We start from the raw sequence: 70,785 nt of genomic DNA, 5'->3' as shown, positions 1-70,785 counted from the left end.
TAATGTTTTGTCAGTACCCTTATTTCATTGTGTTACATTTTACCCCAGGATATGTTACAACTAACCCAGACTATGGGGTTAATTGTAACATTTCACTCTTTGTGTTTGAGGCCATACCATGCAATGGGTAATTGTGCTGCAGAGAAAATAGCTGCACTATTTAATAGCCGAGACATGTAAATACTTTGCATTACATTTTGAATCCACTACCTTAAAAGAGCTCCAATCTACAGACAGAAATGTCAAAAATGTTACAACTATCCCCGGTCTCCCCTACACGTGCACGTGATAGAACTATAACGGAGCTCACCGCAGTGTAATTTACAGTTAATTTATGGTCATTTACAGTCATAGCTGGACTGGCCATCAGGCATACCGGGCATTTGCCTGGTCGGCCGATGGTGATTTTTCGTTTTTATGGGCCGATGGTTTTTTTTTGTTGTTGTTGTCGTTGTTATTTTGTAGCTGTATAAAAAATGAAAGGTGGTGGACAGACGCTGGTATTTGTGTAAAATAACTCTGATGTTTCGTGGTGGCTGTGGCGGAGCTTCCACAGAGGCCAGCAGGTGGATGAGGGAAAGGGGAGGAAGGAGGAGGAGAGACCCGTGGTGGCCGCCGGACCGGCCGCGTTTCGTATTGGGTTGAAAAGGAACCCGATTTGTCCCGGACTTCAGCTTGAATGAAAAAATAAAATACACAAAGCTGGAGTTATTCTGTGTCTTTACGCGGCCAGCTGCCTCTTCTTCTCCCATTCTCTCTCCCTCTCTCTCCTGTTGCTACCTAAATCATGAAACTGATCAAAGATCAGCTGATCGGCTTTTCTCTCTTGTTTGTTTATCAGGCATTTCGAGCCAGAAAGAGGAAACCAGCGGTTGTCACGGTAAACAACAGCAGCAAGTTAGAGCTTGATCAGCTGTTATTAGAATTTATTTAACCCTTAGATGCACACATGGGGTCATTTTTTACCTATACTATATACTATATAGCTCATGCTTACGGGCCCCTCTGATGACATCCTCCAAAAAATAAATAAATTGTGGCGACAAAATACTACTTCCTGCCCTCGAAATAGTATAACGTGCCCACGAAATACTTATTTGTGACACGAAATACTATTTCGAGGGCACGAAATAGGTATAACGTGCGCAGAAAATGCTAATTTGTGGGCACGAATTGGGTATAACGTGGCAACAAATTACGCATTTGTGGCAACGAAATAGATGACGTGCGCACATCATATTGATACATTGGACAGCTGTGTAGAGACATAAGCATAAGAGTAGGCTAAACCTATACAACATGGCCAGAGACAGTATGATTGAGTTTTATCTTTGTCATGGTCTGCGTGGCAGACCGTGGGTGTGTGGGGAAGGAGGACCCAAAATGCGGAACTCTGTGCGATTAATGCAGTGCGTTTATTTACAGTGAAGTAAACAATATACAATAATAGGTCTAGGTCCCTCAGACCCAGATCCCTGACAATTTTAGGCTGGGAATGAGCTACAGATGCATTTTGAAAAGCCTGGCACTGAAAGGAACCATCATTATGGAGAGACATTTAAACAGGATATTGAGAGCCCAGTTGCTTCGCAGACGTAAGTACGACCCGGACGTTGGGATAGATTTTATTGTCAACCAACTGCAAGGTCCTGGGAAGGATCACGGTTATCGGTCAAGTGTTTCGTGCCCACAAATTAGCATTTTGTGCGCACGTTATACCCATTTTGTGGCCACAATTTATTTATTTTTTGGACCATGTCATCAGAGGGGCTCCGTACATGCTAATATCACATCTTCACATTTTCTTTTAGAGGTCAAAATAACTTTGCATTCTCACTACTCACCATGCTCTAAAACAGGTATTTGTTAGCAATGACAACATTTAACAAATGTTTTTAAAATTCTAGCGTGCTAATTAGCCTTAGGATTGGTTGAGGTCTGTGCAAGCCTTTGGAACAAAATCAGTCTTGTAAAGCTCACTATTTTCCAGGTGAGCCTATAGCACATTTGTTAAAGTCAATCCGGATTGTACAGCTTTTAATCAGAAACAATTAAAGTTTGTTTCTTTTTTTTCTGCTCATTAATCTTTTTCTGTAAACAGGATAGCTGAAAAGTCTTAAGTAACTCGTGTTAAAATGTTGTAGGGCTGTAGAGTGGGGTCATGTTAACAATCCATTAAAACTTGAGGTCTTCAAGGTCAACTTTATGATTTATTGGTTGAAAATTGACAAAAAGCTTTATAACTTAGAAACTATCATTCCTACAACTGTGCTGTGTATATGTCATAACATATAGCAGGAACCTATAAAGGTAACTGACCTTTGACCTCTCCTCTAAGAAGGTACATGTAATGTCCACAGTGATTAGACATACTTAATAAAACAGTGTGGGGCACAGAGTATTGTTGTGCATCAGTGTGGAACATGTCAGTAACACTGAGGGTTACACACACTTTGTCAGGTACACCTGTTCACCTGCTCGTTAAACACAAATATCTAGTGAACCAATCAGACGTCAGCAAATTAAAGTATTTAAGCATACAGACATGTTCATGATGACCTGCTGAAGGTCAAACCAAGTATCAGAATGGGGGAAAGAGATTGCGTGGTTGCTGGTGCCAGATGGGCTGGTCTGAGTATTTCAGAAACTGCTCATCCAATGAGCTCACAAAATTACCTCTACAGTTTACAGACTGTAGTGGCAATCCAACCAGCAAAAGGCCATCTGAGGGAATTTAAAGTATTTCCAACTCATCCTGGTGATGAGTTCAAACACAACCAGTACTTTTAACATTTTATCAATTATTTACCAAATTAAAAAACAACTTGTGGTAACTTATTTTTAATTTTGCTGCATACAAGTTGAATGTAACTAAATCACATGACCTTTTATCGTCCTTGAGCTTATTTCTAGTACAGCATTTAATATAAACACTGTATGTTTATTTAAAAAATAATAATGAAAAACACTCCTTGTAATACATTAAAATCAGCCCAACTTTTATTTTAAAATCCAATCCAACTTTATTTATAAAGCACTTTAAAAGCAACATGGTTGACGAAAGTGCTTTCCAGTAAAAAAAAAAAAGATAAAGTGGATCTGACAGCCGTGGACGGCTTGCCATGCACACCGGCGCCATCTTGGCTCACAAACCACAGCTGACATGAGTTGGATATAAACAAAGTATATCATGTAAATAAAGTATATCAGCCAACATACTGGACACTGTTCTGCTGAACAAACACATATTATCCAATATTGTAGCAGGTGTTATTTAATAATATTTAAATATTTTCAGAATTAAAGTTTATATTTATTTGTCACACTTTTTGAAACTTAATAACCTTACAATAAAACAAAGTCTCAGATTTAATTATTCTGAAACTAAGTTTAAGATTCTCATAACATGGGCCAGCACCAGACACACTGGTGTTCCTGTGCTGGCCTATGTGTGGATTACCTCTGGCAAACCAGAGCTGGGTCACCAAAGGGCCGTCATTCTTTGCGGTATGTGGGCGATGTATAAGCACATTGTGTGCAGCTGCAGGCCAGTTGCAGACACACTGCTGGCCCAGAACAGTTTCAGCTCTGGCCTCAGATGTCAGCCTAATGTGTACCTTAATCGATTCTTGTAATAACAACATGTGCCGGAACATAATAGTGCAAAAGTAACATGACAAAACAGACTGATTCTTATATAGTGCTTTTCTACTCTCCCGATTACTCAAAGTGCATTATACATGCGTCCTAACTACATTAATACACCTTGACCTCTTACCATGCAGACTGGAGGAGCCAGCAATCGAACTACTAACCTTTCGATCAATTGGTGACCTGCTCTACCTCTTGAGCTACAGCCAACCAGTGGTAAACATGAGTAAACCCTCACTAGGTTTTGGATAAAGTGTACACTCTCAAACTTGTCAAACCTGCATTTGAAAAGTTGGCTACCACAGCAGTATAGTATTGCAACAAAGCATTTGAGTCTTCTAACTGAAATAAGAAAATAGGAACACAAATAGTGCCATCATTGCCAGACCTGGCCACATCTGGTTGACATACACCCTGCCACGACACCAGTCAGTTAGAAGTGCCAGCTTGATGCCAGATCTGGGCCAGATCTGTTTTCTTTGAGCCTGGGCCACATACACCAAACCAGAATCGGGCCAGATGTGGCATGCCATCACATAGACAGTGCCATCTACACCAGGCCTGGTCCACATCTGGATTACATGTCATTTAGCATGCCAGAAGTCAGCCAGCAGTGCCAGCTTGACACCAGATCTGGGCCAGGCCTGTCTGCTATGTGGGAAGTATAAAAAGTATGGGAATGAACAACCATCATACCGCTCAGGGAGGAGACCTTGTAAAGATGCTCGCTGAAACTGGTAACACAGTGTCACTATCCACAGTAAAATGAGTCCTGTACTATCATGAGCTAAAAGTTTCCTCTTAATCTCTGGAGACATGTCCTGTGGTCTGATGAAACAAAAATGTAACTGTTCGGCTATAATGATAAACAATATATTTGGAGGAAAAAGGAGGACGCTTTGAAGCCTCAGAACACCATCCCAACTGTGAAGTATGGAGGTGGCAGCTTCATGTTGTGGGGCCGTTCTGTTGCAGAAGGGACTGGTGCACCTCACAGAATAGATGGCTTCATGAGAAAAGAAATGTATGTGGAGTATCTGAAGACATCAACCAGGAAGCTGAAGCTTGGGCGCAAATGGGTCTTCCAGATGGACAATGACCCCAAGCATACCTCCAAATTAGTTACAGAGTGGCTTAAGGATAATAAATCAAAGTTTTGGAGTGGCCATCACAAAGTCCTGATCTCAGTCCCGGAGAAAATTTGTGGGCGGGACAGAAAAAGCGAGTGTGAGACCTACAAACCTGAGGCAGTTACACCAGTTCTGTCAAGAGGAGTGGGCTGAGATTTCAGCAAACTATTGCAGAAAGCTTGTGGAAGGATTCCTGAAGCATGTGGCCCAAGTGTACGTATACTCAGACTACGAAGAAAGTTAAAAGAAACAAAAAACAAATGAACAAAGCTCTGTTTCTTTATTTTGAATGTGTAAACAGATTCTACAAAAAGATGTAAACACAAAGCGTCCAAAGCAAAATAGTCAGTTCCCTTTGGGCATGTGATGTTCAACTAGGAAGATTGCACTATGAAATAAGAAGTTATCTCTATGTTTTTAATTAAACTGCTGCGCAGATAAGCTACACAAAAGCACCACTATGTGAACAGGAAGTGATACTCTACCGCAGAGAGAGCGAACACCAACTGGATGGCGCTGTAGTCTGCACTATAGCTTTTTATTATTTATTCATTAATGAAAAAGCACACACATTGCAGCTCTTCCTGTTTGCTTCCTGGATCTAGAACACCATTTAGATCGTAACAGCTCCTGATCAGGATGAATTTCATTTTCAAAATCAAATTTCATGTCCCAGTTTCACAATTTTGTAACATAATATTTCAAAGCTTGCTTATGGGCTTGTTTTGGAGCAGACCAACAGTCAGGCTCGTCTTCACCCTTACTGCCAGACTCTGAATTGATGGTTCTGCTATATCTCACCTGGCTGAGTGGGGACACATGTACTAAAGGTTAGAGTTCTCACTGAAGGAGCTTGGGTTTGAGTCTGCCCTCAACCATTTCCTGTGTGCCATACCGCCTCAGTCTCTCCTCACCTTCCTGTTTACTGTCTGGCAAAAGGCCTCATGTTCTAAAATCTCTTCCTCTCCATCATCTTTGAGTTTCTTTGAGTGGAGCTTCTTTTGCAGCTGTGACAAAATATAGAACGGTTTCAGCAACCAGGGGAGTAAAATGTGCTGCAGTGTGAGGGTGCACAGGTGTAGGTGTGGAATTTTACATATAAATATTATAGTTTACTTCATGCACAAGAAATGTAAACATTTAATCTAACCCACTTTTCATCAACTACATAACCTTTATTGGAGAGTATATTCATACATTGTGTGTATCACACACACAAACACACATCCACTAAACTCTCTCTTTTTATATCTCTCCCTCTCTCTGGTGAATGATGGAAGTTTGTGGTGGACTGTGTGGTTTGTCTGGCTGAAAGTTGTGTTTTTTTATGTGTGGCGTGTTGTGAGGCTGATGATTTAGTGTAATTGTGTATGGTGTTGTTAGTGTAGTTTATGTGGTGTTAGTGGTTTTTCCTGGATGCAGAGCAGGTCAGTATGCCGTGGACTTTTACACCACCATGGGCGATCGTGGCTCAAGAGTTGGGAGTTCGCCTTGTAATCGGAAGGTTGCCGGTTCGAGCCCCGGCTCGGACAGTCTCGGTCGTTGTGTCCTTGGGCAAGACACTTCACCTACCGCCTACTGGTGTTGGCCAGAAGGGCCGATGGCGCGATATGGCAGCCTCGCTTCTGTCAGTCTGCCCCAGGGCAGCTGTGGCTACAACTGTAGCTTGCCTCCACCAGTGTGTGAATGTGTGGATGACTGGACGTGTAAAAAGCGCTTTGGGGTCCCTAGGCGGGACTAGTAAAAGCGCTATACAAATACAGGCCATTTACCATGTTAGGGATGGAGTAAAGTAATAAAGCTTGAGTGGAGAAGCTGCTGCAGGGGCAGCTGAGCTCTGAGGACAGAGCTGTCCTGGATGCTAACTTTTTTTTCAGTCATACTGTGTACCACACAGCTCTAATGTGAACAAGAGTTTTCTCATGAGAGACTTGGTAGTTATTTGTAAATTGTACAGTTTGATGTTGGAATAATTTCTTTAGATTAAGAGAAAGTATTTGATAGGTTTGACAGTCTTTTTTGTTTTTCCATTATGAGAATTTTTTCATTTTGGAGGTGGATTTTTGTCACTTTTGGGGCTGTTATATTAGGCGGCTTTCTGTTTTGTAAAAGTGGATGATGGGCTGAGCTGCCCAGTTCGAAGAGGATCTAACTGGAATGTCCTGTTTCTGGAATAAATATATTTGTTAGAAATTTAATCTTTGTTAAATGTTTTAAGAGATAAATAAACAAAGTTATCTAGATTTATGTTGCCAGGTTTACGTTGGAGGCCTCTGCTGGTGTTGTCATTGTTTTTCTGTTTTCATTACAGATCAGAGTGATGTGGACTTTCTCAAAAGATGTTTAAATTTGTATGAGAACCTTCAGCAAAGGTGAGCTGGTGAAAAAATTTTGCTGTAACAGGTTTGTTGGTGGTCATATAGAGACTTTTTTTTTTTAAGGAAAAGGAGAGTCTTGGAGGTTGCCATGGAGACGGTCTGCGTCAGACTGTCTAAACCAAAAATGGATGCTGTACATACACTGATAAATGTCTTTTCAGGAGTGGCCAGATTGAAATCCAGAGAAAACTATGCTAGAGGTGAAAGGTCAAACATTGGTCATCATGTTGAGATTTTTTTAATACCACAGACTGACAAAGAAAACTGAAATTTGTGAATTTTAAAGGTGTGCAAGATGTGCTGTGTTCAGTCGCAGGGCCTTGCCTTTTTATTTCATTTGTCTTTGGTTTTGAGTTTTTATTTGTGCTCTTGTAATTATATTGTGATAAAACTTTTTCTATTTTGAGATCAAGATTCAAGTGGAAATAAAAGTTTGTGTTGAATTTTCTCCATCTCCCTCTCTTTGTGTGTCTGTCTCTCTCCCTTGGTTTCTGTAGAGGTACAGTGTGGGGGCGCCTGGATAAATGTTAAACAGAAACTAGATGTAGTGTTCCTCCACTGTCCATTAAGGATATGAGGAAAAGAAATGGTCAAGAACAAAGTGTATGGTGTATATATAAAAGAAAATGGCTTTTAAATTGTATACCAAAACGACCACCAGAAAGTCAACTACAACTTGTTACATAATCATCATGATTGTTTTATCAGTTTAACAGTTTATGGGTTGACTTCTTTCAGTTCATTCACTGTTTACATCATGAAGGAAAAAGAAGGCGACAGGCTGAGAAATAAAGCTGTTGTGTGTCTTTGTGGCCACACGGGGGCAGTGCTGCATAAATAGTAGAATCTCTTCCTGGACACTTTTTCTAGAGCTCTTTTTAAATGACTAATAAAAACAACTTTGAGCTTTATATATTTCAGAATGCCTAGAGTTTGTTTGTTTCCCATGTTTTGTGATACAGAACATCTCCTCTCAGACGGCTGTTGTCTCATAATGGGTCATTACCTGGTCTGATGGGGTGTTTGTTCCATTAATAAATCAAGTGATTGATTTGTGAAATGAGAGATGGCCTCTGACCTGCTGACTGGTGTCTGATCTTCTCTGCTCCCCTCAAATTTGACAACTACTCAGCTAATGTGATGGTGGACAGGAAGTCACTAAACCTGGGACTCTGGAAACACATTTCTAGGGATTATACGATACTAGGGCGATTATACTAATTTAGTAAGAAAAGAATGTATGAAAAAAAGATTTTTTATCTATACACTTAAGCAACGACCAGAGTGTTAGACTTATGCTTTCACCAGGTTTTACTTGACTGAACAACAGAACTTCTCTGTCTCCTTTATAAGGGGTCGCATCCTGAGTTACACAATGAGTCTTTCAAATGTGTGCGATAACCCACTGCATGTGTAGTCGTGCTGAGACCGCATGGTCTTATTTTTATTACCTCTTGATTCAGCTGTGACCTGTTTATCAAGTCTTTTTACAAGTACATCATAATTATCTGCTCTGTGCAGACATAAGTTGAGCAATGGTTTAACAAAATTTCCCATCAGAAACATGAAGGTTTAGCTTTAAGCTTATTTGTCCAAACAACAAAGGATAAACTGCCAGCACCTGGATTGAAATAGAACATAGTAGTGTTGGATGTAAGTAAAGGAAATACAAGTATAACTGTGACTATGGAACAAATCTCCTTCAATGTTAAACCTTAATGTTAACCTGATTGTGTTTATTAGAAAAATCAGCCATTACAGTGTCTGTGATTGCTTCACATAGTTAGTTAACTCTGGTTGTCTGTGGGTTTGTGTTAAATTTTGAGTGAACAAAAGCATAAAAATTGTGGAAGATGCAGACTGTGAAAGTCTAGTTTATTTCATGAATACAATTTTTTTTTACAGTCGCTAGAACAAAGTAGCAAACATTCATGATAAAGTAAATACCACAACACAACATGGACAGTAAGAAGTAAACTGAATAGTCTTAGAACTTATTATATTCTTTAAGCTTAAAAGCAACACCCAGTATTAGACTGTTTGTGTTTTAAGCCTTTTATTCAAAACTAGTATGTGTCAACACTTCTTTCTCCCAGCAGCATTATTGAAGTGACACTTTAACAACACTTTACCTGCTGATGCTTCACATCACAACCTTTATGACAAAAAAGCTCAGATGTCTGTGCTGACACTTGTTATGAAAATGGACAGAACCTGGGCTCAGGCTTCCTCTTCTTCTTTTCTTCCTCTTTAATAATAACCATAGATCAGTAAAATAGCCATATTTTTAAACAAATGATTGTGATAAAGAGAATTTTTTTCCAGTGTGCATGAACTCAAAATCTTTTGAGTTCAAATCTTTTTTGTTTACTAACAACTGGGGAAATCCAAACTTGATGTACCAGGTCAACTCAGCGAGCTCCTGTCTTGACCTCCCCTCACACACGCACACACACACACGCACACACACACACACACACACACTGTATCATCATGAATGCCATGATATCTTTCTAGTTTATTCACTTAACAAAGAGGTAGCTTGGAAACTCAGTAAGAAGGAGGAAAAGTAGTTTAAGGACACTTTCTCAAATAAAGAGGATTTCATCATCTTTCTGTTCATAATGGGGCAATCGTGGCTCAAGAGTTGGGAGTTCGCCTTGTAACCAGAAGGTTGCCAGTTCGAGCCCCGGCTTGTACAGTCTCGGTGGTTGTGTCCTTGGGGAAGATACTTCACCCGTTGCCTACTGGTGGCGCCAGTGTCCGGCAGCCTCGCCTCTGTCAGTGCGCCCCAGGGTGGCTGTGGCTACAACGTAGCTGCCATCACCAGTGTGTGAATGGGTGGATGACTGGTTGTGTAAAGCGCTATACAAATACAGGCTAAATAAAAGCAGTGCTACATCAGAAACAAATCAGTAGACCCAGAAATTATAGAGGCAAACTCTTTTCAGCTGTAGAGGTACACTTCGTGTACTCATTAGCGTACAGTTCAAATGCCTGTGTTAGGGTGCATTGTTTCAGTTTCATTAAGTCTTCTTGCAGTTACATGATAATTATTATGCTGGAGTGATCAAAGCTCATAAACATCTGAGTTACACAATGAGTCTTTCAAATGTGTGGAATATCCCAGCTATAACCTTTGCTTTCAAGTTGGTTAAATTTGGCATTCAGATCACAGACTAAACAACAAGTACAGTAGGTCTTCCACTCCGCAATTAAAAATAGCAACACTCATGTAAGGCTTTATTCTCCATAGAGTCAACATAAAGCAACATTAAATAAATGATCTTTCATCTGAAAAAATTACAGTTTGTATAAATTCACGCTGAAGACCAAAACACACACACACATACATAAAACCCATAAATCACTAAAACCTAATTACCTCTTAAGCCCCAACGCCCCCTGATACAGGGGCAAAAAGCAGTAGATCAGGTAGGCTTGGGGCTTAAGAGGTTAAAACACATGGGAAATTACCTAATTTGTTGTGCTATTCAAAGATGTGTATGTGTGTGTATTCATAAAGAAAACGATAGAGGTTAATATACTTTATGTTCTACAGTCGCTGCAGATTAATGAAATATAGTGGAAACATGAAGATCCTAGGTATAGTAGTTTGTGGGAAATAAATACAGTGAAGTGACCATTTAGCGCTTGTGGCATAAAACTGCTTTTCTACAATATGATATTTGTTTAATAATTGATTGATTTAGTGCATAAAACAGTTGATAAATAAAATGTTAAATATCTAATCATCATATCAAAAATCATATATTTGAAGGGAGTGTCTTTGACACATGCTGACTGCATTCTTCTTATAACCAGAACAGGAAGTGAGATCAGAGGAGAACAAGAGTGAGCAGTTTAGTGAAAGGAACAGGAAGGATGAAGAAGAGGTGAACATCCACACAGTTTAAATGGAGACATCACGGCACAATAAGAGCACAAGCTCTAAGATGAAGACTGGTAATGATTAAAAACTGCACTAAATAGTATCATTCTGTGACTTCACACTTTAGGTAGTGCATAACATTTACCACTTTATATTAATTTTACGATACGTTTAAATAAATAAAAACAAATAACTTTAAAAGGTGCTGTTATTGAGTGAAAATTTAAAAGATTTCAGGGCTGTTGTAAGCCCTGTATGCTTCAAGATCCAAGCGACGCCCTCGCCAGCAGCAGCAAATTGATATGGACCAGTTTATGCCTTTTATTCGGTTGTAAACTCTGATATACTTTTATAATTAACCTTTGGGTGACTGCACAAAGACTGAGAGGGGACGACAGAGAGAGAGAAAGATGGAGGAACACAGCACATATAAGAAACAGGTAAGAGTGGACATGAAGTCAAAGTCGGGGACATGTCCGATAATAAAGACTTTCCACCTGGCTACATATATGTCACTTCTGTTTTGCCCACATTCATCTATGATGATCGCTCATAACTAAGCAGTGTGCTATGCTCTTACCAGACGATGCTCTTAAAATAATTATTACAAGAATATATACATTTTTTTTTTTTTTGTTGAATATAAAATGTTTGTGTGTGATTGTCAGTACAAAGAGGAAGCGCGGACAGAGAGACTGGAACTAACAGAGATCAGGTGGATTTTTCACAAAATCTACATGCATTAAATGGATGCGTTGTGTGCTTTTCAGTAGCACTCTGCTATTAATGTGAATAATAGCATTTAGCAACATTCACATCACTGTAAACTTGAACAGGATGAATGCCACTATACTGATGTGACAGACAACAAATCTGTTCTCCACTCTCTGAATTGGAGTACACGAGTCTCTGTGCTGAGTCTGCACAACAAAGTGTTTGGGTTTGTATGAATTCAAAAGCTGTCATTTAAAATCAGCTCTATTACCAATTTGCTTCTTGTGCAGATTTGTGGAGTCGCAGGGGGATTTTTAACTGTCTGTATTGTAAAATGGTACTTTAAATACTTGATGATTTGGTGGACTGGCCTCTATGTGGTTAAGAGACTGAAACAATGCCGTGCAGGTTTCTCCTCTGATCTGCTTTTTCATAACTGTTTTTGAAATGTACTGGTCAACATGACTGTGCCATTGCATCAGGTTTTAAACTAAAGTGACCACCGTAAAGCTGATGTATTATATTAAAATCTGTTATTCTTAGACACTGCTGTAGGTCATCCATGTGTATCCAACTGAACTGAGGTTTGCAAATGTGAAAAGGGTTGACTACATTTGCAAACAGCATATGACATTGTATTAATTACAAGGCACCATAAGCATGACTGAGCTGAGCCCTCCTAATGGTTTGATGCTGGAGTCGCCCCTGATTGAGTGCTTCTCACACATTTATGATTTATATCAACAGTAAGTACTTTTAAAGATTTAATATACAATAATAGTTGCTAAATTCATGCAAGTCAAATAATTGATTAATCAATTACAGAAACAGAATTATATTTCATGTGTTTCATGAGCACAAATCTTCATCTGTAAAATAACAAGTAACTAAAGATGTCAGATATTTGTAGTGAAGTTAAATGTACCAATTTCCACTTAGAAGCAGCGGAAAAGAAGCCACAAATGTGATGGAAAGACCAATGTAAAGTACAAATTCCTCACATTTGTACTTAAATGCTGTACTGTAGTAATTGTACTTAATATCATCTGGCAAAAATGACCCAACAACCTCAATGCAAACATCACAGTTTCTGAACAACTGAATGATCTACTTGATGCCTGAAACTACATTGAAAACACACGACATATTTATATTTTAACAATCAAAAGTTCACATGTAGAAACACTTCACACCGAAGCAGTTTCTTGCAGAGCGGACTGTTTATTTTGAATGTTATTTTCACTTTATTATTTTCCATTATTTGATGTAATGATCGGCTTTATCCAATGAATGTAAGAGCAGACCTTCAGAGAAATAGCTGGTCTGGTACAGGCACGTTCACAACCACCAACATGCACACCATGAATCTTTTTGTTTTTGGCTATCACTCCACCACCAGAATCACCCTGAGAGAGAAAACATAAATTATATGTTTGTTCCAAAACATCTGATAATCATACAGATAAAATGTTGGCAGCATGGCAACTCACCTTACATATGTCCACTCGAGGTTCTTTGTAACACATCGTGTTTCCATTTGGCCATAAGAATGTTGAATTACATGGATGGAGGTTAAGCTCACACTCAACAACATGCATCTTTGCACACTGGAGATGAGGCGGTGTACCAGGGACTACAGAAAAAAATGTAAAAAACAAAAGCTACTGCATGTTTCATGCACGGAAATCAGACATTGAAAAGAAACATGCTTTGCCTCATTTCTGGAACAAAATGTGTTCTTTAAAATAAGCTGAGCAGCATTTAAAAAGGAGGGAAATTGACAGTATATCCACAATAAAATGAAATAAATACTTTATGTCATCACAGTTTTCAAATAAAATGAAAATGTAACTATAACAGGCACACAAGAAAAATTAAAATATTATATAAACTAGAAAATTGTGAAATAATCAAAACAATACTGGTCTTACGTTTGTGGTAGGTTGCATTGACTGTATAACCACCAAAGCCTGCAATCTGAATGACATCCATCCTACAAATGAAAAAAAATAAGAATTTCATAACCATGTCTTGTGAGCTAAAAATAAATGAAGAGGTCATCTGAACGGAGTCTGCAGGCTGGGTATTTCCAGTTCACTCTAAGTCAGCTAATCTAACTTTGCAGATTCAAACATTTTATTAAAACATTACATTTCCTCATGCTCATGTTTTATTGTCAGTTATTATAGATCATGGATGTACCTCCTAAGCAGGTACCTAAAATCAAAACCAGAACCTTTTGGTCAATATTGAAGTCTTAGTTACATTATTGTTAATAAAGAAGCGTTGCAGTCACTAATGGGGGTTTGTAACTTCAAAAGCATGATGTCATTTTTTTCATAGACTACAGATGTTGCTACATTTTTTTGCTCTTCCTGGATGTTTAAAAAACCAACCAACTAAACAAGAAAAATGCATATTATGTCAACATATTAAGAACTTCCAGAATTCAAACTTTACACTTAAAAGGTTACTCAAAACTCACTTTTTGCGACGTTTACATTGAGGTAAGTCAACAGGCTTAATCATATTCTCTGGTGGGTCGATTTTCAGAAGCATGATGTCATGTTTTCCTGTTTGGTCCTCAAAGATTTTGTGATCAGTAATTGTCGCCATTCTTCCTGGACCTGGATGAATTCCTACATATGCAGACACATTCCTAAACAATGGAAATGGTAAAAGAACAAAATACCAGTAATGATTTTTGTCTTTGGACTGTTTTTTGTTAGGGTATTTTTTTTGTTTGTTTTTAAAGTGAAACAATCATTTCTCACCATCCAGTTAAATTTATCCAACAGTGAGCTGCAGTTAGAACCCACTCGCTGTGGATCAGAGAGCCGCCACATAGATGATGGTAATGTGTTCCATTGGTCCGAATTATTTGCACGTAATACAGACGATCATTTTTCTCACACCTATGGTCGTGAAAGATTCTCTTGTGCAAATCCACCTCTGTGCACACTGTGAAACCTGAGAGAAGAGTAATATACTTACAAATGGTTGGCTTACCATCCGAATAACGTATTCTATCAGCCAGGAGCCAGTTATTATGGTTGTAACCAGCAACATGGCTAGAAAAATGTACTGACAAAATTCACACTTAATGAGACATTCTGAAAAATTTACAAAAATTAATGTAATGGAGAGACAAAGAATTAGAAATAAAAAAGCACGACTTAATCAAGCCAAGTTAAACAAGTCTTTATAAACACAGATATGTCATAACCTAAGGTATGGTTCAAATACACAAAGTTTAAAAATAAAAGCAGAAGAAACGAGTGCAGTAGTTCACTCACCAACCCACAGGAGGAGCAGGAGGAACTTCAGGTGAGCCATTGCTGTCATTCAGCTTGCAGTGAATGCTGTGCTGGGACACTTTTTAAACCTCTTCTGACTGTGTTGGTGAGAATAGATCCACCAATCACACAGCCCAGTTTTATCAATAAAATGCCATTGGTTGGGACGGTCTTCATGCTAAAGTTAAACGTCTCATCCTATTAAAAAGAAAAGTGTTACTGTAGTCTTTGTCATCCACATACTGCAGGAAATGACACTGCAGTGCAAACAGAAGTTATGTTTTCATATAATTATTACTAAGTTGGGCTTTTGAATGTTTGCTCGTGTGCAGCAACTACATTCGCAGTCCAAATTGTCCTGTTTCACAAACTCTTTGCCTTTTTCAGTGATATAGATGCAAAGCTCGGTGACAGTTATTTATTTGCTTCAGTAGCTCATTAGGGTCTGTCTCAAACCTTTTATAAAAGCAGTATAAAAAAAGCATGAAACATCAGTTGTTCAGTTAATGTGATATTGGCTCACTTGATATAACAATTTATTTTATTGTATTTGTCTTGTACATATTGTTATTGCACTTCCATAAGTGACAACATTGAACACTGATGTTTGACAGAAACTAATCCACAATGTCGCATTCACTCAGTACAAAACCTTGAGGCTGTTTTCCTGCCTTATATGAAATGCTATTTGATTATGAGTAAGCTCAAAATGAAGTTCATTGTTCTGTGACATACATACATCATAAGACATACATCTTACAGCCTTAAAACTTTTTGTGTGGGCCTCTTTCAGTGGTCACTTATTGCACTCTTGGTAGTTAATACTCAATATTCAGTTTTTACCCATGCAGGTTAATCAGTCATGTTTGCATGGTTGTAAAATAAAAATATTCATTGTTAATTATTGATAATCAATAAGTACATAACCTAAGAAATTGTTTCACATTCTCCTGGATCATATCTTGATATTGTTACCTTTTTAATAATAGCACAACTTTAATCAATTGAATTCTTTCACCTCAGGTGTCTATTTCCAAATCCACTCTAAGCTTCTTCAGAGCGGTTGGTGATGTGTCCAGGTGGCAAAGACCTTAAGGTCGGATTTGTGATATTTGGCTGTATAAATTAAAATATGCATACTATGTGATGTGATTCCAAAGAGATTCAGATGGTGCAAGAGGACATTTAATGGTTCATTACCTGGAGAACATTTAAACTACCATTTATCACAACTAGCTTGTAGCAGTATTTCTCTCTTTCTCTTTCTTTCTCACACATGCATGAGCGTGCAGTGGCGTGTGAGCACCTACAGAGTTTGGTTTTTTTTAAAAATATATTTAAAATATGGACCCAAATGCAGAACTCAGGAGACAAAGGATGAACTCAATGCAGTAGCAAAAAATACAAAAACACAGTGACAGGGCAGCAGGAGGGAAACTGGATACTAGCAAAACCAGGGAAACATTGAGGAAGGAAACAATACAGAGAGGGAGGACACAGCAACCAATTAAGACAAACTGAAGGAGTAAATACACAAGGAGCTCAGGACAAACAGGAGACACCTGGGAGGACAGCTGAACCTAAATAAGAAAACGAGACAAGCGACGTAAAACAAAATAAAAACCACAAGAGACAACAGACTAACACAATAAGCAACTTGGTGTGCAAGAACAGAAACATAGACGTGACACAGAATGCAGGACAATGGAGGAAAATAAACTCACTGAACTATTTTTAATTACAAATTACAAAAGGAGAAAGTCTGAGAAATAAGCTCGAAGCTACAAAATTCAAAGTAACCAGAACAAACTAAGCACAAAGATGAAAGGTGACAATTTAAATCACAAATAAACTAAGAAACAAATTGAAACTATTTAATAATAACAGTAGTGTCTTGGGTTACGTCCACACGTACCCGGGTATTTTTGAAAACGCAGATTTTTCTATGCGTTTGCAACTTTCGTCCACACATAAACTGCGTTTTCGGTCACTGAAAACAGAGATTTTTAAAAACTCCAGCCAGGGTGGATATTTTTGAAAACTCGGTTTTTGCGTTTATGTGTGGACGAGAAAAACGGAGAAAACACAGCGTCAAAGGTGTGCGCATTTTTTGATGTCACACTGTGCGCCAGGTTATTGTTTCGGTGAAATTAATTTCTACAATGGCGGACTTACACAAAACATCATTACTGTTAATTTTACTCTCTTACACAGTTACTGTCCCTCCACACATAGGACTCAGTTCTGCTTCTATGCGCCATCTTTGTTTACTCTTTTCCACCCAGGCTGACTTCTGATTGGCCAACATTTCTCCACGGATAGGATTATAGCGCCATCTGCTGCTTTGGCATGTTCCTAGCAGCGTTTTCCTTCGTTTTTGGCTTCTACGTGTGGACGGGATTTAAAAAAAAAACGAAAACGGAAAATTTCCGTTTTCAAAAATACCCGTGTACGTGTGGATGTAACCTTGTTTTGTGTTTCTAGCTTCTAGGGATTCTAGAAATGGAAAAATGTACTTGATGGAAGGAAAGAGCAGTCATGCTGTCAAAATGCAAAGTAAAACACGACTTGAATCCATTAATTTACACACTTTTCTTATTTGCCTTTCCATCATACTGTGTCATAATGTGCTATTTCTTCTCTGCTGTGCTGAATTTCACAATAGAAGACGACCATTTGGCAGCCACTGTGCAGAGCTGTGGCCCAACTCCAAATGTAAGGGCCTTCTACACCTGCTAGTCAGTTCAGAAGGTTGTTATCATCCATTCAGATGGAGGATCACTAACAGGAGGATGGGAAGACTCCAGAATCCTTTCTCACTGATCTCCGGTGGATACGGTAGTGTTTACAAGTGAGATGATTTAAATGGACAGCATCTATAGAGTGACTATAAAAAGTCAGCGAGTGTCAGTAATCACTCAGTCAGTGTTGGGAAAGTTACCTTTAAAATGTATTCCACTACAAATGACAGAATACATGCCCCAAAATGTAGTTTGTAACGTATTCCATTAAGTTACTCAATGTGAGTAACGTATTCTGAATACTTTCATTTACTTAATATATTAAAAGTCTAAAGCGCTCGGAAAGAAAAGCGTCTGGACTTCTTTAAGCTGCTTGAAAACGTTTCACCTCATGCCCTAGAACTAGGGGTGGGCGATATAAACAATATACGATAGAGATTTTGACTATACCGCTCTATTGCGATAGCGCATGTTGATGATGTCATCAAGCGGCGCCTGTTTTGGTCGAAAGCATCGCAGTGGCTAAAACCATTATCATCTGCAAATTATGCTGGGCGACAGTCATAGCAAAGAGACGAAGCACTTTTGAAATATGGTTAAAACCAAAAACTGCGCTTCCTACACTGCCGTAACAGTGATTCATTAATGTTGAATTCTCTTGCAGCTGTTCTATTCCCCTGTTGTTGCAGTATATTAATAACTAACCTCGTATTGTGGATGAATAATCTCAGTTGTTCTCCTGACTGAAGTTTGTCCCGTGTATAGCATCCTGCTATGCGATTGCATTTGTCCCTGACCACCAGAATCCCTCACGTGAATTACTAGCTAGTTAGCGAGCACTGTTACCGTTAGCTAAAATGGTCGTTCACTCTGTCTTTTGCCGCTGCTCCTAATGAGTAACAAGGTATTTCTGTGTCACAGTGAATCACAATAACCTTTGTTTTATTTCAATGAAGATGATTTACAGAGAATGTGCTGTTTTGACTCGTCATCCTGACTTGCAGATCGAACAAACAGATTTCACATGAAGAAAAAGAAGAACAAAGAACAAAGAGTCACTCTCACAGAAGAAGTTGGCATTGAGCAGATGTTTGTTCTCATTGCAGAAGGTTTTGCTGAGTCATCACCCAAATGTACTCAAATATTTACACATGCCAACAAATAATGAGAAATGCAATAAAAGGTTGTCAGTAAGTTCACCAATTGTATTGATAACTTCCACTGCCATTTTATAACTAAACCAGAGTTGACACTAGTATAGATCACCAGGTTCAGCATGTGATCCGTATGCTGTAAAGCTATTGCTATTGCAGAAGCTTGGCATTGAATCTGCCCTGGGCCATTTTGTTTGCAGTGAGCTTGAGAACATGTGCTGTTTGACTTGCAGATTGACGAAGGTGATATCAGGGGAGAAAGAATACCAAGAACTAAAATACAGACACATTACACAGAAGTAAGAAGACGTTTTTAGAAAGAGGAAATATTCTGTAGTTATTCAGAGGTCATTCAAATAAAATGGACAGATGTCTAATTTACCACTAAAAGAATGTCAGAACAGTAAAGAGGAGCTGATGTCTGAAGATATCCAGAGGAGAATAAATACATCAGGAAATTTGTTAAAGGAGTTTGTTAAAATCTTCAGCCTCGTGTTTTCACTAACACCAAACAGCAACAATCAGAGGCTGACTTAGGCTCCCATGAAACCAAACTATGAGAACTTTGAGAGGACGATGGTTCACCAATGTGAGGTGTCAACATTTTTCAGAGACTATTCCATTTGAAGTCCAGCTGTGTATCAACATAAAATGAAACGACTGAATGAGCATTATTAGTTTAAGCTCCAACATATGCTAGCAGGGACAACAAGAAATCCACAGTGGTTGTTATGGGCACCAAAAGTATACAGCATGGAGCTAACATGCAGTTAGTGTACATGGTGTTTGTCAGCAGCAGAGCTCTCGTACAGAACTTATTTGTTCCACTGTTACTGTTAATAAAAAGAAAAGACGCACTAAGTCATAGGTTGCAAAGAAAATACAATGACTAATGTGCCTAGTTGGTCATAAAACAGGAGGAATTAATACAATTGGTGAAAACCTCTGCCATGCTTCTACAAACATACATGCAAATTTAACCAAACACAATAGAACTGAGCAGGATCACTTTAAGTAACACTGAATAGCTCTGATCCAGCAAGCACACATCTCAGAGAGTAATAGAAGTTGCACTTGCTGCTGAAGCTTTATGTGCAGTTTAATGAGGAGAAAAAAGCTGTTCAGGTCTAAAAATGTATCTTGTAAAAATATAATGTTACCATGACATATGTAGAGTATAACTCACACCTGCTTATCAAAGTGCTACGAGTTATACTGTGGACAATGCATTAGCAACTCTATTGTCTATACCTTCCTTATGTCTGATGTTAAGTTTGTATTCCTGAGCAAATAAGGCCCAGCACTTAAGTCTCTGGCTGTAACTGTACGTGTGTACACCTTTTTTTGAAGTGCTCAAGCACCTCCCAAATTTCATCACAACATCCCTAAAAATATCTTCAACATAATAAACATGATAAGTCGAAATACAAACACACTATATGGATGTATTATTACAACAATACATATTATGCAGGTTTCTTGTTTCTTGTTTGTGTAAACTGATTGTTTATTGTTAATGTTTATTTTTTTCATTTACTTGGTAATTTCATTATGCATTATTTCATTATTAGGCAGATTTATTGCGAGCTGTGTGTACACCATAAATCTTGTTCTTCTACACCACTCCACAGATGTAAGAGCCCCAAAACAGTCTAAACTCATCTATGCTTCAGGGGAAACTTTCAGCAATACAATATCTCAGTGTCACAAAATCTGTCAACCACTTTTCCACTAAAATATTTTTAAACAAGAATCTATTTCAAGCCTTAGAAACCTTAGAGAATATGACACACATCAATGTGTTTTTCTTCTGCATTTTTCAGATTATTTTAAGAATTTGTGATAGAACAAAGGTCACTCTTTCAAGGATGCCAGTGTTCACATTTTGGACTGAGAGGCAGATGGTTAGAAAGAGGAGCGAAAGAAGCCTGTCACTTATTATCCAGTTTCGAGATCCTACCCAGGCACCTTAAAACCCACTAACTTCTTTTGTTAATTGACCTCAACAGGTCACATGATAGGGTGAGGCAAGGTCTCATAATGGTTTCATCCAGAACCTCTGTTGATAATGACCCACACCATTTTTCACACCTTGGCTCATGTGATGAAGCACAGGATCAATAGTGGGTCAACAACCCTCTTAAGCGACATTCCTACTAGAACTTAAGATCTGGGAATCGCCACCATTTTTGTCACACAGCCCGAGGGCCACCATGAGAAAAGGACCCAAGTGCAGACACCAGTGCAGGAAAAGCAATCAGATTCACAAATCTTTATTGAACACACTATTTACAGCACTAAGAAAGTGTGGGAAATGAATGGGGTGAGGTAGACTGAACACTGGGTCTTGAGAGGAGCACGGGTGACTGACTCGTCACGGAGCTGGAGCAGAGAGTCACTAGAACACAGGAAAAATTGGATTAATGGTGGAGACAAAGTCTGGGAGTCTGGGAAATGACTGAGAGTAAGAGGTTGCTTATTTGCAGGGGAGGATGCTCTCTGGCTAGGGGAGGGAGTTGCAAACCGAGTGAGTAGCTGGCTGTGCAGTGAGTTTGTCCATCCTGAGGTTGAGAACTTCCAGAGCTGACTGGAGAGCAGGAGGGCACGCAGTTGAGGTGAAGAGAATCCTAAACTCAGACAGCGAGGCTAGACAGTTGATGTGATGTTGTGCTGGAGGCAGCAGACTACTGTCGGGGTGAGTGGTAAAACCAGGACTGTGAACACAAGGAGATGAGTTAAGACAAGTGCACATTAACCCAAAGGAAACACCTGAGGTATGTGGCCTGTTATCATCATAGGTAGCTGACAGACTGGCAAAGGAGAGAAGACAACACCGGGTTTGCAGCCTTTTGAGTGCAGCTGATGAGACACAGGTGAAAGAGATCGTCTAGGGATCTGCCTCCAGGTGGATCCTGGGAAAACACAGCCGGCCTTGAAGGCACACCCACCACTCACTCAGATCATGACAATCTGGTCTAGAACCAGTGTTGGGACTAACGCGTTATTAAGTAACGCGTTACAGTAACTACATTATTATTGTGGTAACGAGCACGGTAACTAGTTATTATGCCAAAATCAGGAACGCGTTAATCGTTACTGGGATTTAGATAGGGTCGTTACTTGTTACTTCATGTGTTGCGTTCGACTTACCTCTGAAATTGGAACATGGACCTGGGAATGATGTCACACTTGAGTAAACGGCGTTCTGGTTAGCCTCGTTAGAGAAGTCGGGATTCCAATATGGCAATGCCCTCGAAAACAGTTGTTTTTCTAGCCCTCTACAAAAACGAATTACTACTAAACACATTTGCAGCCATAGCTGGACTCTGTCGGCCGATGGTAATTTTTCGTTTTGATGGGCCGATGTTTTTTTTTTCTCCTTCTTTTTTCCGTAATGGTATAAACAGTGAGAGGTGGTGGATTGGCCAGATGCTGGCAGATGTGTAAAAATAACTCAACTGTTTGGTGGTGGCTATGGCGGAGCTTCCACAGTTTCGGTAACATTAGCAAGTGGTGGAGGCCAGCAGGTGGATGAGGGAAAGGGGAGGCAGGAGGAGCAGAGACCCGAGGCAGCCGAGTGTCAGGTGAACTGAACTTAAGGTAAGAAGTTATGACCTGCAGTCTATCTGGGTCACATAAACCAAGTTTAGGTGGAGTTTATTTTCGTTGTGCTAACTTTTTACAGTCAGTTACAATAACTCGTACTACGTACTAGCTAGCATGACAGAGTTTCTATACTGCTGGGTGGGTGCTATGATGTTACTGATGTTGAATTTTATTTTTTTTATAAGGTTAGTTATTAGAGTTGCCAACCGTCCCGTAAAAAACAGAATTGTCTCGTATTCAGAGAAAATATTACGCTTTTCGTATTAAGGTGAAAAGGAACACAGTTTTCCCCGTACTTCAGCTACAATGAAAAAAAGACACAAAGCTGGAGTTATTCTGTCTTTGCTGCACAGCTGCCTCTTCTTCTCTCATTCTCTCCCCTCCCTCTCCTGTTGCTACTTCAATCATGAAACTGATCAATGATCAGCTGATCGGTATTTCTGACGCATGTCCCGTCTCTCTTGTTTGTTTATCGCCCACTTTGCGCCAGAAAGAAGAAACCAGCGGAGGTCACATTAAACAACAGCAGCACATTTAAGCTTGATAAGCTGTTGTTAGAATTGATTTAATAGCTGTAGCTGCACAGCAAATTCAAAAGTGTTAAATGTTTTGGTGTTAGTAGTCTTAGAGTTAATTTTACTCTAAGTAGAGTCACATTCTTTTAATGTAACTCTGAGGTGTAAAATGATAGTAGTTAAAATCGAGTGTTAAAAATGAGTGTTTCTATTTCAAATCTGGAGGTGTTACAATGGAAACATTAACTCTTGACCTCTTAACTCTGAACTCCTACAGGGGCTATGACACCAATAGAGTAAATTCACAGACTCCGCCCCCAGCACGGCTCCAATCGACGCTGAAGTGAAGCCGTTTCAGAACATTTTGCTCTACATATTTGAGTTGTTTGCCATGCTTGGTAAGTCATGTTTTCAAAGATTGTTTCAATTATTGTTATTAGCTTTTACTTCTGTGGCTCTTTGGAGTTGAGACAAAGCTGTGTGAAAGGCATTAGCCATGTTGCTCGGTGATAGCATAATATTCTGTTTTAGCTAGCTGAAAGGTATTGTTTGCGGGCAAATACCACAGCCTTGAAAAAAAGCTTGCATGTGAATTTTCAGCCAAACCTTTGGTCAAATACACCTAAAACAATGTCTAGAATGTGAAATGTTGATATAATGGTGCTACTTGAAGCCTGAAAACGATCTCCCATAAAAAAAACGAGCAAACAGCAGTAGCAGACGTCCTGAGTCCCGACTGAGTTCTACGTTAGCATCCAGAGTTTTGTGATAAGACATAAGCAGGCAAAACCTGATTTTACTTCAGCAGCACAGAAAACTCTGAAGGTGAGCTTAAAAAAAACGATTGCAGGCTACATTGTGGAAGAGATGCTACCGCTGCGTACTGTAGAGTCTCTGTCTTTGAAAAAAATGTATTTATTATTTAAAGAGTTTAATTTCTATTGTTTGCCCACTCAAGGTTTATAGGGATTTTAAGAAGTATTTAGTTAAATTACTTATTTAGTAATTAAGTTACTTTTCTGACACAGTAATTAGATAACTATTTTAAATACAATATTGACTAAGTAATTAGTAATTAATTACTTTTTTAAAGTAACTTACCCAACACTGATCATGTGTGATGTTAGTTTACATTTGTGGCTCTTCTCATGTGTGACTGTGTGCGGATCTCTCACCTCTCTCTAAGGTGTGGTTGTGTGTTTAATGCTGAAACAAATGAAGACTGCTGATTGGCTGAAGTAGGGTTCACATTAAATAAACTGCTGCTCATTTGTGTTTGTAGGTTCTCAGTCATCCACGTCATGGTCGTCTAAAGAACCTGGAAAGAAAGTGACTTCACTTCTTTTAGTTTCTTGATAATGTTTAACTTCTGATCCAAGAAGCTTCTTCACTTCATGAGCTTACTTTGCGCATGTTCCACCTCTGCACAGTTGCATTTGATGACAATGCAGTGCAGTTCTCTCAAACATACAACAGAGGGCGCTATGCACATTCACTGACGTCAAGAAAAATACAAGTGGAGGAGGAAACAAACAGCAGCATCAAGAGAGAAAACTGAAGTGTTCAAAATAAGTCACTCTAGTCTCTTATTTTAATACGAAACAACATTTAAACATCATGTTGATGCTTCATGTTAAAAGTCTTGGAGCTCGGCGTGCTTTTACTAAAATCTATTCTCAAATAGTGAATGTCTGCTCTTTCTCATGTTAAATTTCTTTTAATGTTCTCAGTGCTAAAAATAATAAGAGCTCCGCAAGTGATAAAAAGCAATACACAGAAAACAATATATTACAGAGCTTTGATGGGGTGTAAAACGCTCTGTTTATTGTTCATTAGAGTAGTTATGGCAGGATTAAACATTTGTTAAAACAGTGTTTACACAAGAGAGGCGTCACAATGAAATAGTTTTGTGTAACAGCGACACCTGGTCGAGCAATAGTGTTTCTGAGCTTTGTCAATATGAAATGTTTACTTTTCATTTCGATCTTAGAAATATAAAAATGAAGGACTGAAAATAAGTTGGAAATTAAATTAAACGTATTATGAGATATAAATATGTGATCATGTACTATACATTTTATTTCATTTGTATTTTTATGTGATTGGAGGAAGTAGGACAAAGTGAAGAATCCAATCTCAGCAGATCTTCTGTTGCCACAATAAACTTTACATTTATGTGACGGAAGGTGGGGAAGTAGATATTAGTGCAAGGTTTTTATTTTATGTTTTTGTAGTTTTGTTTTGTTTTGTCTTAGTTTGTTTGTTTTTTTCTCTTGTAGAAAAAACTGTTTTTGGTTTGTGTGATGAATGCTCGTTGACTTGTGTGTGATCTGAAGACATTGTGAAGATAAGAGAGAAAGATCAAACCTTTCTTGCTTTTTAAAGACGGATCAGAAGTTTTGTGAAGTGACTTTGAAACCTGGATTCAGTGATTGAGTTGGGGAAAAATTATGAAAAACAAATCTTAGAAACTGTGAAAAAACTTATTTTGATGGTTACTGTATTTATTTTAATACAGTCTTATAAAACTGTCATTTTTCCTGTTCTGTTGTCAATTTCAGGGATATCTTTATGAGAAGAGCAGTGACTGGTGCAATATTTTGTCACTGGTGACGATACTCTAAAAGAACAAACCCTAATATGATAAATTTATATATATAAAAAAAGAATACCTGACTCATAGTGAGGGGACTGAGTGTGTTTACGGTGGGTTTACAGAGAAGGGTCAGTGCAAGACAAATAACTCATTAATCAACTAATCATTTCTTTGGTTAGCTTAAGTGTTTTTTGGACAAAGCTCATAACCCGATAACCAAAGCTGTCTGACAAATGTACGGAAGGTAAATGTACAATGTCTCTGAGAAGCAGTGGAGAAGAAGCAGAAAAAGTCATGAAAAGCATATACCAAATACAAAACTACAGTAACTGTGGTGAATAATCATCTGACACAACATTTTCAGCCTCAACAATCAGCTCAGATTTATGAAGTTTATCATGTTCAGGCCCTGCAGCTGATTGATGGCATTTCTGATCAGAAAGCCTTTCTGCATCTTCGCAGTGTGAGTCTGAGAGTTTCTGAACAACAGGATGAGCTGCTACACACCTGACACCACATTCAAACACACACAAGCTGCAAATCTGACACAATAATTTAGACCAAAGAAAAAGGTTCACAATTTGCAGTTAACACGAAGATGTTCTAGAGTAGAAACCACACACAGCACACACGTTTCATGTAGAGATGATTGTTTATTCTGAATGTTATTTTCATTCAGTTATTTTCCATTATTTCTTGGATGAATTGTCTGGTTTATCCAGTCAATGTAAGAACAGACCCTCAAGGAAACAGCTGGAAGCACAGAAGTATAATTACACCCAGCAACATGTACAGCATATATATTTTTGTCATATATCACTCCACCACCAGAATCACCCTGAGAGAGAAAAATATAGTTTATATTACAATTTTAATCAAAAACGTAATTTAATATTACACAGCAGACATAAAGTAATGTTAGCAGCCATTCCAACTCACCTTACATTCATCCACATTAGCGTCGTGGTAGCACAGCCTGTTTTGTCGTGGCGCAAATGGCTTCTCTGAATAACACTTATCAATTTTGATGTCATGACAGGGACCAACACGCATAAGTCCACACTGGAGATGATCTGGGTAAGAGCGTGGGTCTCCGTAAACTAAGAAAAGAGGGACAAGGAGAAAAGTAGTTTATAGCATTTCATGATATACTCATGAAATGCTTGAAGAATGATTTTTTTGCCTTATTTCAGCTGGTATTCAAACAAAATGTATTCTTCAAAAGAAGCTGAGAGACGTGAAATTGAGGGAACCTGTCATGCATTCCATTCAATACATAGTTAAAGAAACGATGCATGTCATCACAGTTTCCAAATAAAAAGTCAAATCCAAATAAAAGTGTAAAGCTGTGAAGTAATCAAACAAAATTGGCCATACGTTTCTTCTTAGTCACTGGATCTATCTTATTACAACCATGGCCTGCAAGTTGAACTTCATCCCCGCTAGAAAAAGAGAAAAAAAAAATCATCAAGTAATTGTATGTCTATCCATGTGTACTAAGGACAAAATAAATGAGTAAGTCATGTAAATGGAGTCAGTGTGTTTTAATGTAGGTGAGTATTGCCCATCCACATTTACTCAGTTATTTTAATTACAGGGTTCAAACATTACATGATAAATTTCCGTTAACTGTCTCAATCTGTATATCATACTTACATTTTTTCTAACATTCACCATATATCATAGATGTAACTTTTAAAATCAGTTTTAAAGGATTAAAAGTACCTTAACTCACTTTTCAGGCTTTTTGTTAAGGTTATTGTTGTTATCCTTGCATGTAGGAAGATCAACATGTGTAATATGAGCAACAGCACTAATATCAGTAACAGGTTTCGGTAACTTCAGGAGCATGATGTCATCATCTGGATGTGGAATTATGTCCTTTTTGTGAATTTCCACTGCTATTCCTGGACCTGGATGCACACCTAGAACTGCATACCTGTAAGGAATGATAACAACATTCACCTGCAAGTTTAACATAATTTGTTTATCTGTATAGATAATTGCATGGACTTGCTGGCTCATAATCACAGAGGTCAAGCAACACCTAAAAGCACTAATTTATAGGAAAACATTTGTCAATAATGACATGTCAACTACAGCACAGTTTTCAAATTAAAGGTTTGCAGAATTATATATAAATATCATGGTAACATTTTCAGTGAAAACAGGTTTTTTTTCTCACATTGGATTCTCCTCGCAGTGAGCTGCAGTTAGAACCCATTGTTCACTGATCAGAGAGCCACCACAGTGACCGGGTTTTCCATCAGATATATCTGACAGGCTGACATGGTAGAGTCGCTCACTTTGGTCACAGACATTTCCATTAATAATTCTCTTTTGCAGATTCACCGCTGTGCTCACTGAGACACCTGAAACAGAGGGTCCGGCATCAAGGGACTGTGTTACAACAGTTGTTTAATAAGCAGCACTTTTGCTCTTAAGAGATGAAAACAGGTGAGTTACCTGCAGTGACAAACTGTTACTTGTTAGTGAAACAAAACAAATGCATATTCAGCATTATTATTCTTATTCATGCAGCCTAGACCTGTCTGAATGCACACACCTGTTTGAAAAGACACGCTGTGCTATTTGAGCAGCACAGAGAGAAATTCAAAGAAGCTCAGAAACTGCATTCTATTAGTTATGTAATTACAAATGTGTAATTGACTCATGCCCAAAACATGTTTTTAATATAAATATGTAACAAATTTGAAGAAATACATACTCACCAACCCACAGCACAAGAAGAAGAAGAAAAGTGAGGTGAGTCATCACTGTTGCTGACCTTACTACCACCTTCTACTTCAGTGACTGAACCAGTGTGAAAGTGGGCCTTTTTAAATTTGTACATGTTCTCCTATTGGCCCACAATCCACCAATACCCTTCTAAAGTTTTATCAACACTAACCCATTGGCCACAAACACTGAACTTGCATACATTTGATTACTAATCAAATCAGATGAACATTTGCTGTGTGGGCCCCTCCCCTGTACTGCAAGTATCATCCTGAATGACACTGTTAAACAGTTTTTTAACTATTATTTAAAAAAAAAAAATACTTGGACCTTTCTTACTGGGGAAAAAAGTGTACTTTCTTACACACGGTACCTTTATATTAGCTTAAGAAATTTAAAAAGATCGATGGAAATACAGTGTTTAAAAAATTAGCTCACAGCATTGCATCTACAGGCTTACAAAACGTGAAACAAGTACAATCCACACATATAATATGTTGTGTGACGATCAGAAGAAATCTGAAATTCATGTATTTTAACTAGTAGCATATGTCATTCTTTAACTTTGTATGTTTTGATATACTCCTTTCAGAGGAGATCACACTGGGCAACCTGTAAAGAGTTTGATAAAATTATTGATCATTCCATTGTACAAACTGTGATCTTTTAATAAAGTATTTGTGATGCTTAAAAGGAAATTATTTGATAATTTTCAAAAGTTGATTCTTCAGTCTCAGCTGACTGCAGGTTTACCCAATCTTATAAACAGTACATGACTGAAACCAGCTCAGTGAAGGAACAATGGGCTGGGAGCCCTTCTAGCCCTCACTACTGGAGGCCTCAGAAGGTATACCTCTATGAGCCTGACTTTGTTAGAGAAAAAACAAAGCTATAAATCTCTTGGTTCAAGGATGAGCTGAAGGTATAGACCACCAACGTGATATGTGGTGATGTGTAAGTGCTGTGGTTTTATAATAAGAAATGTGGATAAAGGCAGCAGTGTGGCTGGGATGCTAACTGGATCCAAATCCTTTATTTAAAGGAAGCAGATTCCCTGGAAGTTTAACTAATGTTTAGTCCATCTTATACTCTTGATTGAAATTATTAATACTTTTTAATAAAGTGTTTGATATTTTTTATTACTGTTACTGTTATGATAATTTTATTTATTGGCTTGATAAAAAGTTTATACACAAAATGAATACTTTGTCCTCCTGCAGAGGTGTGGCCTGTTAGTCTCAAAGTTGGCATTAATGTCTTGTAAGAAAATGCATGCTGTGGATGTTGACTTTCCCACTTTGACGTAACTCCCACGCATTTCAACATAAAAACATGCTGTGCTCCCTCTTCACCCTAAAAAAAGGAGATTTGGCTTTGTTTAAGAGCTGGAGACCAGTGTGGCCCTGTCAGGCACAGTTCAGTAAAATGACTGAGAGACCTTATACTTTACTTATATTAATTCAGTTTGGTTCATTTCAAATTTATTTAGAATGACTAATCAGTAGTTATATATTATAAGCATTATGTCCAGATCATTCACTATCAATAAGGTTCTGGCATGTTAATATACACTCAGCGGCCAAATGGTAAATGGTAAATGGCCTGCATTTGTATAGCGCTTTTCTAGTCCTTAAGGACCCCAAAGCACTTTACACTACATTCAGTCATTCACCCATTCACACACTGGGGATGGCAAGCTACATTGTAGCCACAGCTGCCCTGGGGCGCACTGACAGAGGCGAGGCTGCCGGACACAGGCGCCACCGGGCCCTCTGACCACCACCAGTAGGCAAACACGGGGTTAGTATCTTGCCCAAGGATATTTGGCATGCAGCCAGGAGGCAGCCTGGGATCGAACCACCGACCTTCTGATTAGTGGCTGACCAGCTCTGCCACCTGAGCTACAGCCACCCACAATGGGACTCCTTAATTTTTATATGGCTGGTAAGAGGTCAAATGACTTCTACACTCTCTGTGAAAATAGATTTTTTTTTAACATGTATTAATTTATTTTTTTAATTGGCCTTTTTAGCTCTTATAACTTGTTATTCTCTGTTCCAGTAACAGCACGAGGTGGAGGAGAAAAGACAGACAGTCTTCTTTTCTTTAGCAGTTAATGTTGCTGTGCCCACAGTTCCTGATAGTGGTGAAACATAAGTAAGTACTGAAGCAGCTGCTACTTAGACAGAACTCCTTAATGCCATTTGCAAGTCAAATTGACCTGATAGGCTGGAAAGAGGACAAAGGAGCATTTTCGTCTTCATGATGTTATATTGCTGACGTGCTCTTGGAAACATCAGTATCAGTTAGTAAGACAGTAAGACAGGAAGGCAAATGAGACATCAATGTGTATTCATACACTTCCTCTCATAATACTCTTTGTGTGCTGTCTATTCTTTGCTCTGCTGACTATATACAATATTTCGAAACAGAAGACACAACCATGCATTTCACAATAACTACTGGAGCTACTGCAAAGTTGGCTCCCAATTCCAGATGTAAGTCAGAGCTGTGGTCAAGACATGACAACAGGACAATTCATGTTAAGCGTGTTTATTAATGCAGCAGAAAGAAAAGTGTGCACAGAGTGTTTTGGGGTTGAGGGTACTCACTGTTTCTGCACTCAAAGCTCACAGACTGACAAAAACAACAGTTTACATTTAGTCTCTTTAAATTTTTGTACCACTTGTATAAAAAGGTAAAACAGTGGAAAGTTTTGGGTTTTCAGGAGTTTTACTTCCAGTCAGCCTGCAGATGGTTAGCAGCTGCTTACGTGTATCTCTGTTAGTAAAATGTCTTCTCCTGCCGTTGGCTTATCAAACAGAAGCAAGGTGGTGTTGTGCATTAACTTATACTCCCTCAATGTGTGTTTGGTTAAATTTACATTATTATAGTATTAAACACATAATTATAAGCTGCTCTTCTTATGATTGGAATTTTACACACAAACACAATAATTTACTTTGACAAATATTTGGCCACATAATTGTATTTAGCCCATTTTTTTTCTTTTTATATTTTTAAAATCTTGTCTCTGATCCCTGGATTGTCTTGCAAAATACCACACAAGATATTTTCTAAGTTCTTCTTATATAAACTTTCAGGATTTTATTGGTGATGACAGATTATATTGACTGATTGTTCAGGAAGGACAGACAAATAAAAACTGGAGGATGCTGAGTAGAGAGGGTGGATGTGAGATGAGGCAGTAAGAAAGTAGGTGGATAATAGAAACTAATAATAAGATCATCAAGAGTTAATTCATTTGATTAGTTTCATTATTTTTATTTTAATGTTTTGTTTTTGGTGACGGGATGATTAAAATTACACTTTCAGCAGCGACTAGTGAAGTGAAGAAAAAAAAAGAAGAAAAAGGTGTTTCTTTAAAAGATCAAAGTTCAACCAGTAACAGCACGAGGTGGAGGAGAAGTGAGAGAGTCGTCTTTCCTTTAGCAGTTAATGTTGCTGTGCCCACAGTTCCTGATAGTGGTGAAAGATAAGTAAGCACTGAAGCAGCTGCTACTTAGACAGAACTCCTTAATGCCATTTGCAAGTCAAATTCACCTTTTAGTCTGGTAAGAGGACAAAGGAGCATTTTCGTCTTCAGGATGTTATATTGCTGACGTGCTCTTGGAAACATCAGTATCAGTTCCACAGTAAAAGATTTACTCCTGTCATTATTTTATCAATGCAAACGTGGTCATTTGTATTCAGTGTAAACCACAGCAGTAAGATAGGAAGGCAAATCAGAGACATCAATGTGTATTCATACACTTCCTCTCATAATACCCTTTGTGTGCTGTCTATTCTTTGCTCTGCTGACTATATACAATATTTTGAAACAGAAGACACAACCATGCATTTCACAATAACTACTGGAGCTACTGCAAAGTTGGCTCCCAATTCCAGATGTAAGTCAGAGCTGTGGTCAAGATAAGCGTGTGTATTAATGCAGCAGAAAGAAAAGTGTGCACAGAGTGTTTTGGGCTTTGAGGGTACTCACTGTTTCTGCACTCAAAGCTCACTGGCTGACGAAAACAACAGTTTACATTTAGTCTCTTTAAATTTTTGTACCACTTATATAAAAAGTAGGGGTGCAACGATACACAAAATTCACGGTTCGGTTCGGTTCGATACTTTGGTGTCACGGTTCGATATTTTTTCGATACAAAAAAAATGTTCATGCCTTTTTAATTTGTCATTTATTAAATTTTCACGGCACATTCTGCACCACCTCTCTGTGCGTTCATCATTTGTTTGAAGCCAGCTCACCTCCTGCAACCACTTTTCCGAGAATACGCGCTTCTTTTGTGGTTCGGACTCCTGACATTTCTTTGGAGGTGGAGGAACACCAAAGTAATTGCTTAAAGGAGCTTCTTCGACATCTTTAAGAGTTCTAAACAAATGTCTGTCCTCCTCCTGAAAATCTTATGTATGCAAACACGCGTTGCAACTTCTTATCTTGTGTGCGTTTTTTATTTTGACAGCGAATGCGCACCTGCGGACCACTTATGTGTAGACCTGGTTATTTAGCTCGTCATATTGCAGCCACAGAAATTCTTTTGTCCATGAAACCATAAAGCTGCACTTTCTTTTTGCCTTATAGTCTGATTTGTCATAACTTTTCCGTTTTGTGGTAAGCTTTTCTTTGGCTGTCACTTCTTCACCCTGACCTGTCTTATTTGGCTCAGCAGAACTAAAATATATATCCTGCTGCTTTTACACACGCATTCACATAACGCTCGGCGATTCTCTGCGCGATCAACCTCTCACATGTTTAAGCTGCGGGAGATTTCACTTGTCATGTTTGCATAGTAAGCTAACGATTGATAAGACGATGCCAGAGGAATTGGTGCGCAAATTATCATCACTCACCAATCAGTGCTGTCGCTCTCTATACACAGTTCGCGCGATTGCAAAGTGAAAGCAAAAAAACAAGCGCAAATTCAAACACGATTTCAATATGTCACATATTGACAGTGGCTCACCGATGCCAATGACATAATTACCCAGCTACATTTCCGAAAGAATGCAAAAGCATTGACATATATTTTTCCTTCCTACGATAGGCCGACGAGCAGAGCAGGGCAGCCCGACTGGAAAAATCGCTAGCGATTTTGCGAGCCCTGTATCTGATTGAGGAATCACTCATCTTTGGAAAAGAGAGTTTATTACAGAGAAATGTCTCTTTCCAAAATAAAAGTTATACTATACGCTTCTTCTGGGCTATATTCTCAGCAGCATATTAAACATATCAGGTCCCCATAAGGAGAATCATGTGCTAACGGCTGTCTAAATGACTCGGTAAAGTTTGTATGCGTGCTTGTTGTTTTTGTCTGCTTCCACTTGTCTTTGCACTAGGATGCTATCGGGTAAATGTGCAGTCATATTCGTTGTTCCCACTAGTGCTGTCAGCCTTAATCTGAAATGAGGTTAACGCCACAACACGGCAAATCTCCGTTAACGAGCTACCGCGGATTGCCCAGTGTGTGGGGCTGGACAGCGTCAACACATTAACGAGCTAACTGCGCTAACACACTAGTTCCCACTCATGTAATTGAGCATTGCTGGCACATCTGACATACTGTTTTACTTTAGTCCATGACTCGCTTACCTTCAGGGTCATACGTCACATGAAGACCAAAATAGTTCCAGAGGCCAGATCTGAATGAGGGTGGGGGAGGTTCAATTTGCCATGTTGCAACGAGCTTAACTTCTGTCTAGCTAGCTTGCCCTGCGCTCAGTGAATCTGTGTTCGACTACTCCGCCTAGGCTGCACTGTCGAGCGCAGATCCACTGAGCGCTCAACACAGACAGCACCGTCAGAAGGAAAGTTGATAAAATAAATTAAAAATGTTGTATTGTTCGATACATATGCGTACCGAACCGAAAGCACTGTATCGAACGGTTCAATATCGATACGAGTATCGTTGCACCCCTAATAAAAAGGTAAAACAGTGGGAAGTTTTGGGTTTTCAGGAGTTTTACCTCCAGTCAGCCTGCAGATGGTTAGCAGCTGCTTACGTGTATCTCTGTTAGTAAAATGTCTTCTCCTGCCGTTGGCTTATCAAACAGAAGCAAGGTGGTGTTGTGCATTAACTTATACTCCCTCAATGTGCGTTTGGTTAAATTTACATTATTATAGTATTAAACACATAATTATGAGCTGCTCTTCTTATGATTGGAATTTTACACACAAACACAATAATTTACTTTGACAAATATTTGGCCACATAATTGTATTTAGCCCATTTTTTTCTTTTTATATTTTTAAAATCTTGTCTCTGATCCCTGGATTGTCTTGCAAAATACTACACAAGATATTTTCTAAGTTCTTCTTATATAAACTTTCAGGATTTTATTGGTGATGACAGATTATATTGACTGATTGTTCTGGAAGGAAAGAAAAATAAAAACTGGAGGATGCTGAGTAGAGAGGGTGGATGTGAGACGAGTCAGTAAGAATGTAGATGGATAATAGAAACCAATAATGAGATCATTAAGAATGATTAAATTCGATTATTTGTATTTTAGTTTTTTGGTTTTTGTGAAGGGATAATTCAAATTACATTTTCAGCAGCGCCTAGTGAGGCGAAGAAAATGAGAAGCTGTTGTGTTTCTATGTGACCACACGGGGGCAGTGCAGCATAGTGAGCCTGCAAATCTGTTTATAACTTTCATATAATGTGTGAGTTTGTTTATTCTGAATTTTATTTTTCAGTTAGGTTCCACAGTTCATATATCATGTGTAATTTTTCATTAGTTTCAGTGTTTGTTTGTATTTTATTCTATTCATGATGGTTGTGTTGACAGATTTGTCCAAATTTAAAGTTATAGATGTGAACTTTTGGTTCCTTTATTATTACCTGTATAAACACTAAGCTGTTTATAAATAATCCACATTTGTGGATTTGTACAGTCCTGAAAGATGCCCATGCATCCAGCTACACTCAACATTATTCCAGCTGAAGATCCTAATTTCATGAAGCAACTTCTTTTCCCTGATCCCGCCTCCACAGACAGATGTGCACAGAGGTTTAACAAGGCACAGGCCTCGATCACTGAAGACAGACCGCATCAAGAGTGTGACCTCCAAAGTGCTTTATTTATTCACTTCAGCCAGCCTCTTTTATGTCCCCATTTATTTAAAATCTGCTCTAAGAAATATTTCCTGTGATCTAAAATTTGGCACATTTATATTTGCGTCTGATAACAACAGCAGTTAATGTGCTGTACAGCTGATTCTTTTGAGGGTGTAGCGCCTTCAAAGGTTGACGTAGGCACCATGTAGAGTTATAAAACGGGGTTTATTCTGGTCTCGACGACCCGGGAGAACTGCTCAAAGAAGAAAACGTTTTTTTTTTTTTAAAACATCACATCAAAATGCATTCTTCTACTTTGTGTAAATCAATCACAACGTAATTAATCACAGAAAATAAAACATTTAAAGAACACAAACAAAGTAAGCTGACCTCCAGGAGGGGCTAAATCAAGGGCGTAGATTTGGCATGGACAGAAGGGACACGTCCCCACCAATATCCAGCGATTATTGAATCGTCCCCAATAATTTGATCTCTTCGAGTAAAGAAAAACAAAACCGACAGAAAGAAAAGAAAAACGATCTGTTAACGTCTCGTTCACCCAGCGGTGCAGAAAGAGTTAAATTACGTTCTCTACTGGGGTCCTACCTCATGTGACAAATATGGCCAATGTGATTGGCTGTGCCTTTCAGGGAGCTCTGTTTAGTTTTATCAGCGGCAAGCCTGCGCTGCGAGGAGGAGAGGAGGACGGCAGCAAAGAGGAAGAAGCTGGATATAAGAGAGTGTTTCAAAGAAACCTGTAAGTCACTTAAAGTCAAGTTCACTCATAAAATGTATCCGTCATAATAACGTTACAGGCTATGCTAGGCTATGGCCCACTATTGGTTATTTCAGTCTCCCACAGTAGCATTTCTAATTTTGATTGAAACTGTCAGAGAAAACGGCAGCTTTGAGCAAGCCAGGATATTAGTTTACAGAGGCTGTTAACATTATATGTCTAACGTTAAATGTTGGTGACACAATAATTTCATCCTAATGGCACTGACATATTCATAGAGTTAATTTTTGAGACAAAATATCATGAGGTAGTCATGATTTTGCAAATATTCCACCTTGTAGTGCAGTTTGCACAAATTGTTTTAAAAATGCACTCACCCTACAAACATTACTGATGTGTGACTCATCAGCAATGTGTGTATAGTGCGCCTAAAATGTTGCATAATTTTGCTGAGAGATCTTTTACTTTGTGGTAATCTTAGATGAGCAGTTTTATGGACAAAACCCACCAGGTCATTCAGTGTTCCCTTAGTGCTAATGTATAAGAGATGTTGGTGTACTATAACTGAAGTAATGTTGTTAAGTCCTTAAAGTCATATTCTTTTATTGTCATGACTCTATATGAAGCTATTTTTATTTTTGTATGATACCTGATTTATATGGAATATGGTTGAAGTAAACTAAAGCCTAAAATACTTAGTCATTTTTTATAGTAACATTATATAATTCACATATAAAACTATGAATTGTAATTTTAAATGGTTTAAAAGCACGTAGAATACCATATGTAGGCAAGTATATTTCTCCTTTTTTTTTTTTTTATCAAGAAGCAAACACAAAAAGGAAGAAAAAAGAAAGAAACAGGGCAGGGTTCGGTGGTTGAATCATCCGTCCCCACCAATGCCAAAACCAAATCGACACCCCTGGGCTAAATAGTCCTTTATGGCCTTACTATCTTTTTCTAACTTATTTCTTGCACTTATTTAATTTTGAACATTACTTTTTCCATGTGTGGAGCTAACCATGTATGCTAGCAAAAAATGGGTTGGGTGGAGACCAACTCTACATTCCACTGTTCATCACCAGATGGTGCAAAAGTGCAAGATCCAGACATAAAGCATCAAATCCAAAAGTCCTTTACAGAGGGTTTTTATCATTATTATTATTATTATTATTATTATTATTATTATTTAACTAACTTTTTAAATGTTTCACACATTAAACATTAATGCATGAATGGATGTGTATTTTAAAATGAAATACTAGAAGACATTGTTAATTATTAACAGCTTAATTATTGTGCTTTGTATATGCTACATGTGTATATATAGTACATGCAGTATGACAGGAACACAGAGGTTTAGTGCCAGACTTCACATAAAAAGTATCAACTATGTTAGGATCCATGATTATCATGTGTGGTGTTAGTTTACATCAGTGGGTCCTCTCATGAAGGTGTGTGGATCTCTCACCTCTCTCCAAATTGTGGTTGTGTGTTTGATACTGAAACAGATGAAGACTGCTGATTGGCTGAAGTAGGGTACAATATATATTTTTGGTTTTTGGTTTGGGCAGTGCTCACCTCTACATTAAATAAACTGCTGCTCGTGTGTGTTTGTAGGTTCTCAGTCATCCAGCTCATGGTTGTCTAAGGAGCCTGGAAACACTTCAACCACCCGGAAATACCCAGCCTGCAGAGTTCATCATATGATTTATTGATTTATTTTGTGTTCATGTCACATGGATGGATGTGAAATTAATTTATGATTGTTTTGTTTTTTTGTTTCTAGAGGAGACGTCGTTCAGGTTGCAGGACTTGGTGGTTATAGAGTAAATGCCACCGGCCACACATGTAAGACCATATTTTGTTTGATTATTTCACAGTTAATGCTAGAATTTGATTTCGGTTTCTGTGACTGTTTTATACTTAAGTTTATGTTTTTTGTTTAATACTGTATGAAAAACAAGTTTTTTTCTTTTTGTAAATTTTGGAGTAGATATACTGTGTGCCAAGTTCCTTGTTTAAAAATCATTTGGAAACATAAAAAAAAGACGAAACATCATTCTACTCAAAATTTTAGCTTTTGAAAGATTATGAATAACTTTTGTTCTTTTCCTTTTTCTCTAGTCCCTGATGAACCACCTACTCTTCAGTGTGCAAACATGTGTGTTGCTGACTGTGAGCCTACCAGATACTCTCAGTGTACTGCATATGTGCCATATAACAACAGGCTGTGTCTGGAAGAACATCAAGTAGATGCACGTGGGGTTATTTGACTGCTAATATTACTGTATATCATCTGTGTATGTTTTAGATATTTTGGGGAAAAAAATTGGCACAAACTACATTTCTCTTCTCTCAGGGTGATTCTGGTGGTGGAGTGATTTACAACAACATGATTTATGGTGTAATCAGTTCTGGTTTTGAACGTGTCTGTACTGGACCAGCTGTTACTGTGAATGTTTGTTCTGACATGAACTGGATAAATCAGAAAATTGCTCAAAATAATGGAAAATAACTGAATGAAAATAACATTCAGAATAAACAATCATCTCTACATGAAACTGTGTAACTGCAAATTGTGAACCTTTTTCTTTGGTGAAAAATATTGTGTTAGATTTGCAGCTTGTGTGTGTTTGAATGTGGTGTCAGGTGTGTAGCAGCTCATCCTGTTGTTCAGAAACTCTCAGACTCACACTGTGAAGATGCAGAAAGGCTTTCTGATCAGAAATGCCACCAATCAGCTGCAGGACCTGAACATGATAAACTTCATAAATCTGAGCTGATTGTTGAGGCTGAAAATGTTTACATGGAGGCTGTTTGCTCATTGCTGGCAGATAACCTGTTCTTTTAATCACTGAGCTATAGAGGGCATTAAAATAAATACAGTAACTATCAAAATAAGTTTTGTTGATAAAATGCATTTTTTGAAACTGTCCATTGTTTTGTCCCAACTCTAATCACACAACCCCCACCCCCCAAAACAGAAAATAAATAAAATAAAATTATAGTAGGGGAGACCGGGGATAGTTGTAACGTGGGTCAGTTGTAACACTTCCAATTTCTCCAATCAGGGCTAAGTTTCAAATGATGTGACTCATCCTGTGCATGCCCAACTCAGTTCTGCTATCACATGTGAAAAATCAGCACATTTTGTCAAACACAGACAATTTAACACGAAAAAAAGTCATTTGTATGGCAAAAAGTAAGTTTTTCTACTTTATTTCAAATTCTAATAGCATTATCTGCTTTGCAGTTAAACTCATCAAACTTAAATTATGTTATTTGTATGTCTATGGGGATATATTCTAGGTAGATCTTTAGTGCTAATGTTTTAGACGTTGGCTGTAATGTTAGCTACTTCATGGCTATACGAGTCTGGGTTAGTTATAACAATAAATGCAGATGTTACAACTTACCAAACTATTACTTTTACTTATATTAAACAAGTTGGGGCAACGACATCAGCAGAGAGAGGTTCACTGGTCACCTTTGTATATGCGGTTAATGCCATTGGCAACACAATTCCTCCACTGTTTGTGTTCCCACGCATACATTATGCAGACCACTGTGTCAGAGATGGACCAGTATGAAGTACTGGTAGTGGAAATAAGTCAGGATGGGTGCAAGAAACAGATTTCCTCATCTTTCTGAAGCACTTTGCAAACCACACCAAGGTAAGCCATGAAAAAAAGTAATTCTTCTCATGGACATCGCAATGGAATTGTGATGCTGGTGCACAACTACATTTTTTCAGCTTCATTGTTATGTTCAAAAGTTGGTGCAAGAGTTGTAGGTTATAATTCCCACTGAGCCAATGAGGCCAAACTCAAGGAAGACCAACCAAAATTAATGAAATATTCAGTTGCAGAAAATTCCATAATTTGTCTTTTTTGGGGGGTTGGAATATGTTCAAAAGCTAGATTTCTGCATTCTGTCACACACACACACACACACAGCTACATAAATGGCTCTAAGTGCATTCATGTGTTGAATAAACAAAGATTACATGTTAATGTTTTGTTAGTACCCTTATTTCATTGTGTTACATTTCACCCCAGGATATGTTACAACTAACCCAGACTATGCGGTTAATTGTAACATTTCACTCTTTGTGTTTGAGACCCTACCATGCAATGGGCAATTGTCCTGCAGAGAAAATAGCTGCACTATTTAATAGCCGAGACATGTAAATACTTTGCATTACATTTTGAATCCACTACCTTAAAAGAGCTCCAATTTACAGACAGAAATGTCAAAAATGTTACAACTATCCCCGGTCTCCCCTACATATGAACATATGTATTTTATATCTCATAATACATTGTTTCCATCTTATGTTCAGTCCTGCATTTTTTTTACTTCTAAGACCAAAGTGAAAACTAATCGTTTAATATTCACAAAGCTCATGGACACTATTACTCAAACCAGATGTCGCTGTTACACAAAACTATTTCACTCTAATGCTTCTCGCGTAAATACTGTCATAACTATTCTCATAACCAATAAACTGAGAATGTGTTTCACCTCATCAAAGCTCTATAACATATAGTTTAAAAAAAAAAATTATATTACTTATTATCACTGGAGGTTTTTTATTTTTAGACCTGTAGAACATTAAAAGAAAATTAATATGAGAATAGATTTCAGGATTTCATCATGATTCATTTTCCATATTAGGCAGCGCATGCAAATTTCCTTTGAAGTAGTGAAAACATTTCAAAGTAGATATCATTAAATGCTAATTAAAACAACGTCTATTAAATTGCATCAATATTTTCCTACTGAGCAGTAAAAGCACACAGAGTTCTTTTAACGTGAAGCAGCAAACTGATGTTTAAATATTGTTTATTATTACAATAAGAGACTAAATTAACTCGTTTTGAACTCTTAAGTTTTCTCTTTCAATGCTGCTGTTTGTTTCCTCCTCCACTTGTATTTTTCTTGACGTCAGGAAATGTGCATAGCGCCCTCTGTTGTATGTTTGAGAGCACTGCACTGCATGGTCATTAAATTAAACTGTGCAGAGGTATAACTTCATCCACTTGCTCTCTCAACCAAACCTGTTTTATTCTCTCTTCATTCATTTTCCTCAGTGAGGAAATGAAAGAGGATATCTTCTAGAAGTATTGAACAGACTGTTAGTGAACACAGGCTTGTAATTGTTACTTTTTATTGGCATTAATCACAACAGAGAACAGAGTAAACTTCAGACTAGTTGCGATCAGGTTCTAAACCTGCAACATAAAGTAGAGACCAACACAGCAGTTTACAACAATAAGAGTTTCAGTTCAAGAAAATAACTGAAGATGAAATCTTGGGGATGAAGCACCAAACAGACTTGAACTGCCTTTAGTGACTTTTTACTTGATACATGATCTGAAATATTGATTTGAAATCTCAAACATGATTTCACATCGTCATCGACTTGTCTGAACTTTTCTCAGCTGACCTGATCCAAAGCACTGAAAACATCATAAGTTCATAAATTCAAACAATGTTTTGGAGTATAACTAACAAAATAGTAAGAGTGCTTTAAAAAAAGGTGCTGAACTTTTTAGCTCACAATGTCACACAACATCATTGGTCAAAATGATTTATTCTTATGATCCTAAACAGAACAATCAGAGATAAATAAAAAAAAAAAAAGACAAATGGATACACCACTACGAAAAGTCAATAAGAAATTCAACATCAATATTTAACCAGTTCATTTAAACACTTCATTCTGCCCAGACTGAAGGGGACACTTATTTCCTGTCTGCTAATTTTCACCAGTCCAGCTGAGGGAGACATTGTTGAACAATGTGACTGAAGACACATCATCACTCTAACATCAGCACATTCAGTTTGTGTTAAAGCTTTTTTTCCCCTAAAGAAACATGCACACCATCTTTCAAGTATTGTGGCATTGGAAAAAATCACAAAATCTTGAGATGCTCCAAAAAGATGCAGACAAAAACACGCAGACAAAAACACAACAATGTTTGTCATAGTCTCTAAGGTCTCCCAGGCTTGAAATGGATTCTTGTATAACAGCATTTTAGTGCAAAGATGGTTAAATGAACAGATATTGTGATATAGCTTAGAAATAGAAAAAGGTGCTAAATAATGCAAAGTTTAATGAGAAACACAAACTGTAAACTAATAATGGAAGCTGTGATTCATCCCAGAGTGTGACAGAGAGCAGAGACACTCGACATATTAGAAAACACAGAATTTGACCATCTGGAATACAGGTGACAAAAAAAGGCATCAAAACTTGAAGGCTGGTGTCCTGAAATAACATAATACTAATACTACTAAAACTACTACTACTACTAATAATAATAATACATTTTATTTAAGAAAGCGCCTTTCAAAACACTCAAGGACACTGCACACAAGCAATAACAACAACAAACATAACAACAAGTTGAGCAAATAAATAAAATAAATTAAAGTAGCAGGATGGAAAAATTGATGTGGAACAGGCTAATGCGAATTGGTGATTTTTGAGTCTGGACTTAAAAAGAGGGAGGGAAGTGATGTAGGTCATTAGCAAGACTATAGAACTTGACTGCATGCTGAGGTGTTCAGGTCTGGTTCTGTAGTATAGAACCTGAAAATTAGACGGTCATTAGCAAGACTGTATAGAATCTATACAGTCTTGCTAATGACCTTCTAATTTTATTCAGATGTGTTGCAGCAGGGACACATGTAAAAGTTTCAGAACACCGGCCCTCGAGGATTCGAGTTGGACACCCCTGATCTAGATCCACTGAGTAAACACAGCACTGCAAACACAGAAATAGAGTTGGTGGAAATTTCAAATATAAGATACTTTTACTCAAATGTTTTACTTTCAGTTCTCCACCTTGTGCTGTTTAGTCTTAAATGTCTGACTGTGCTGAGAATATGTGTCAGCTATAGTCAGTGTTTTACATGAAGTTTATGATGTGGTGATGAGGAAAAAGGTGCATCTATCTCTAAGTTCGATCTCTTAGGAATAACTCAAGTGCTTTGAATATATTATATGATTTGAAAACAAATAATTGACATTAGAGCCCAGGTTTCCTGTCCACCATCACATTAGCTGAGTAGTTGGCAAATCTGTGGGGAACAGAGAACATCAGCCATCAGTCAGTTTTCTTCTTTTGAAGAAAAAAAAATCAATCAGTTGATTTCGACTACAGACACACCATCACACTAATGCAGGGACCCATTATGAGACATCAGTCCTCTGAGATCTGAGAGGAGACGGTTTGTATCAAGTAAACCAAACTGACAACTGACCACAGAGCATATAATTAAAGTCATTTTGTTGCTCTGTTGGGCATTTATAAAGAGACCATGCCTGGTAAGATAACACAACATTTATGAAGCACTGCCCCCGTGTGGTCACACTGAAACACAACAGCTTCTCATTTTCTTCACTTCACTAATCACTGCTGAAAGTGTAATTTTTTATCATCCCTTCACCAAAAACAAAAAAACTAAAATACAAATAATGAAACTAATCAAATGAATTAACTCTTGATGATCTTATTATTAGTTTCTATTATCCACCTACTTTCTTTCTGACTCATCTCACATTCACACTCTCTACTCAGCATCCTCCAGTTTTTATTTGTCTGTCCTTCCTGAACAATCAGTCAATATAATCTGTCATCACCAATAAAATCCTGAAAGTTTATATGAGAAGAACTTACAAAATATCTTGTGTAGTATTTTGCAAGACAATCCAGGGATCAGAGACAAGATTTAAAAAATGGGTTAAATAAAATTATGTGGCCACATGTTTGTAGTCAAAGTAAATTATTGTGTTTGTGTGCAAAATCCCAGTCGTAAAAAGAGCAGCTTATAATAACGTGTTTAAAACTAAAATAATGTAAATTTAATCAAACGCACATTGAGGGAGTATAAGTTAACACAATGCTGGCTTGCTTCTGTTTGATAAACCAACGGCAGGAGAAGACATTTTACTAACAGAGATAAACGTTAGCAGCTGCTAACTATCTGCAGGCTGACTGGAGGTAAAACTCCTGAAAACCCAAAACTTACCACTGTTTTACCTTTTTATATAAGTGGCACAAAAGTTAAATTTTACTTATAAACTGTTGTTTTCGTCAGCCAGTGAGCTTTGAGTGCAGAAACAGTGAGTACCCTCAAAGCCCAAAACACTCTGTGCACACTTTTCTTTCTGCTGCATTAATAAACACGCTTAACATGAATTGTCCTGTTGTCATGTCTTGACCACAGCTCTGACTTACATCTGGAATTGGGAGCCAACTTTGCAGTAGCTCCAGTAGTTATTGTGAAATGCATGGTTGTGTCTTCTGTTTCAAAATATTGAACAGAATGGGTATTATGAGAGGAAGTGCATGAATACACATTGATGTCTCTGATTTGCCTTCCTGTCTTACTGCTGTGGATTAGACTGAGTACAAATGACCACGTTTGCATTGATAAAATAATGACAGGAGTAAATCTTTTACTGTGGAACTGATACTGATGTTTCCAAGAGCACGTCAGCAATATAACATCCTGAAGACGAAAATGCTCCTTTGTCCTCTTACCAGACTAAAAGGTGAATTTGACTTGCAAATGGCATTAAGAAGTTCTGTCTAAGTAGCAGCTGCTTCAGTACTTACTTATGTTTCACCACTATCAGGAACTGTGGGCACAGCAACATTAACTGCTAAAGGAAAGACGACTCTCTCACTTCTCCTCCACCTCGTGCTGTTACTGGTTGAACTTTGATCTTTTAAAGAAACACCTTTTTCTTCTTTTTTTTTCTTCACTTCACTAGTCGCTGCTGAAAGTGTAATTTTAATCATCCCTTCACCAAAAACAAAAAAACTAAAATAAAAATAATGAAACTAATCAAATGAATTAACTCTTGATGATCTTATTATTAGTTTCTATTATCCACCTACTTTCTTTCTGACTCATCTCACATTCACACTCTCTACTCAGCATCCTCCAGTTTTTATTTGTCTGTCCTTCCTGAACAATCAGTCAATATAATCTGTCATCACCAATAAAATCCTGAAAGTTTATATGAGAAGAACTTGCAAAATATCTTGTGTAGTATTTTGCAAGACAATCCAGGGATCAGAGACAAGATTTTAAAAATGGGTTAAATAAAATTATGTGGCCACATGTTTGTAGTCAAAGTAAATTATTGTGTTTGTGTGCAAAATCCCAGTCATAAAAAGAGCAGCTTATAATAATGTGTTTAAAACTAAAATAATGTAAATTTAATCAAACACACATTGAGGGAGTATAAGTTAATGAACAACACCACCTTGCTCCTGTTTGATAAGCCAACGGCAGGAGAAGACATTTTACTAACAGAGATACACGTAAGCAGCTGCTAACCATCTGCAGGCTGACTGGAGGTAAAACAGCTCCTGCAAACCCAAAACTTGCCACTGTTTTACATTTTTATATAAGTGGCACAAAAATGTAAAGAGACTAAATTTAATTTCACTTGTAAACTGTTGTTTTTGTTAGTCTGTGAGCTTTGAGTGCAGAAACAGTGAGTACCCTCAAACCCCAAAACACATACTGTGCACACTTTTTTCTTTCTGCTGCATTAATAAACGTGCTTGACATGAATTGTCATGTCATGTTGTCATGTCTTGACCACAGCTCTGACTTACATCTGGAAATCGGAGCCAACTTTGCAGTAGCTCCAGTAGTGATTGCGAAATGCATGGATGTGTCTTCTCTTTCAAAATATTGTATATAGTCAGGGCTGGACTGGACATCGGGCATACCGGGAATTTGCCCGGTGGGCCGCTCGTGATTTTTCGTTTTTATGGGCCAATGGGATTTTATTTCTTTTTTTTTTAACGATATAAATGAATGGTGGTGGATTGGCCAGTTGGTCATGATCGACTCTGGGCTTGACCAGTTACAGCAGAGGAGGTCGAACTTTAAAGTTGAGGTGAAAAGGAACTCGATTTCATAACTACTTCAGCTAGAAAGATGCTTATTCAATCATGAAACTGATCAATGATCAGCTGATCGGCTTTTCTCTCTGCGCCAGAAAGAGGGAACCAGCAGATGTTGCGCTAAACAACAGCAGCAAGTTTAAGCTTGATCAGCTGACGGTAGAATTTATTTAATGTTAATTTCTAGTATCAGCTGATGTTTGTTGGAGCCACGGCTGTAAAGCTGCTGGTCATGATATCGTTTGGTTATGTGGTGAGAGGGAAACATGAAGATGAAACCAGGAGATGTCCTTACTGAATCATCAGAGCTGTGATGGAGAAACAGGTTTACCTTTTAGGTAACATGGATGAGTTGAAGGGAAGTTCTGAACTGTTTCTAAGAGACAAATAACACCAGGATCCATACTTTTCTTTCATCTGATGTAAAATGTATAGAAATACATTATTGTATTCAGTAAATATTAGGTCTAGTATATATCCTAGTAAGTTATAGTATTCTTTCCTTTGGGAAGGTACCATCTGTGCAGTCTGCAATTCTGTTGAAGAAAGATGTTGAATCTATTTGATTACAGGAGAAAAATAATAGATTTCTGTGCATTTGTTTTCTATTAGTTAGGTATATGTAATTATAAATTAGGTTGTTTTATATTTTTTGCTAAAGACCGTTTAGAATACCAGAATAGGGAGGGTGGTGTAGGTTTAAGTTTATTATAAAGGCTTTATGGCTTTTCCTATAATACCTGGTGGGCCGGTCACTAGTCAAAATGCCCGGGCTGATTTTTTGTCCCAGTCCAGCCCTGTATATAGTCAGCAGAGCAGAGAATAGATAATAGACAACAGATAATAGTTTGCATTGAGTACAAATGACCATGTTTGCATTGATAAGAAGCAATTTTTTTACTGTGGAACTGATACTGATATTTCCAAGAGCACGTCAGCAATATAACATCCTGAAGACGAAAATGCTCCTTTGTCCTCTTACCAGCCTAAAAGGTGAATTTAACTTGCAAATGGCATTAAGGAGTTCTGTCTAAGTAGCAGCTGCTTCAGTGCTTACTTATGTTTCACCACTATCAGGAACTGTGGGCACAGCAACATTAACTGCCAAAGAAAAGAAGTCTGTCTCTCACTTCTCCTCCAATTCAATTAAATTTTTCCAATTCAGCTACCAATTTTAACCAGTTAAGCAACATCTCAAAATTAAAAACACTTCTGGAGGTGAAGAAGGCACATCTGGCTGCCCAATATATATCAACACAGCAGAACCTGTATGACAGTGAATCACCTGCTTTTGATAAGTAATTACTGATCATTCATGTGAAATAAAAGTCATATCAATCAACAAGGAACCTTTGAATTTGAACTAGCACCACTGAATGAACAATGGTCTGGGAGGTCAGTTCCTTGGTCATTAATATACAAATTCTCATGACCATTGATGAACAACTACTGATCAAAGGCCATTGATCAATGGGATCAGTGGTGCTAGTTTCAGTCATTTTGCAAATGTACTGTTTATAAGACTGGGGAAACCTGCAGTCAGCTGTCTCAGCTGACTGAGACAGCTGACTGCTGTCTTGGATGAGTGACAAAACGTTTCTCTCACTGAAAACGCTACGTCCAGATGATGCATGCTCAGTCATCCAGGTAAGTAAATCCCAAAAGGTTGATTCTTTTCAAGTCAAGTAATAATAACAATAATTAACTTGTGGGTGGGGCAAAACACGCCCACACTACTGTTGCTGTGCTCTTAGCTGCTTCCATGCTACGTTAACCCTCCTGTGGCATGTTGAAGTAAAACCAGAAGTGAATAATAGATCAGCTTAGGGATGCACCGATACCGATACCACATTTTCTAAAGTACTCGTACTCGTTAAAAGTCTCCCGATACCGAGGACCGATACCACGGTCTGAGACCTGTCTATGTTTGAGCGGCATGGAAGGGGTTAATCACAGGCGCCGAGTGCCCGCCCCAGGCTCCGAGTTCCCGCCCCCAGGCCCCGAGTGCATCTCAGAGCTGGGAGAAGGCTCAGCTGTGTGGAACTATTTCAAAGTGAACGAAGACGCGAAAACAAAGGCAGACTGCAAATTGTGCTCAGCGAAATTGTCCAGAGGAGGCTCAAAAGGTAGCGCATTTAACACAAGCAATTTAATCAAGCACCAAAATCCCAACACGACAACGAGTACAAAGAGTTTACCCACGCTTATTTATCCATGCTTATTAGCACAGAGGAGCATAGCTGATGCTATAGCAGTGGGACAGAAAATAGTTGGGCATTTTAAACATTCTGCCTTAGCCTACTCCCGCCTCGATGACGTTCAGGGACAGCTCAACCAGCCAATAAAGAGACTGCAGCAGGACGTACAGACGCGCTGGAACAGCACGTATTACATGCTCCAGTCTCTCATTGAGCAAAAGCGAGTGCTGGGCGTGTCCGAGCATGAACTCCCTGACTATCTCACCGCTCACCAATGGGCTCTTATGGAGACGACTGTTGCCATCCTCGCCCCCTTTGAGGAACTAACTAAAAAAGTGAGCAGCTACCACGCACTAGCCTCTAATGTCATCGCAGCTGTGACTGTGCTTGTGAGACTTCTAAACAGAGAAACAGACGAACAAATTTAAAATTAAATTTTGTTTTTTTTATAATTATTTATTCTGTAATATGTTGCATACAACATGCTTTTCATTTTAAATAAATGTTCTTAATTCCAAACTAGTCCCTTGTTTGTTTGTTTGTTAGTTAAATTATAGGACTAAAGCTGTTACCTGCAAATTTAAATCATGTTTTTATTAAGTACTCGGTATCGGTATCGGCGAGTACTGAAATGCAAGTACTCGTACTCATACTCGTTTCCAAAAAAGTGGTATTGGTGCATCCCTAGATCAGCTCATTGTCACCAATATCTGACCAAGGTTTTTTTTGTAAATATGGGACTGATATCTAATCAAACTAGTGGATTAGTGGGTCCCTAATACTAATAGCCTATGCAGAATAAACAAATAAAAATCTCTTCCAAGGTTGTTAGTGAGTTAAATGTTGTTTAAACAATTATTGCACACTTTCTGTAAATCCAATAAACTTCATTTGACTTCTCAAATATCACTGTGTGTGTCTCCTATGTGATATATTTAACTGACATTTTTTATTGTAACAACCAACAATTTATACAGGAAAATAATGACTATTAACAAGGTTGCCCAAACTTTTGCATCCCACTGTACGTTATACTAACAGTGGACTATTGCAGGCTGCTCTTTTCTTACTTTACTGATTCATCTCACATCTACTCTCTCTACTCTGCGTCATCCCACTTTATATTTTTCTTTTCTTTTCCCCGTGTCCTTCTCTATTCCTTTTTCATCTTCCTTGTCTGATTCCATCTTTTAATATTCTCAGCCACAGCCTCTCAGAACAATCAGTCAATATGATCTGTCATCAAAAATAAAAGGCTCAAAGTTAATATTACAACGACTTCTCAAATAAGTATTTTGAAATTATGGTCAGTGATCACAAAATATACTCCACAGCTTTTGCCATGACAGTGAAAATTGAGCACAGATACTTCCTGTTTCGAGTGATCATCTGTTAGTTGCTCATGTGCACGAGTCATGTAGCACCAAGAGACTGATTAAATGTTAGAACAGGAGACTGTGCAGCACCCACTGGACCATAGTACATGTAGAGCACTTTTAGAACGGTAAACACGACTTTTGAGTGAATTTATGGTGACATACACGGCACAGTCTGACAAAAATACTATTAGCAACAATTTCATTCTTCCTCCAAAGTGTGCAGCACTCATACAGTGCAAAAAAAAATCCCAAAATGCCAAAATGGAGCAGAACAAAATAAAAACCTTGAAAAACAACAACTCTATGAATAAAGTCTTCTGTTTTCACAGACAGTGAAAGAATCAGAGAGAAAGAAGTGTCATGAGAAACAAAACAGACGGTTTTATCAGGTGGGAGTGGGAAAACTGCATAACGCTCTCTGTTCACTTCCTCATCTCACCTGTTTTGTCTCTCTGCCCTCAACTATATGTACACTATTACACTGTGGTAATATTTAATCAAGTTTAGGGAGGAAGGTGACAGACTCTCTCTCTGTTTGATAAGCTAACAGCAAAAGAGGCTTTTTGCTAAATGCAGAAAGTTTGGAAGTAAAGCAAACAAAGCAGCAGCGGAGCCAACAGAGCCAAACTAGAACCACATATCTAGTGGTTTCACTTGTAAAGAAAACATTGCACACACACACACACACACACACACACACACACACACACGGACCATGTTAACGTTTCACACTTTCATGGAACCAAAGCTGAAGGACATAACTCTAGTCTGATAGGTTATATACTGCAGGTGAAACTGCACAACACAACAGCTGTGTCAGGCTCATTCTTGGTCAACTTGACTCAGCTCATATTTCACTGCTGTGGTTTAAACTCCTATTTGCTTGGAAAAGACAATGACAAGAAAACACAATTATGGATTAGATTATTGTAATTATGATATTCAAAAAACACATTTTAAAGAAAATACATTATTATATTTTATACAATAATACATAAACGTTGTGCCTGCACCGAGTGGATAGTCAAACAAATTGAATCCTCATACATACATTATTGTATATTTATTACTTCATTTTTTTATTCTTATCTCTTTTTTATTATAGCACTAGGAATTAACAATAAGGGAAGGATTCTGGATCAGCGCCATGATGCAAACTTGTGGCCACAGTTTGAGTATGTGAGCGAGAGGAGCAGCGGAGGAGAGGAATTGGACTTTTCTGTGAGAGAGTGGAGTGTGTTGGACCCTTTCCCTGTTTTCTTCGGACCCTGGAGCCCCGGAGCGCCTTTTCACTGGCACTCTGTACATATATTCACCTGGTGTTTTCTCACTGTAAATAAACGCACTTTCTTCTTTCACAAGGAATTCCTGGTGTGCGCCTGAGTCCGTCTAAAGAACGTGTCAGAAAGTGTTACAGACTAGTTGAGAAAAACTGCTGCATATGTTTTTAATCCGGGTAAGAAAAAAATAAAACTAAAAAATTAAATCTTCTGTTGCACCATCTGAGCCCATAGCAGAACCTTTGAAACATCATCATATGTGACAACAGTCAAGACAAAGGCGACTTTAATTTACATAGCAAAATATCACAAATTTGACCCAAAAGGCTTTGTCACCTGGACACATCACAAACTGATCTGAAACAGCACAGAGTGAATATCAGAAAAATTAGATGAAAAATCAAAGAAACAAACTGATTATTATTAAAATTGTGCTGTTATTAAAAAGCTAAGAATATGATCCGGGAGGATGTCAAACAACTTTTTATCCAAAAATTGTTTATATTTAATTATGAGTATTATTATTTAACCATGCGAACATGAATGACTAAGCTGCGCTGAAAGAATAAGAAATATCAACATATTAAAAAAACTTAGAAAGTAGTAGCTGACCACTGAAAGAGGCACAGAGAAAGGTTTTAAGGCTGCTACCACAACTGATATGCGTTGCTTCTTGAAAATGTTGCTTCTCATAAGCAAGTATCGAACTGAACATGAAATTCTAAGGCCCTGAGTTTTGTGCTCAGTGAGCCAGACGTAGTTGTTCAGCAGCATCACTTATTAAAATACAGGAAAGTGCAATACAAAATACAAACAAAAAAGAAAATAAATACATTGTTAAATTAAGTCAGTCAATATCTTGCTAATTGAAGAACAGATGTTTTATAGTTTTTCCTTTATGCTACTCTTAGAAAAGATATAAAAAACCCCTAAAAAGGTGTGTTTGTATAAATTAACTTCAACTTTGAAATTATTCTGTTAAAAAACAACTTATTTTAACAAATGCAGTATCATTTCCTGGAGTATATGGATGACAAAGACTACAAATAATGAGGACACTTTTTTGTTAAGATGAAGAGATGTTCAACATTTGCATGAAAACTGTCCAAATGAACCAATGGGGTTTTCTTGATAACATTAGGCTCTCTGATTGGTGGATCCATCACTAACACAGTGAGAACAGGCTTTAAAAAGGTCCCAGCACAGCATTCACTGCAAGCTGAATGACAGCAATGGCTCATCTGAAGCTTCTTCTTCTTCTTCTGTGTGTTGGTGAGTGAAATATTGCACTTATTTCTCAGGTTGCGACAAATTCTGTGTTACTAAAGGATTAGTTAGGTTTTCACTAAACCACCAGATACTGTTTTTGTTCTTCTTTGTCTCTGCTTTGATATCAGTTATTATACATTTGTCAGAATGTTACAGTATCAGGAACACTGTCTCTACAGTATGATTGTACTTTTTCTTCTTTTCATCAACTTGCAGACACATTTCTGCAAGTATATCTGCAAGTATAATAACTAGAAAGAATATGTTGTTCTTCAGATGGAAGAAACAACCAGTTGTGAGTAAATTATTTTCTTTTTCAGGTATCACAGTCAGCACAGGAGTAGATTTGCACAAAAGGATCTATGGAGGCCAAAAGTGTCCAGACACTGAGCGTCTGTATCACGTGAAACTAAAGGCAACCAATGGAACACATGTAAGTCTCTGTGGTGGCTCACTGATCCATGAACGGTGGATTCTGACTGCAGCCCACTGCTGGAAAAATGACCCTGGATGGTGAGAAAACAACAGTTTCACTTATAAATGTTTTTAATAGAATTTAAATGTTAGGACAGTATTTCAAATGCTCATGTTCTGTAATTCGAATCGCTTGCACCCATTTCCCCTTGTGCAGGAATATGTATGCAATTTTAGGAGTTCATCCACATCAATCATGGATAAAGTTATTATTCTCAAGATCTTCAGATAAAAAAAAAAAGGTGGAAATCACAAATGGATGGTTTTTAGTGGACTTAAATACAATTGAGGACATCATGCTAATGGAAATTCCTTCACAACCGGGCAGGACCACCATTGCCTTACCGGACTGTGTAAATACTCCCAAAATGTAAGTTGTGCGCTTACCTAATAAGTCTGAATCATTTCTGACTGTTCCACTTTTTTTATTTTTATTTATTTGTATCGACATTTATTTACATTATGATATTTATTTATTCACAATGTTGAATATTAGTCACCTGCTTACTGAACCCTGACCATATATTTGGATGTTTGTATGTCATGATGTTAATTTACAAAATATATTAAATTATTTAATTAACATTACATTATGCATTTTCCTTAAGTTTTTGTTAAGAAGCCATATTATACTCACAGTGACTCCATTCATAAAAACAATGAAGGGAAAAACAGGGGCGCACACTTTTTATAGAGCTGTATGGTTCAGAATATAAGACAAACATAAAGAAAAAAATCAAAGTAGAAAGTACCATAAAATAATAATGTGCTCTGTCTATAGTACGCCTCTCAAAGCACAAGTGTATCATATAATAAATCCCCATAATACCTCACCACTTGCAATATCTGCAGCATATAAAGAGATATCTAATACTTTATGATAAAATTATGACTTTATCATCAAAAAAAACTTTGATGGTAAATAAAATAGATAAAAAAATAAAATAGATAAATAAGTAATTTCCAAAATAATGCTTTATTTTGGAAATTACTGCAACCAAGAACACACAAATAAACAAACCACCTCATATGGAAAAGATATATATAAATCTTATAAAGTTTGTATCTGTCTTGTGTAAAACTTGTATGAAAAGCATACAAGAGTGAAAACAAGAGATATAAGATCCCTTGAAAATCATATAAATGAAACTTGTATGTTTTGGATACTTACTAAAACAATATATGAAAGTGGCCACTTTCATGAGTAAATCATATAAGCCTTATATGATTCACTATATGAAGTAGGCCAAATCTGCCAGTTTTCTCTATTTCTTTTCCATATGGGGCAGCTCAATCAACACAATATCACAGTAAAAACTTACATTACACTAAAGAAGGAGTTTAAACATAAACAACAGCAATGACAAACTCCCTCAGCAAGTATAATGTTTTTGAGGGATTGCACCACTATTCAATAACAAGTACAATCCTTCCAACTTTTCTTTATGTCAGGGCTCTGTGGCAGGCCTGAGGTGCCTCAGGCAGGGATGAGGACCCAAAATACAGGACTCATAGAGAATGAATGGCAAACTCAAAGAACCTCAGCTTTATTGCTGGCATGAAACAAAACATAAACCAAACTGAGAATGTTATGACAAGAACACATAGGCAATTCTGAGGATACAACGCAACAGCGAGCAAAGGAAAACACAGGGCTTATATACACAGAGGCGTAATCAGGGAATGGGAAACAGGAGGGAGACGCAGTTGGGAGAAATTAGGGGTAACGAGTAGGGATGAGTATTGATAAGATTTTCACGATTCCGATTCCATTTTCGATTCTGTTTAACGATTCGATTCTTTATCGATTCTCTTATCAATTCTTTTTAAAAAAGGAGAACACTAAAGTCGAATAGCTTAGAACTTTGTTTTATATCTTCTCTTTGAACAAGATAGAAATTTAGGAGTAACATGGCCTTACAAACCCAACAGTGACATCTTAAGAGATCCACAGCCTACGGCTCTTCAATGGGGTGTCACAGGGTCCCCAGGAAAAAAAAATTGTAAATGTAAAATAATAAAATAAATATTCTTCTGTAGCAATAACAAAGTTTAACATCAATTATTCTGTAGCAATTACACAAGAATATCCAGTAATGTCCCTGCCTACAATTAAACACATTCACTTACCTAAAATCGGGGGCATCTGCTGTGGCAAATGGGTGCAAGCCTTTGACCACAAACTTAGTCACTGCTTGGTGACATTCGTCTATTCTGGCCTGAAAGGAGACGCTACCGGTAGACTGCAGTGAGAACTGCCAGCATCTGAGCCAGACTCTGTCTGTCTCTCTCATCATGGTCACCTAAATGCACAGTAATGGCAGGTTTTGTAATAAGGCAGATCGCGCTAACATAATATGCACTGTTAGTTGATTATTTACCTGCCGCACTAACGGGAGAGGACGTGCAAACGTCACCGCTGCTGCTGGGCTGAGATTCACGAGTCCGGAGCGGAATTAAAAACACGACATTCATTTAAGGTCATCGCGTGTTTTGTGAGCAAATGCTTTTGCATATTCGTAGTGTTTCCTCCCTTAAATGAAATATCTCCTTTGCAAGTATTGCAAGTTGCCCTGTTGTCATCCGTTCTCGTAAAGTATAATCAAACTAGCCGCCATGTTTCCTGCCAGGTAAATGACGCTCCGCAACGTGGTCGTCATTCGGGGCGACTGGAATCGATAAGGGAATCGTTTGCAAAAATGGCAAACAATTCCAAGGAATTGAAACAGTGGGAACCGGTTCTCAACAAGAACCGGTTTTCGATACCCATCCCTAGTAACAAGACAGGGGGAAGCAAAACTGAATACACTGACATAAGACATGGACCTCCAAAGTAAAACAGGAAACAATCCACAAAGGTGCAGATTTGACACTGAACTAAACCTACACAAAGTACGAGGGCATAAGACATAAAACCTAAGAACAAAACCCTAAACCAGAATAAACTGAAACATGGAATTAAAACAAGACAATCAGAATACATAAAAACCATAATACATAAAAATATAAGAAACTGGAAATGCTGGGTCAAAATGACCCAGAACCGTGACACTTTCTACTGTACACATTAACATCATTAACAACATTAAAAATAGTATTTCTGTGTCTTTTAGACAGTGAATTTCATTCAGCAAGTGTAATATGAAACATGAATGAATATGAAGTAGGACCATTTAACAAAAATAATATAATATAGTAATAATAAACATACTAATACCAGTTTAAATTAAATGATTATCATTTTCATTCATTCCCTCTAAAGAATAACTCTGTACTCTGTAGTCTGTTTGTAACAGGCAGCAGGTTTTTGTCCTTCCCAAGTTTGTATGTCTGGAGTTTAACCTCTGGCTCTGTTTCCCTTCTTATTTTGGTAGTCTCAGTGTGTGTTGTGTTCAGTTTTGCTCCCCCTGTTGTTTGCCTGATTTAGTTCACCTGTGTTACCTCATGTGTCCCATCTGCCTGATTACTTTGTGTGCATTTAAGTCCTTTGTTTCATACTTTTGTTTGTCTGGATCTCTTTCTGGCTGTGTCCTGTTTGTCTGTTGCAATAGCCGAGCTAGTATCGCCAAGTACTCTATATTTAAAGCTGCTTTTGAGTTTAGTCCTGGATATTGGATCTGCCTGTCACACAGTGTATTATGAGAGTAACGGGTAAATAAGTCATTACTGAAAGAAATGTGATTCCTGTTAAGGCTGCTTGACTAAAGTGAAAATCATACAACATATTGAACTTCTAATCTGTCTTCATAGAGGTGTCCTTTAACAAATATGAATTTAAAAAAAGTGAATAAGCTTTGAGATTGTATATAAGATCATCTTGTAGGGAGGTCATGGAATCCATTACCCACAACTAATAAGCAGGGTAATAAGAAAATATCATTTGATATAATATTATAAATGAAACCATGAAAGCCACTCACAGTGTTTGTTGCTCTAACTGATAACACGAGGCTCAGTGAAACAAAAAATGTTAACATGGGACGGTTTTCAGAACGGGACTTAGAAAGGTTCAAACAAGTTAATACAGCAGGAGAAGATGGTTATCATGCAGGTCAGGGCAGTAGTCCATCAACAGATGACATCATACTTGTGAAGTTTCAAACCCATGACTGACATTATACCTGCATCTCCACCTGACTGACATCAATGATAATATAACTGAGCCTCAAGAGTTAAGATTCCTTGTTTTGATTTTAGGAGTTACATCCATGACACACAGTGAATGACAATGAAACACGTGTGGCAAACAGTGATGTGTGAAATCTGAACCCTCAGTTACTCAGAGTTAGTAGCTGTAGCTGGACTGGAAATACCCAGCATGCAGTGTACATCATTATGATTTATTATTTTATTCTGTGTTCACAAGACACGGGTGGATGTGGAATTAATTTATGACCTTTTTTTCTGTTTCTAGAAATGATGTTGTTCAGGTGGCAGGCTTTGGGAATTACCAGGTAGATGGGAACAACAATGACAGTAAGAATAATTTTTCTTGATTAGTTCAGTTTATTTTAAAATCTCATTTTGGTTTGTGTGTTATTATAGTTATTTTTAATTTGTATTAAAAAAAAAGTTGTTGTTTTTTTTTTACAGTGTATATATTATATGGCAGGTTCCCACCTTTTTAGATGCAGTTTTCTTTTAAGAAAACATTTTGCTTGAAAAATATTTGAATTGTTTGTAGAAATAAAGGAAAATATAATTTTCCTTAAGATTTTAGTTTTTGAAAGGTTATGAATGACTTTTGTTCTTTTCTTTTTTTCTCTAGTCCTTGGCCAACCACCTCATCTCCAGTGTGCAAACATGCATGTTGTTGACTGTGAGCCTACCAGAAACTCTCCATGTTATTCAGATGTGCCGTATGACAACAGGCTGTGTCTGGAAGAACCTAATGTAGATACACGTGGGGTAAGTTGACTGCTAACATTACTGTATATCATCTGTGTATGTTTTAGATCTTTTGGAAGAAACTTAAATACAAACTATATTTTTCTCTCTCAGGGTGATTCTGGTGGTGGATTGATATACAACAACAAGATTTATGGTGTAATCAAGGGCGGTGGTGTACATGCCTGTACCAGACCAGCTGTTACTGTGAATGTCTGTCCTTACATGAACTGGATAAACCAGAAAATTGCTCAAAATAATGGGAAATAACTGAATGAAAATAACATTCAGAATAAACAATCATCTCTACATGAAACTTGTGTGCTGTGTGTTGTTTCTACTCTAGAACATCTTCATGTTAACTGCAAATTGTGAACCTTTTTCTTTGGTCTAAATTATTGTGTCAGATTTGCAGCTTGTGTGTGTTTGAATGTGGTGTCAGGTGTGTAGCAGCTCATCCTTTTGTTGAGAAACTCTCAGACTCACACTGTGAAGATGCAGAAAGGCTTTCTGATCAGACAATCCACCAATCAGCTGCAGGGCCTGAACATGATAAACTTCATAAATCTGAGCTGATTGTTGAGGCTGAAAATGTTTACGTGGAGGCTGTTTGCTCTTTGGTGGAAGATAAACATATATTTTAATCACTGAGCTATAGAGGGCATTAAAATAAACACAGTAAACATCAAAATAAGTTTTGTTGATAAAATACATTTCTTGAAATTGTCCATTGTTTTGTCCCAACTCTAAAAATTGAATCCAGTTTTCAAACTAAAAGCAGTTTAAAAAAATACCCCAAAACAAAAAAAACTAAAATAATTTAAATTAAATTGTAGTACATGGAGACATATGTATTTCATATCTCATAAAACGTCTAAATTCATTTCCATCTTATCTTCAGTCCTGCATTTTTATACTTCTAAGAAAAAAGTGAAAAATAGACGTTTCATACTCACAAAGCTCAGAAACACTATTGCTGCACCAGATGTCGCTGCTACACAAAACAATTTCACTCTACTGCTTCTCTTTTGTAAATGCTGTTTTAACTACTCATCATCAAAGCTCTGAAACATTTAGTTTTTTAAATATATTTATTGTTATCACTTGTGGAGATTTTTATTTTTAGAACTGAAGAAAATTAATATGAAGAAGAGCTGACTTTCATCATTTGAAAATAGGTTTCAGGATTTCATCATGATTCAGTTTTCATATGAGGCTGTACTTTCAAATTCAATTTGAAATAGTACGGCGACATTTCAAAGTAGATATCACTAAATCCTAAAGTAAACAATTTCTTTTAAATTGAATCAAATATTATCTTACTGAGCAGTAAAAGCACACCGAGCTCAAAGACTTCTAGCATGAAGCATCAACATGAAATTTAAATGTTGTTTATAATTACAATAAGAGACTAACTTTTTTTGAACTCTTCCGTTTTCTCTCTTGATGCTGCTGTTTGTTTTCTCCTCCACTTGTATTTTTCTTGACTTCAGTGAATGTGCATAGCGCCCTCTGTTGTATGTTTGGGAGATCTGCACTGCATTGTCATGACATGAAACTGCGCAGAGGTGGAACATGAGCAAAGGAAGCTCATGAAGTGAAGAAGCTTCTTGAATCAGAAGTGAAACATCACCCAGAACCATAAAAAAGTGAAGTCACTTTCCAGGCTCTTTAGACAACCATGACCTGGATGACTGAGAACCTACAAACACACATGAGCAGCAGTTTCTTTAATGTGGAGGTGAACACTGCCCAAACCATCAACCAACAATATTTAAGGTACCCTACTTAAGCCAATCAGCAGTCTCCATCTGTTTCAACATCAAAAACACAACCACACCTTGAAGAGAGGTGAGAGATCTGCACACCCCCACACACACCGTCAAATGTAAACACACATCACACATGATAAACATGGATCATAACATATTTGACTATTTATGTAAAGCCTGGCACTAAACTTCTGTCATGCTGCATTTACTGTATATACATATAACATATACAAAGCACAATAATTAAGCTATTAACAATTAAAAATGTCTTGTATAAGTATTTTATTTTAAATACACATTCATTTATGCATTGGTGTTTCAAAGCAAGACTGTGCCTGAAGGGGACTCCAACACAAAACATTTAAAAAGTTAATTATGTAATTTAAAAAAAAATTACATAATTAATTGCTGTTGTTATCAGACCCAGTGCTGATGATACAGGTATTTACAGCTGTGGTTCAACTCTCGTCCAAGCCATTGACTCCTTGCAGAAAGCCTTTTTTACTGTCCAGCACTCATTACTTCAGCTTAAACTTGTTCTCGACGCAGACAAAACAAAGCTCATGTTGTTTTCTAAATCAAGGAAATGGGCCCAAACAATCCCATCAGTAACCACTCTTGAAGGTAATAAAATAGAGTTGGTTCACACCTATAAATATCTGAGAATCTTAATTGCTGACTTGCTCACCTTCAAACCACATGTAGAGTATCTTGTGAAAAATCTGAAGTTAAAACTCAGATTTTATTTTCAAAATAAGTTGTGTTTCTCTTTTAATACAAAGCAACATTTTTGACTGTGCCGGATTATGGAGAAATTCTGCTTCTGCTCAATGTCTTCGAATGGTTGATATTGTGTCTCTGAGGTTCATCACTAACCGTAAATTTCAGACTCACCACTGTGAGTTATACTCTCAGGTAGGATGGCCTGCTTTGGTAAGTCAGAGGAACTCTCATTTATACTGTTTTATATATAAGGCAATACTTCGGTTGTTGCCTTCTTATTATGTTCCCTGCTTGCAATGAAACATGCTGGTCGGTATTCTCTTCGTCCGTATGGTTACTTGTTGCTTTCTGTTCCATTTGCCTGAACTGAATTTGGTAAAATAGCTTTTGTCCATTTAGCACCCTTGGCTTGGAACAAACTGCAGAATGAATGGGAAATGACTGAATTCATTTCATTAAGTGCTTTTAAATCTAAACTACGAATCCTTGAGGCCAAGTCCATAACATGCAACTGTTTCAATTAGATTATTGTCATTTCAACTGATTTTTTATTTTTATTTAAATTTTATTGAATTTTACTGAATCTTATGTTGTTTGTTTTTTTTCATTTATTTTTGCATGTGTGTTGTTGCTGCCTGTGTTTGATTGAGTAATTTCTCAAGACACTTGCTGCTGCCTATCTTGGCCAGGTCTCCTTTGAAAAAGAGGTTTTTAATCTCAGTGGAATATTCCTGGTTAAATAAAGGTTAAATAAATGTTAAAAAACACAAATGTTCCAAATTGTATAAGTTGATCACAGGAAATATTTCTTAGAGCAGATTTTAAATAAATGGGGACATAAAAGAGGTTGGCTGAAGTGAATAAATAAAGCACTTTGGAGGTCACACTCTTGATGCAGTCTGTCTTCAGTGATCGAGGTCTGTTATAGGCAGAAATCTGTGCCATCAGAAGCTGAATTTGAATTGCTCGGATTGAATCTGAATTGTAACTTGAATAAATGCTTTTACAAACTGAATATGAATTAGCCTAAGTTGAAATTCAATTTATTGGTTTGAAAATGATCATCACTAAATTGAAATTGAATTTTATATTTTGAAAATGAATTCATTTGCTTTGAAACCGTATTTTATCCTTTAAAAATTTAGCTCTCGAATAATTTCAGATTCACTTCTCACCGTTTCAGTTCTACAATTCAATTTCAGTTCCAAAATTCAGGTTTTTGGGACTTACATCCGGTTCCGGTTCAAGAGTAATCAAGCGCAGATTAATAGAACTACGTTTACTAGCAGACCGAAAGTGTTACTGACGGGAATCTACATCGTCTTGAGCTGAATTAAGACTTCAGAAGTCATTCATCATGTCGAATGACCAGCGGATAAACTCTCAGGTTGGTAATAAATGTTTTACATGTATAAGAACAAGCGTCATGTTAACAAATGATAGCCGTACAGTAACTTTTATGCTTATTGTAGCTGTTAGCTAAAAACGCTAATTTAGCGTAGTTTGCCCTGAATTCAGCTTTGACAAACAAATATGATCGACTGTTTCTAGTAGAATTCCAAAGTTGTCATCTTGTACCCTCTCAGAGCCCTGTATGCTTGCAGTAGGGAAACATGCAAAACAGTGTCCAAACCTTTGTATTTTAGCTTTATTTATGTCTTACACAGCATCCCAACTCTTTAGCTAACTTAATAACTTTAGCTAAAGTGAATAGTTAGTCTAATTCCTTAGTGCAGCATTACTGGATCGCCTCAGTTTGAAGTGATATAATATGATATACAACTATCACTGTGTTTAACTACCATAAAAATTCTTAGGGTACTGAGTGCATGCTTAATTAGGTTTTTTTTAAACATACTACTCCATTGCTATGTTTAACAGGCTGAAGTTGTTGGGTCACCTCCTAAATCAACCATCTTTTACAGGTGTTTTGTGCCAGAAATGGAGTGTCCACTGAAGATACTGAATCTCTACGCCTTGCCACCCAGATAGCAAGGAAACATTGAAACAACGTTGAGTCAATATCAGGCGACGTCATTGAATCAACGTTGAAGTGTGACGTTGACCTAACGTCACTCTTGCACCCTTTTTTAATGTTGAAACAATGTCAGGTTTTGATGTTGAATCAATGTTGAAACCTGACATTGAAACAATGTCAGATTCTGATATTGAAACACTGTTGAGCTATGGTGTTGATTTTCCACCTCTTTCGCACAGTTGCTTTTTATTAAAACAACAGTTAAATCATGACTGGAAATCTACCTTTCTTTATAGGTATTTTAACCAATACTAAACTACTGCATGTTTCCATCAATACTTAAACCACCTAAACACATAATTGTACCTATTCCTCAAATTGGACACCCTTTATAAAAAAAACAACAACAAATGTCTCACAATGTATCATGTCAACATTAATATCCTAAAATAAGAAAGCATTGCATGTGATGTAACAGAGAAAAAAAATAAACAAAAAAAGGTCAATAGGCATGTTTCGTTTGCTAAATACTTTATTAAAAGACAGTTTCCTATTTACATTTATATGTTTCACAGAAGTTTGTAATTTTTTACTCTGGGATGGGATGCATGATGTGCGTCCTGCACCACCCATACCCATACGATCTGGGGCGTATCGGAGCCATTTCTGCACTGCTTGTGCAAAGACAAACTTGGACATATAGTTTGCCCCTAACTGCTGTGTCAGGCCATCTAGGAAAAAAATACACACACACACAAACAAAAAAGTGAATTAGAGCACATGAATAAGCTCTTGTTAACTGTCTTCAGCGGGGAGAAAGTATGTAAACTCCTAGGCTGATAAACATGAAAGTCACCAGGCGTAAATCTGCAAACTGCCGCATTTGATTCCCAAAGAGCTATGAGCTGTGATAAGTGATAAGTCTTAGCATGGTGTGCCGTGTATCCTTTAAAACAAAATAAACATGGGGTCCTCGGGCTGTACAACTACAACCCGAGGACTAAACAAGCCAAAGACCAAAGACTCCATCTCCAGATTAACCGGATATGAAAGTCTTGTTATTAAGAAAGACAAAGTAATATAGCAAAAAAACTGTAAAACTTACCACCATATATGCATTTGCAGAGCGCTGTATCTTTAAATGCCATTTTTTGCTTTGTCTGGTCCTTGGTTTTTTTCCCTGCCCAGTTGAGTACCGAGGCCAGCTCGTTTGTAATGGCATAAGCCATTACACGGCGGACTCGCACCTCCAGTGTGGTCCCTCCAATCAAGGCAAAGCAAACCTATAGACACATTTTAAGAGATGGAATTAGCGTGTCTCATGTCTTAAATGTGTATGCAAGTGCTTGTGTGTTTAATCAACAGGCCGTTGTTATGTATTTAAATCACATCTGACAGCTATTACACTTTATAGTTACAAAGTGTACATAACCTTTATATACTTACCATTGCCTTATTTGCCTCTTATGATTGAAAAGCTGCCTCTGCATTGTTTAGCTCCTCAATGTTGTGCAAGGGCAAATCCAGAGGCAGTACCCCAGCATCTACCGATTCATTGCAGCAGGGATGGCGGATGGCTCTGACCTCCTCACGGAGTTCGTTAACAGCTCTCGTCAGGTCTGACAGCATAGCTAATATCTTTTGTGAGGTCGCATCTGTTTAAAAAAACAATTCCAGAAAGATTAATGGCTTAAGCAGTGAGAGGCGAAAAACTAATAAATAAATAATAAAACGCAGTTTACGTGTGGACAAAAGGTGCAAACGCAAGGTAGGTGAGCGTGCATCGTAAAGTTAGGTGAGCGTGCAACGTAAAGTTAGGTGAGCGTGCAACGTAAAGTTAGGTGAGCGTGCAACGTAAAGTTTGAATTGAGTGCGAATCGAAGCGGGTGCTCTCCAATCATTAAAAGTAACAAAGTCATTGAACACATTTTTTGCAGTTACCTTTACGTTTATCAATCATATATCACAGATTTACAATTTTTTGTAGTACTATGCTAAAAAGCAACTACAGAGCGAAAGTCTGGGTCAAGCGCCGAGGCGACGGCAAGAACAAAGGAACCCTCGAAGCGTTAAAGCTAGCTTTGTAAGGGAATATAACGGAAAAGTATGAAACGAAAATGTTTTCTTTGTTGACTTTGTTCGCAGTGCAATTTATTTGTTGCCGGATTGTAAGATGAAAGTAGACACAATTTCGGGCTCCCACATTTTGTCCGAAACTTTACATTAACAAGTTTGTTTGTTTTTTACTGTTATTCAAATGCAACCGTGGAAATAACGAATAGAACAAAAGTCATTCATTCTTACCTTATATTAATCGTGGTGCAGGCCAGTGCAGTGCATGAACTGATGCCTCCGGTCAATTCCGCTGAGAGTAAATCTAATGTCGCGCTCTACTGTACAAGACAATGGTTACCTGAAGGCATGTACCACTGTGAGAGGGGGGGCTATGGAATAGTCCAAGTGGTAGCAGCTGTAATTTCCTGCTCAACCATAAATCAATGGTTTTTCAACGTGATTGTTGTCACCTTGTCAACTATAAATAGATCAACAATCAACGATGACAGAACAACAGTGAATCAATGTTATTTCAATGTCAGTGTCAGGTTTCATCAGTATTTCAATGTTGTTTCAACATTGGTTTTGTGTTGACATTTCAAGCCTGACGATTCTGATGGTTCAGATGGAAAATCAACATCTGTTCAATGTTTCCTTGCTATCTGGGCATTGATCCCTTTTTCATTGAACACATTTAGACTTTATATGTATCAATTTCATACTATGTTTGCACCTCTGAAGCCCAACTGCTCCCCCTTGACTGCATTTAATATCAATCATTTATATGAGATGAGCAAAGTCTGTGTATCAAAAAGTTTCTGACAATATTGCTGGACATAATTGAGCTATTGATGTAAAAGTGCCTGGTTGTTTTGCACTGACCCTATTAAAGTTGGGAGATATATCGAGTTTTTAAAAAATATCGATATATTTTTATACGAGATATAAGATGTGACAATATCCTTTATATCGATATAGTCTATGTTACGTTATAACTATACTTGTGGAGCCGCAAGTTTGCCTCTCTTTCGTTCACTTTTGTCTTTACGCAACATTACTCGGCCTCGCCCCTCCTTCACTGAACACAACTTGCCCTCCTCCCCCATCGCTTCACCTGCAGGAAGCGACAAGATGGACACGGCAAATCTCCGTTAACGAGTTACTGCGCATTGTCCCGTGCGTGGGGCTGGACGGCGTCAACATGTTAGCTAGCTAACGAGCTAACCACGCTAACGCCATGCAGCCCAGAGGTGCTGCACAGCCTGAAATCCTTTGATTTTCTCAAAAGTTGACAGCGCGCCTTATGTATGAATTCTGGTTGTGCTTGATGGCCACGAACCGATTTTATGTGGTACACAGCGCTCAGCAATCTGTCAAAAAATGTTTTAGTACGACTTTGGTAAGCTACGGTGCTGCACCGCTTGATGGATTGTCAGAGCATTACGGCTACCGAGGAGCCTCGCGGAGTGATCAGTGTTGCTAACTCCTCAGTAAGGAAAATCGCTATTGGCTGTCCTAAAAGTCGCTAGAAGTCGCTAAATGACGTCATCACCTAATTTGCATAATTGGTCATGCTAATATAATTGTAACCTACGCTGTTGGAGAGAGAAATAACATCATGGAAGAGACATAAAGTGAGCAAAAAACGTCCTAAATGCATTTAGAATTTATTTAGAACTACAAATTAAATTTCTTTTAGCAATTATTGTTTTTTAATGTCACAATTCCAACCCTGATCCTTTATCCGGGCTTCGACCGGCAAAAGTGACCCGAAATAGGCACTCTGGTGGAGTTACTTTGTGTGTGTGTGTGTTTATAAGTAGTTTTAAACCTTGTGATCCACAAAACAACATAACAGTAAAAGAAGAACTGACTGTGTTACAGTCAGTGCGGGAGCAGCGGCTTCGCTCATGCGCGGTTCATTTGCAGTTTGGAAGCATAGGTGTGAACGTTTCCTGCAGCTGGGGGAGGACTATCCTCCGCCCGTGAGCGCTTTAGCACGGGTGCGGTGCCCACGGCAGCACCGCTGCTTGTTGAGAGTAAGAGCAACACGCCCTTTCACGTCAAAAAGTCGTCATAAATAAGTCTCCAATAACACCAGAAAAAGTCGCCAGATTTGTCGCTAGTCGCTTTTTAGAAAAAAAGTCGCTAAGGGGGTCTGAAAACTCGCTAAATATAGCGACAAAGTCGCTAAGTTGGCAACACTGGGAGTGATACGTACTGTGCTTCAACGTAATATTACCCTACTGTGTATAAGGACCATAAATGGCACCTGTTAAGAGACGTGGTTACGAAGAGGATTTCAAACTCAATGCTGTCAGTCACACAGTAGAAGTTGGGAACAGAGCAGCTGTGAAATCTGTCTTTGTTACTATGCTCAGCGTCTTTTAGTTTACATTCTGACTGCACAATTGTGAGCTTTTTGTTATGCACAAAAACAACATTGTTTTCTTTTATTTATGGAGCATTATTATTTAATAAATGCTCAATTTATTTTTGAGTAAATTTTATGTACATCTATGCTCTATGTTAATAAAAGTGCCTGTGTGACATCTGGGACACAGCTTTGACTAAGAACTCTCTTTTTGTTCTTACTTTATGGCTTTAAAAAATATATATCGAGATATATATCTTATATCGAGATATATATCTTATATCGCCGTCCAGGTAAAAAATATCGAGATATGAATTTTGGGTCATATCGCCCAGCCCTAGACCCTATGTTACTAAATATAGGCTGTCATATATTAACTGTTCCTCTACGTTCCTCAATGAATGCAGCCATTATTACACCCCTGAAAACAGGAAGGAAAGAATCACAAGAGTGATTTTGTGTTGTGATCTCACAGAGTAGTTTAATGCAATGAGGAGACTGTGCGAAAGCCTACCAATCGATCCCAGAAACTAGCCGATTAGTATTGTACAGATCGCAGTTCTCGTGACTAAAATGACAACCATTGATGCAACAGTGCATTAACTGTATTACTTTTTACTTTCAGTTGTGAACCCTTTTTATATATAAGAATAAGAATACCACATGACTGTGGCCTTGTGTTATACCCTCACTGCTGCAGTGATGCTGCAGACAAACACAAACATCATGTTTAGACATTCAAGAAGAGCCTCTTAAAGATGAAGGTCTGTGTCTCTTGACCTAAACACATAATCCAGTTAAATCTGATTTATGTTCATTAATGTCCCTCACACTGTAACTTAAAGTAATAAATCGGTCACTCATTAATTACAGAAGCACGTCTGTGAGCATAAAGATGTAAGCCTTGGACCATCGGGATGAAATGCGGTTGGGAAACTTAACAAGCTTTGATAAAACTTCATCAGTAGTTCGAACAAGACCTCAAAACCTTCGATCACCACGGGTGGTTAGCAGACTGTGGTTGAACCATGTAGCCTAACAACATGCAGTAAATTGCAGGTTAAAGCAGTCTGCTTACACATTGTTAAACGAGGGAAGGGAACTAATGTGGCTGTCACTTTACCTTTTTGTCCCATTTCATCCCAGGACTCGATTAAATTGCTGCTCACTTTCTACAATACTTAAAACTGATCAGTAGGACCTGAAACTGCAAACATTCAAACATTCAGGCCAAGAATCAGTTGGTGAACGTATTAATCTACTACAATTAGCAAAAATGAATAAATAAACAGAAGAAAGTTAGAGTGATAACAGAGTCATGCAAGTTTTTGACCAGGAGGTTAAACTCATGCAAATGACCTTCACCCAGGCTCATGAAAACAATCTCCTGCTTATAAACAGCAGATCATTTGTGTCAGTGTGTCAGGATGGTTTATATTTGAGCTTTTAGTTCACACAGAACAATTTTTATTCATTTTTTTTTAGCGATTACCAAAGTCTGTGAATCCCCAAATTGTTCAGTTGTTCTTTTTGCTCCCCATGAGGTCACTTTCACCATGTGACAAAAACAACACCCCACTGTACACACTCGGGCCACCAGCAACTTTCTAAATCCTCAATAAAAAGCTGACAGGTTGCAATGATGTTCCAAATAACTTATTAAGAAAACAACTAAATACAGAGAAAATGTTATGAAAATTGGTTTATTTTATATCTCATAGTTTTAAATGACGCAATAAAAATATGTATAAAACATCACAAACTGTAATATTTTACAAATGGTTACGTCCTGCTGATGCAATGGAGACATCTTCCAGTGACAGTCTTCATCCGTGTATGTGTGAGGAGGATCCTAAACCCACCGATACAGAAGTGCATGTTCACAACTCCCTCTGTGCAGGCGGGGTCAGGACCCTCCTCACCCTGGGTGAAGAGGGGTGGTGCTGTGGCCAGTCAGGTATGAAGTGCTGAGAGTGGATCTTTGGTCCTCTGTGCAGCTCTGTCCACTCTTAGCTTCCCTGCAAAGCAATAACACAAGAAAGACGTCATTTTAACACAAAACAGCATTTTCATTGTTGGTAGCTGCAGCATGTTGTTAAAAAGCAATTTTAAACCCAACGTATACACATGAAAAATATAAATAAACCTAAACCTACAGTGCTGCTGACATAGGATGATGATTTATACCAACTATTGGAAGAATTTCGTCTTCAAGACAGTTTGTTGTCAATGTGAGGTGATAACTTACATAGTTGGAACACAGCACCACTCTCCAGTTTTTCACTTGGTCATCCATCTTTCTCATCGGGTTGGTCGGGGTAAGGCTGTCTTCTGGGTGGGGTGTTAACTCCATCTTGGACGTTGAGTGCCTGAAGTGTTGAATTCTTAGCCACAGGCTATACCTTATGTAAAAACAAGAGACTACAGTCAGTTCACTGCATCATTTTTAAACCTTTTCAACTTATTTGTGTTGACATTAAGTACAGACTTACCTTTGTCCTGCATGGTGAATTAGGGCTTGGAAAAAACATATATTATTCATTTAAAAAGTTACCTGTGATATTAAGAAAGATGGAAGTAATAACAACTAAAAAACTAGCTTTCAGTCACAATGTAATATTAATATTAATGTCACATATCAAGAAAAAAACAATACATTTCACATGTGCGAGTCAGATGTTCTTATATCTGTGTTACAAACAGGCTTAACTTAAACATTACAAAGTTAATTAAAAAGTAAAAGATATTTACAAACACTGCAAAACACAAAGGATAACTTAAGTGTTACAGTTTAAAAACACGTTCTAACATAAACTAATCAGAGTCACTGTCATCAAGTGAAAGGTCAAAAGGCCTCTCCCAGAAACATCTGACTCCAAAACAACCTGAGGATGTTGAAGGGGCATCAAACTAGTCACTTACCTTGCACCTCTTTGCACTTACCTCTTTGGTGCAGGTGTCTTCTCTGCTTCTCTTTTGTGAGGAAGGAGCAGCAGAGGGAGCAGCTGAGAAAGCAGCTGAGGAAGGAGCAGCAGAGGGAGCATACTCACCATACTCACCTTCGCTGATACTCTGGGTATCAGTGTCCTGTTCTTCATCAGAAGAGGTGGAGGAGGAGGAGTATGAATGTGTGTGAATGTAGTTAGATAGCACTAAGTATAGATAAAGTGCTTGTGTGATTGGGTGAATGTGGCATGTTGTATAGAGCGCTTTGAGTGCTCTGAGAGAGTAGAAAAGCGCTATATAAGAATCAGTCCATTTATCTTGAAGATGCCGTTACCACAGAAACTGATTTTTGGGCATTTTACAAATTTTAGTCCATTAAGCTATTTTTAACCATTTCATTTTTAAAGAAAAGTGTCAAATTTGAAGCCTTCAAATCAAAGTAACACCTTTTTTTCATATTCATACACCAGTCGTTAATAATTTATACACCTCTCCCGGAAAATTTAAAGCATACAAACAATTTACGGGAAACAATCTTGGAATACACATATTTGATCACGTTAAAACTTGATATTCACACTGGAACTTGTTCAATTATTACAGTCATTTCAATTTAAAGAAATTTTCAAACGTACCTGCAGCGAAGTCCAGGTGACAGTCGATGAGTCGGGGTCCACGGCGAGCCATCTTCAAACTTGAAAAACAAAAACAAGTACAAACGATCCGCAGATGAAGTACTTGTTGGCGCTTTCAAGTAAAATCCGCTTTCAGTAAAATGTTTTGCAAAACTTAGCTTTCCATAGGCTGAGGTTGGAGCAGGTCGAAACAAGTCCACGAGCAAGTGTAAAGGGACGATTGGAACCTTGTGCAGCATTTATATACCCTCGGCGGGCCATGGTTACGGTTGTCAACGTGGGTGTACACGTGCACGTGATAGAACTATAATGGAGCTCACCGCAGTGTAATTTACAGTTAATTTATGGTCATTTACAGTCATAGATGGACTGGCCATCACTGGGCTGAAAAGGAACCCGATTTGTCCCGGACTTCAGCTTGAATGAAAAAATAAAATACACAACGCTGGAGTTATTCTGTGTCTTTACACGGCCAGCTGCCTCTTCTTCTCCCATTCTCTCTCCCTCTCTCTCCTGTTGCTACTTAAATCATGAAACTGATCAAAGATCAGCTGATCGGCTTTTCTCTCTTGTTTGTTTATCAGGCATTTCGAGCCAGAAAGAGGAAACCAGCGGTGGTCGCGCTAAACAACAGCAGCACGTTA

The 70,785-nt window shown here is 37.8% G+C and overlaps 3 protein-coding genes and 1 long non-coding RNA gene across 4 annotated transcripts; 2 read left to right on the top strand and 2 right to left on the bottom strand.

Annotated features, from left to right (window-relative positions):
• Window positions 1–13,012: 13,012 nt before the first annotated feature.
• Window positions 13,013–15,110, bottom strand: LOC148102438 (serine protease 1-like). The gene is made up of 6 exons (XM_087842467.1): window positions 15,062–15,110; window positions 14,540–14,735; window positions 14,251–14,424; window positions 13,697–13,758; window positions 13,256–13,398; window positions 13,013–13,171 (listed from the first exon to the last, which is right to left on the bottom strand). Exons 1-6 carry the CDS (start codon window positions 15,108–15,110, stop codon window positions 13,013–13,015), a joined length of 783 nt encoding a protein of 260 aa, XP_087698593.1.
• A 6,135-nt stretch (window positions 15,111–21,245) lies between these two features.
• LOC148102437 (uncharacterized) lies at window positions 21,246–28,527 on the bottom strand. The gene is made up of 9 exons (XM_087842393.1): window positions 28,410–28,527; window positions 27,859–28,045; window positions 27,409–27,612; window positions 27,051–27,115; window positions 26,613–26,773; window positions 26,413–26,511; window positions 26,025–26,152; window positions 21,481–21,670; window positions 21,246–21,338 (listed from the first exon to the last, which is right to left on the bottom strand). The coding sequence occupies exons 1-9, from the start codon at window positions 28,525–28,527 to the stop codon at window positions 21,246–21,248; spliced, it is 1,245 nt and encodes a 414-aa protein (XP_087698519.1).
• A 7,646-nt stretch (window positions 28,528–36,173) lies between these two features.
• Window positions 36,174–38,731, top strand: LOC118455210 (uncharacterized). Its single transcript, XR_015719175.1, has 5 exons — window positions 36,174–36,251; window positions 37,851–37,927; window positions 38,020–38,081; window positions 38,358–38,497; window positions 38,593–38,731. It is a non-coding gene; the product is annotated as an uncharacterized LOC118455210 (long non-coding RNA).
• A 13,828-nt stretch (window positions 38,732–52,559) lies between these two features.
• On the top strand, window positions 52,560–57,928 carry LOC148102436 (serine protease 1-like). The gene is made up of 5 exons (XM_087842466.1): window positions 52,560–52,810; window positions 52,929–53,141; window positions 57,186–57,247; window positions 57,540–57,679; window positions 57,773–57,928. Exons 1-5 carry the CDS (start codon window positions 52,560–52,562, stop codon window positions 57,926–57,928), a joined length of 822 nt encoding a protein of 273 aa, XP_087698592.1.
• The last annotated feature ends 12,857 nt before the right edge of the window (window positions 57,929–70,785 follow it).

The sequence above is a fragment of the Neolamprologus brichardi genome, chromosome 6 (assembly GCF_056152115.1).
Source record: "Neolamprologus brichardi isolate AB-2024 chromosome 6, ASM5615211v1, whole genome shotgun sequence".
Classification (NCBI taxonomy): domain Eukaryota; kingdom Metazoa; phylum Chordata; class Actinopteri; order Cichliformes; family Cichlidae; genus Neolamprologus; species Neolamprologus brichardi.
This window is presented reverse-complemented; position numbering and strand designations above follow the sequence as displayed.

Excerpts from the sequence above, each read along its gene's own strand:
- LOC148102438 (XM_087842467.1), bottom strand. The coding sequence starts at position 15,110 with ATGACAGCAATGGCTCACCTGAAGTTCCTCCTGCTCCTCCTGTGGGTT. Across the intron at positions 14,736-15,061 it reads CCTGCTCCTCCTGTGGGTTG|GTTTCACAGTGTGCACAGAG; the intron begins GTGAGTGAACTA and ends CTCTTCTCTCAG. Across the intron at positions 13,399-13,696 it reads CAATGCAACCTACCACAAAC|TCCCTGGTACACCGCCTCAT; the intron begins GTAAGACCAGTA and ends TTTTTTCTGTAG.
- LOC148102437 (XM_087842393.1), bottom strand. The coding sequence starts at position 28,527 with ATGTACAAATTTAAAAAGGCCCACTTTCACACTGGTTCAGTCACTGAA. Across the intron at positions 27,613-27,858 it reads CACTGCGAGGAGAATCCAAT|GTATGCAGTTCTAGGTGTGC; the intron begins GTGAGAAAAAAA and ends CATTCCTTACAG. Across the intron at positions 26,774-27,050 it reads TCCAGTGACTAAGAAGAAAC|TTTACGGAGACCCACGCTCT; the intron begins GTATGGCCAATT and ends CTCTTTTCTTAG.
- LOC148102436 (XM_087842466.1), top strand. The coding sequence starts at position 52,560 with ATGTTGTTCTTCAGATGGAAGAAACAACCAGTTGTGAGTAAATTATTT. Across the intron at positions 53,142-57,185 it reads TGTGTAAATACTCCCAAAAT|AAATGATGTTGTTCAGGTGG; the intron begins GTAAGTTGTGCG and ends TTCTGTTTCTAG. Across the intron at positions 57,248-57,539 it reads AGATGGGAACAACAATGACA|TCCTTGGCCAACCACCTCAT; the intron begins GTAAGAATAATT and ends TTTTTTCTCTAG.